We start from the raw sequence: 72,089 nt of genomic DNA on the forward strand, positions 1-72,089 counted from the left end.
CTCTTTTTATTACTCAACTGGAAACCACACACAAAGGAGGTTCCAATTGGATGATTTGTCATTAATAGCTCATTATAAATTGTTAACATAATGATATTAATTATCTTAGTTAAGTAACACCAAACTTCTAAATATTGTCAGGAATTCATGATGCTAACTTATGTTAACAACAAATTAAGTTCCCTTTATAGCACAGGTGTAGGTTATACCATACGGTTGGGCTATGAAAGTGCCAAGCATTTGTTGTACCAAGGGTTGTTCAACACAAATCTAGATTAACCATTTAACAAGCAAGGTATTAAGAGTAAGTAAGATAAAAATGATAAGACATGTTAATAGCAAGTTGTTTAGGATATAAGCATTGAAGTCCATATTGAGTTTATATTATACTTATTCTATACACCATTAGTGTAACCTTTTCACCTTGACATAATACACTTAGCTAAACATAATGAAGAAGAGAAACATAAATAAACAAGATAAGAATATAAATAAGATACAAGTTAACTAAGTAAAGGAAATGAAATGAAAAGCATAAACAAGATATTAATGAAAGCAAAACTTAAGCATTACAAAAATATAAAGAGAGATATAAAGAGCATGATCTTGATCTGAACAACCAAGATGCCTAAATGCATGGCAAATGCCTCCTTTTATAGGCCAAAATTTAGAACTATTAATGACTAATTGTTGAGTGGGTGGCCAACTCTTGAATTGGTGACTAACTGTTGAGTGGGTGGCCAACTCTTGACTTGGTAAAAATCCTTATCTTCTCATCTAAACAAAACGTCATTGCTAACATCAGAATTGGAACTAATTGTACTCATGAAAGTTCTAGGAAATTGTCTTATCTTTCCAGAAAAAACCATTGAGGTCATTTGGACTTCTAGAACTCGAAATATGGGTTGAACAGTGAACAGTGTCTGGGTTGCAGAACATATTCGGACTTCTCCGTTGTTGCTATAATTTGGACTTGAAAACAACATTTTTAAATCTTGGACTCCACATGAAAGTTTTAAGCCTATGTCTTATCTTTCCATCCATATAAAGCAAACCTAAATCCAAGATCTACAGCTCCAGATATAACACAATTACCGAACAATGTTCCAGTTTGGACTAAACCAACATCTCTTTTCTAAGTTTGGCCCTCTCTTTGTCCTTTCAATTTCAGTACTTAAACTCATCAATCAATCCTTTCATTTATGTGATAGGCCTGCATTTAAGATGAACATTTACCATAAATTAACGTATCTTATAGTATCATACTTGTTATTATAAAACATGCTTTAATTAAGGAGTTATTGATACTTCAAGTGCAAAATGATGATATAAAACCTTGATAAAAATACACTTTTAAGTACTAATCAAGGCATATCTCACAATTCAAAAGATTGATTGATGTGATTGACTATTGAAAGTGGATAGACAAAGAAAGGGCTAAGGAAAATTTCACAATTCAGAGGATTGATTGATGTGATTAACTATTGAAAATAAAAGGACAAAGAAAGGACTAATTATTAACATCATTAGCCTCCCTCCCGTATATGGGACAAGCTAATCAAATTCGAGGAACAATCATTCTTAATGTTCATTTTATTGTCCATTTCCTTTAAAAGGACCTATAAATTAAATCTAGTTCTCTGTTTCTATTTTCTCGTTATTTAACCTTTCCTTTTCCCTTTTTCTTTTCCTCATCAATAAGCACCCAAATTTATAGTTCAAAAATTGGTTAAAATAATTATTAACTAGAGGAGATATAGGTGCTGAGTACCTACCTACTATAGATGCTCGACTTGCATTTCCCTGTTATTGTTGCACTCCTACTATAGTTCCTTCTGAAACAACAAACACCCATCATTACTCCATATTAGTCCACATATCACAACACAACAGCAATAATGGCAATAATATTCATTTCTTTTTTACCATTCTTTTCTTTCTCACGTACATTCCTCATTATTATCCTTTAACATTTTTAGCTCATTAGCAGCCCAATTGCACATCATGAATTCAATTTTAATCACAGTTTATTCCTTTTGAAGATCAAGACACGATGTTACACACTTTACGAAGAGCAATAAAATGAATTCTACCCTTAATATGGCTATATTTCTCTGTTTCATCGACTTGGCTGAATCTGTCAGCAAAGGTGACAGCTTGATCTCCCCTCAGATTTTTATTTGTATTTGAAGTTCCAGAACTTCAAATTAGATGAGGTTGGATTTATTGGAAATCTAACACTCCCAACTACAATTATCAAGGGATTGTCCCTAAATTTTGTTTTTCTGAGGCCTGAATCTCCTCTGGAAAGAGTTGACGAATCTGACCAGATTCGTCGACGATTTTCAATTGAGCTTTCCACTGTCCCTAATTTATACATTATGAACACACAATATACCAGAGTTTTTTTTTTTCTTCTCTCCCTCACTTGGCTCTTGGCCGAATTTAGCTTAAGGGAACTAAGGTTCCCTTCCTCTTTTTACACTCATCCACAACATTTCATCATTGTTTACCCCATAACAATACGTTTCAATGTTCTTATGGAAAAAGGAAAAATCACAAATTTTCCCCTTCCTCTCTAACCTACCTTCGTTGGCCACTCTTGATCCTTTAGTTATAGGTTTTGTTTTAATCTTCTTTGTATAATTTTATTGTTTTAGGTAACTTATGCAACTCCCATCCACTTAATTCCAATCATTTCCCTAATTTTTCTACTCAAGAACCCTAATTTTTGAACTTCAAATTACTACACAATTCTTAATTGAATTTAAATTGGCTTTCATAATTTGTTTAAAGCTACATACCTTAGGGAAATTTAGGTTTAATTTCTAGTTTGATTAAGGTTTCTCAACTCCTTTTTCTTCACCTGCAGCCGACCCTCCCTTCTCCCTCTTTTCTTCATAAATTCTTCACTTTTCTTCTTGTAAATCCTCTGCCCAAGTGTGTTTTCTCCACTTAATAATTTCAAGGCTTATGTAGGTATACTAACTTAGGTGTTTTCTCCTAGACTTGACGAAGGAAAATCTGAAATTCCCCCCTTCTTGATGTTGTCCAGCCAGCCATGGGAGAAAGAAGGAATGAGGTATTTATAGTCCCATTTCTTCTTAATTCCATTTTGGCCCCATTTGTCTCCCTTTTACTCAATCAAGCCCTTTTTTTTCTCCAAAACTATTAAATTTTATCACCATAATTATTATCATTATTATTTTTTGTAGTTACACTATTTTTGTATTATAAAAATTTAAATTATTATGAATCCCCTTTTTTTTGTATAATTTATTCTCGAGTTTCATAAGTGAGGATTCATTAATGTTTCAGAATCCTTTTCTTATAAGGATTCATTATTCATCCTAGCTACACAAGGAAAGACGGGTTGTGGTATTTAATGAAAGATTTGTTATTTTTATTATTTTCTTTGATATTTAAGCTTAATTGATACTTTGTTTTTCAGCTAGGATCCATGACTTGTTTGGATTAGGCTATAGGGTTTTCAGTTTAGGGTTTTTGGGTCAGTTTTGTATAGGGGTCAGTTCAGCCAACTAGGGTAGATCCATTAGGGTTAATTTTTAAATACTATTTAAACACATATAACCAGAATTTCAGGGAGTGATTGATGAATATTACTTTTAAATTTTTCAATTTTAACATGTGAGAGTGATTATTGCATTCTTTTGTTATTGAACAAATTGAATCTAACTTATCGAAGATTAATTGGCTTTGTGGCGTCATTCTACTTCATTTCAATAATGTTGGTGCCTTAGGGCAAGTTTCCATTGTGTCACACTTCTATTGACACGACCACAAGATTGATGTCTTCTTCCAAGTGCAGGAGTGTCGAAGTAATAAATAACCCAGAAAGACCGGGGTCGAACTATAGGGAGGTTAACTATATAAATTATAAATAACAACAACACAACAACAACAACAACAACAACAATAATAATTAGTAGTAGTAGTAGTAGTAGTAGTAGTAGTAGTAGTAGTAATAATACTAATACTAATAATAACAATAATAGTAGTAGTAGTAGTAGTAGTAATGATATTAATAATAGTAATAGTAATAATAAAGAGAGCTTTGAGATATAAGATTGATGTAAGGATTAAATAATAATAAAAACAAATGGCAAGGTTAGAGGATCCACTACTAATGGTACTTCAAACAAGTATAGTATAAACTCTTATTACTCAACTGGAAACCACACACAAAAGAGGTTCCAATCAGATTATAATTGTTAACATGATTACATTAATTATCTTATTCGAGTAATGCCAATACTTGTAAATATTATCAGGTATTCATGGTGATAGCTTATGTTAACAACAAATCAAGTTCCTTTCATAGCACAGATGTAGGTTATATACCATACGGTTGGGCTATGAAAGTGCCAAGCATTTGTTGTACCAAAGGTTGTTCAACACAAATCTAGATTAACCATTTAACAAGGTATTAAGAGTGAGCAAGATAATAAATATAAAACATGTTAATATCAAGCATTAAAAAGTCTATGTTGAGTTTATACTATATTTATTCTTACACCATTAGTGTAACCTTTTCACCTTGACATAATAGATTTAGCTAAACATAATGAAAGAAAGAAACATAAATAAACAAGATAAGAACATATTTATACAAATAAAGAAAAGGAAAGGAAAAGCATAAACAAGAGATTAATATAACATCAAATAAAACTTAAACATCACAAAATACAAAGAAAGAGAGCAAGAGCATGATCTTGATCTGAACACCAAGATGCCTAAATGCATGGCAAATGCCTCCTTTTATAAGCCAAAATTTGGAACTATTGATTTGATGAATAATTGTTGAGTGGGTGACCACATCTTAACTTGGTGAAAATCCTTATCTTCTTATTTGAATAAAACGTCATTGCTAACATCATAACTGGATCCACCTATACTCATGAAAGTTCTAGGAAATTCTCTTAGCTTTCCAAAAAAAAATTGAGGTCATTTAGACTTCTAGACCTTGAGATATAGGTTGAACACTGAACAGTGTCCGACCTGTAGGATATATTCGGACTTCTCTGTTGTTGCTATAATTTGGACTTGAAAACGGTCTTTTTAAATCTTGGATTCCACATGAAAGTTGTAGTCCTATGTCTTACCAAATTTGTGTAAAACATTGAGATCATTTGGACATCTAAAACTCGAGACATGACCCAATTACTGAACAGTGTTCCAGTTTGGACTGCACCAACATATCTTTTCTAAGCTTCACCCTCTCTTTATCTTCACAATTTTAGTAGTTGAATTCATCAATCAGTCCTTTGATTTATGTGATAGGCCTGCATTTAAGATGAATATTTACCATATATTAAGGCATTTTATAGTATCAGACTTGTTATTTTAGAACATGCTTTAGTTGAGGAGTTATTGATACTTCATGTGCAAAATGATGATATAAAACCTTGATAAACATGCACTTTTAAGTACTAATCACCTATCAGACCTATTTTGGCTTTCCAGGATCAAATCTCAATCTTGATTATGGGTTGCGTGATCAAAGGTTCACATCAACTCCTCATGTCTTACCTTTACTCTTGGCCAGATTTGGATGTTTTTGGGTAGTGCTTGAGTGGTTTAATTTTTTTTTTTAGTGTTGGTTGAAAGTTTGTTTATGTTTGGATGGGTGGTTTAATGGGTTATAGTAGTGCTTTAGGTTTTAGTCGAATCTGATGGTCTTCTCTCCCTTTGTTCCTTACCTTGATTTTCTCTTCCTATTGTCTCATGCTCACCTTTTAGCTTTATTTGATCACCATACACTTGTTTGGATGAAAAAGGTATAAGAGTGATGGTTTTACCATATTTTATAATAGTAAACCTATTTTTAACCCCATCATGAATTTCTTGCCTATCATATTGTCATGGTCTTCCCAATAAGATGTAACTTGCTTGCATTGATACCACATCACATAGAACTTTATCAACATACTTTCTAATCGAAAATGAAACCACAACCTGTTTAGTCACTTTCACTTCACCACTGTCATTCAACAATTGCAATCTATAAGGTCTAGTATGCTTATTAATACAAAATTTCAGTTTAATAATAAGGGTAGTGCTAGCCACATTAGCACAATTTTCACTATCTATAATTAAACTACATACCTTGTTTTGTATATAGTATCGCGTATGGAAAATATTTTTCCTTTCCAATCACTTTCATCTTCCTTGATCTAAACTTGAAGTGTACACCCTATAACTATAGATTCCCTAACTGAAAATGCTAACTCATCTTCTTCATTATCATCCAATGGTGACATGTTTTCATATTCAAATTTGTCACTTTCATATTCTACCTCTTCATTGTCTCTCATCACCATTATTCTCTTGTTTGGATACCTTGAAACATAATATTTGTTCTCTTAACATCTAAAACATTTAACATCACAATTTCGTTTAGATTGAGTGTAAGATTTACCTTTAAAACCATAAATAATTAATTTGAGTTTTTCAATAATTTTGTTGAATGTTGTTTAACATGTCTCTATCTCATAAGATTGTTACATAATTTTTTAATAAATATGAAATTCCAGACCGGTATGTATATTTCTTAACTAATCTCACAATCCGTGAAAAGATTGCGATATAATTGTTAACCGAATTGATTGCCACTTGAAGGGAATTTATTTGATTCATGTATGTCTCTACAAGCTACACGGCTTTTCCAGTTTAACAACGAACCCCGTGTTTTTCTCTTTTTTTACCTTGACAATTGTAACAACGGACAGGCAGATAGAACTAATAAAAGAAAGGAAAGAAAAGAAAAGGCAAAATCTACTGCTGAATTTGCTACTAAGAATAACAACCTTCGTTTTCGGTTGACAGAGAAAATTTCAGCTCTCAAAAGGGCTTCTAATAATCATAATAATAGGAGCCTACACCTCCTCCCTTGTTTATCATCTCGAGAAAATCGAGGCTTATTGTTTTTTTTAGAAGAAGATTAAATCTTTCTCGGTGTGTTGTGCAATTTAGACTTCTTGTCGTCAAATAATTGTCTCCCAGACAAAACTCTTTACTTGCATACTACTTCTTGTTTTTGTCAAATTTCTCTTTCTTTTGTTTCTTTTCTTGTGTTAATTCTTAGCAGATATGCCTGGAAAGGGAGAGAACCAATCATGGCTTTTTTACCGTTCAAACTGTGTGCTTCAATGGCGTCTTCACATGCTCACAGCTTTTGTTTTCCTTGTCATGGTTGTTGTTTGGAGCATGGATGGTGGTACCATTAAAAGCGTTGTAGAATCAAGAAGGTTCACCAAGCAATCTTTGACCATTAAACCTCACACACAACACCCTCTCGCAATTCTAACCGAGCAGAAGCAGCAGCAGCAAACCCTTCAAAACTTCTCTACAATCACAAAGAACGTCACAGCAGACACCCCATTAGCCCAAGAGACCAACAACAATAATACCAGTGCCCCTCCCAGATTCAACATGGTACTAAACAAAGACAAGAATGTTTCTTTTCCTCAGAATCATTTAGATGGAGTTTTGGAGAATCCAGCCCCAGGAAGGCATCAATCAGGTGGTAATGTGAAGTGGGTATCAACTGAATTGGAGCCAAACTTGACTGCGTATCTTCTTTCAAGGTGGTTAGCCTCCGGAGGGGAGCCTTGTAGAGAGTCACGTACAGTGGAGATCGTGATTCCTGGACTGGATGATAAAGATTTGATTGAGCTGACAGCTGGTGATCGTCATGAATTTGGTTTTCAAGCACTGGATGAGTCCAAGAATCTTGTTTGTTTAGGTGGAGATTATTTTGAGACCGATCTTTCAGGGGAGACATGGAAATCAAGGCCTTTAGTCAGAGATTTTGGAAATGGGTCTTACTCTATTTCGCTTCAAGTTCATCCTGATTTTGCTGGTGATTATAATCTTACTGTTATTTTGCTCTATAGGCATTTTGAAGGTCTTAAATTTTCACCGTGGAGATTTGCGTTTGATAAACAATTGCGTAAGTTTCAAATCAAGTTTGTTAAAGGTCACACTCAATTGCCAAAGATTAAAACTTGTCAAAAATCTGATTTCATTAGAGATCTTTGGTTAGGAAGGTGGACTAGGTATGGTAAAAATGATGGCTGTCAAATTAGTAACGATGGCCGGTACCGCTGTCTCGCGCCAGATTTTCCATGCCAAAGTCCTTGGTGTAGTGGTTCTTTAGGGATGTTAGAGAGTAATGGCTGGGTGTATTCTAGTCATTGTTCATTTAGGTTGTTTTCAGCTGATTCTTCTTGGAATTGCTTGAAGAATCGGTGGATTTTCTTTTGGGGTGATTCGAATCATGTTGATACTATAAGAAACATGCTCAATTTTGTGTTGGATTTGCCTCAAATACCATCAGTTCCTAGACGGTTTGATATGAACTTTTCAAACCCGAACGATGCTTCTCAGACTGTTCGGATTACTAGCATTTTCAATGGTCATTGGAATGAAACACTGAATTATGAAGGATTTAATTCCTTGGCGGATGAAGGATTTAGGAATTTGTTGAAGAAGTACTTCTCAGAGGACACGTTGCCAGACACTATAATCATGAATTCAGGTTTACATGATGGTGTGCATTGGCGAAATTTGAGATCATATACGGCGGGAGCTGACTATGCAGCATCATTCTGGAAAGAAATTATGGATTCAGTGAGGCAGAGAGGATTGGCAGTTCCACTCATCTTTTACCGGACAACGGTAGCCACCGGTGGGTATGCAAGGACACTGCAATTTAATCCGAACAAGATGGAGGTATATAATTGGGTTGCTTTAGAGAAATTTAGGCAAGCTGGGTTGGTTACTGGTGTGATAGATGACTTTGATATGACTTTTCCATGGCATTTTGACAATCGGTGCAATGACGGAGTACACTATGGCAGAGGTCCAGCTAAGATGAAGTGGAGGGATGGTGAAATTGGCCACCAGTATTTTGTCGACCTCATGTTGGCTCATGTGCTGCTCAATGCTCTGTGTTCAAAATAGCAAGTGAAGGAGGTAGTTGATTTATTCTTTTGGCTGTCAATAAACAGTGAGGAGCACTGTTGCCAGCTTTGCAGAACTAGCCAGTGCAAGGAGTTGCAGGCAAAGCTAAAAATTTATGTTGATATGGGCTGCGGGCATTTGGAGGTAAATTCTAGACGTAGTGATTTTCACATGTTGGTTCACACCACACTTTCAGTTAGGATTGGGATTCTTTATTTGTTTATAGATGCATTGTTGTACAAAGGTATATATTATGAGATGCTGTAAATTTCGAAAGACAATAGCTATGGAATCTATTATCATGATCTACAGTAATTATTACATGGATTTGGTAGGAGTTCAGTGTTGTTTTAAGAAGTTCAATCTCATTGCATTGTTGAAATCTGCAGTTCAGGCATCAAAAACTGCTTGGTGGTATAAGCTCATCATATGCATGAAATGCATCATAAGTGAGTTTGCACTTGATTTAGCAGTTCGTGCAAGCAATGTACTTCAAGGTAATCAAGCAGTTGTTATGTGCTCTGCAGGCCACTTTATAGCAGTTGGTTTATAGGAACTAAGTGTTTAGGTAAAATATAGCGATGGTAATTCATTCCCAACTCTTTCTGCGACAGAAACTCATGTGCGAAATCTTAATAAAAATTTCATATTTTGGAATCGTATTTTGTGTGTTTTTTCTTCATTGCATTTAGAGCTGTTGCTCCTAATGAAAATAGCTATTTTCAAGATCTCATTATTGAAGATAGGTAATGTAAGATTTTATATATATATGTGTGTGTTTTTGTTCATGCTTGTTCAGTACATTCTCGGATTTTACATTTGTTTCAAACACGTTACCCTGAAGTTCTGGATGCATGTAGTTGATATGCAGAAAAGAAGATGGCATGTTCTTTGTTTTATATTTTTCTTCACTCTTGTTAAAGATGTTTTTGGCATTGGAAAACGACTTTAAATTCACAGGATTGGATTTCTAACAACTGTAGCTTGTATTTGACGAGAACTTGTTTGGCAAAAGCGAGAGTGTGCTTCGAAGATGATGAACCCCATGGAATTTAGCTAGCAATCTATGGTTTATTTTCACTTATTTGATCAATATGCTTGACTTTCGGTGGCACTATAATATATAGCTTTGACATAAAGTGGATTCGTTTATTGAAGAAGAAAAAAAAAAGGAGAAAGGAAAAGCAGAGAGACTTCTATAATCCTGTATTGATTGACTTGTTTGAAACACAAAGAGAATTGAAAATGACCTTTGGGAGTCTTTTCTAGTTGAGTAGTTGATGGGAGTTGTTTGCTTCGTTGCAGGCAAAATGTTGTTTAACACACGAGCATGTATAAAGTACAGCTTCCTTTTGTAAAGCAAGTTCACGATATAGTAATTCCAACTTATTTGATTAATAGGCAAAGACGGAAGTTTTGAATATATTTATTTTTGCATTTCAAATATATATATATATATATATATATATATATATATATATATATATATATATATATATAAAGCAAGTTCACTATAGTAATTTTTTTTTTCTTCAATTTTTTTTTTAATTTTTTATATTATTTTGCACCTCGATTCTGCAGACCCTCTTAAAGAGTTGGAGATCCGTGCAGCTGCATTTGCATATCTTGTAGAGAAGAAAAATGAAAAAAAAAATATATAATAATTATTGTTGTTGTTGTTATCACTAATAGTTAATAATTTTTTAAAAAATTATTACTATAAAAACTTTGGCCAAAACAAGTTTAATATTATTAGTAATATGATAAATATTATTATTTTTATTCTAAATATTATTATCTTTATTATAATTAAAAGTATTAATATTAAGAATATTATTATTATGATATAAATATAATGATTTTTATTATAATTAATATTATTAATATTAAAAATATTGTTATTTTTATTATAAATATTATAATTTTGATTATAATTAATATTATTCATATAATAATTAATACATTTGTAGAAAATATTATAAATATTGAAAAGAAAAAATAGATTTGATTTGTAGGGTAAAATTAAAAAATTAATATTAATATTATTGTTGTTGTCATCATTAGTAAATTTTTTTTAAAAAATTATTATTGCCGTTGAAGAAAAACCATAATTTTTTTTAAAGATTGAAAAAATATAAAAACATGGATACAAACACCTGACGCTAGGCCAAACCCGCGTGCTAGCCGCGGCCTCGGGCTACAAACACCTGGCATTGGGTTTGCACAGCCTTGGGCGATAGGGATTGGCCCACGCGCCTGGCTGCATACCCAGGCAAGTAGGTTTGCAAGCCCGCACGCCTGGCTGCAGACACAAGCAGGCAGGTCTGTAAGCCCGCACCCCAAGGTCTACAGACCTAGGTGCAAGGGCTGCATACCCAGGCGGTGGGTGCAGACCAACGCGAGGGGTTGCAAAATTACATGCCTGGGGTCTGCAGACTCATGCTCTGGGTGCAAACCCGCTACTAGGTCTCTTCTGACCTGCACTGGGGTTCTACAACAAGTTCATGTACCCTATACTTGATCTCCTGTCAAGTCCAAGTACACTGGACTTGGTCGTCAGCCAAGTCCAGGACTCCTATGGCCAAGTCCATATTCCCCTGGATTTGGTCGCCTACCAAGTCTACATATCCATCATCCAAACCCATATGTAATGGGTCCATCATCCGGACCCAAATGTAATTGGTCCTGTGTTCGTACCGACCTCTCTTGGGTCTGCACGGGAGCCAAGGCTGATGGGTTCATCGACAAGGCAAAACCCAAGTATCTTTGGTGTTGTGCCAAGGCTAAAGGGTCCTAGCGATTGGACCCAAAGTTAATGGGATCTATAGCAGGATCCAATTCTCTTAGGTCTAAGGTAGGACTCATTAGCCTGAACCACACGCTGATGTTCTGCATACCTGGGAGCCTATGGTTTACAGCCCCGCACACCTGGATCTCTTCTGACCCATCGAACCCATCAACACTTCAAAAAGGACTGGGTCTGGCTACCTAACACTACCAAAAGATTGATGTCTTCTCCCAAGTGTAATAGTGTCAAAGTAATAAATAACCCAGCAAGACCGGGGTCGAACCACATGGAGGTTAATTGTATAAATTATAGACAACAATAATACAACAACAACAACAATAACAACAGTAATAATAATAGTAATAGTAGTAGTAGTAGTAATAATAATAATAATAATAATAATAATAATAAAGAAGTTGATGAGAACTTTGGGATGGGAGATTAATGTAAGGATTAAACAATTATAAAAACAAATGTCAAGGTTAGAGGATCCACTAATGGTATTTCAAACAAGTATAGTATAAACTCTTATTACTCAATTTGGAAACCACACACGAAGGAGGTTCCAATCGGATGATTTGTCATTAATAACTCGTTATAAATTGTTAACATGATCATATTAATTATCTTATTTACGTAACACCAAACTTTTAAATATTTTCAAGAATTCATGATGCTTACTTATGTTAACAACAAATCAAGTTCCTTTCATAGCACAGGTGTAGGTAAATACCATACGGTTGGGCTATAAGAGTGCCAAGCATTTGTTGTACCAAGTGTTATACAACACAAATCTAGATTAACCATTTAACAAGCAAGGTATTAAGAATTAGTAAGATAAAAAGATAAGACATGTTAATATTAAACATTAAGGTCCATGTTGAGTTTACACCATACTTATTCTTACACCATTAGTGTAACATTTTCACCTTAACATAATAAACTTAGTGATTAGTACTTAAAAGTGCATGTTTATCAAGGTTTCATATCATTATTTTGCACTTAAAATATCAATAACTCCTTAACTAAAGCATGTTTTATAATAACAAGTCTGATACTATAAGATACCTTAATATATGGTAAATGTTCATCTTAAATGCAGGCCTATCACATAAATCAAAGGATTGATTGATGAATTCAATTACTGAAATTATGAAGATAAAGAGAGGGTAAAGCATAGAAAAGTGATGTTGGTTCAGTCTAAACTGGAACACTGTTCAGTAATTGAGTCATATCTGGAGCTGTAGATCTCGGATTTAGGTTTGTTTTATATAGATGGGAAGTTAAGACATAGGCCTAAAACTTTCATGTTGAGTCCAAGATTTAAAAAGACCGTTTTCAAGTCCAAATTATAGCAACAACGAAGAAGTTTGAATTTGTCTTGCAGCCCAGACACTGTTCAGTGTTCAGCCTATATCTCGAGTTCTAGAAGTCCAAATGACCTCAATTTTTTTTCCTAGAAAGCTAAGACAATTTCCTAGAACTTTCATGAGTAAAGGTGATTCTAATTCTGACATTGGCAATGACGTTTTGTTCAAACAAGAAGATAAGGATTGTTACCAAGTCAAGATGTGGCCACCCACTCAACTATTATTCATCAAATCAATAGTTCCAAATTTTTGCCTATAAAAGGAGGCATTTGTCATGCATTTGGACATCTTGTTGTTCGGATCAAGATCATGCTCTTGCTCTCTTTCTTTATATTTTATAATGTTTAAGTTTTATTTTATGTTATATTAATCTCTTGTTTATACTTTTCATTTTCTTTCCTTATATAATTATGTTCTTATCTTGTTTATTTATGTTTCTTTCTTTCATTATGTTTAGCTAAATCTAAAGGTTTAACATGGGAACTTTAATGTTTGATACTAACATGTTTTATATTTATTATCTTGCTCACTCTTAATACTTTACTTGTTAAATGGTTAATCTAGATTTGTGTTGAACAACCTTTGGTACAACAAATGCTTGGCACTTTCATAGCCCAACCGTATGGTATAACCTACACCTGTGCTATGAAAGGAATTTGATTTGTTATTAACATAAGCTATCACCATGAATACCTGATAATATTTACAAGTATGGCATTACTCGAATAAGATAATTAATGTAATCATGTTAACAATTTATAATCTGATTGGAACCTCCTTTGTGTGTGGTTTCCAGTTGAGTAATAAGAGTTTATACTACTTGTTTGAAGTATCATTAGTGGATCCTCAAACCTTGACATTTGTTTTTATCATTAATGGATCCTCTAACCTTGACATTTGTTTTTATCATTGTTTAATCATCACATTAATCTTACATCTCAAAGTCCTCTTTATTATTAATATTACTATTATTACTATCATTATTATTATTATCACTGCTACTACTACTACTACTGTTATTATTGTTGTTGTTATTGTGTTATTGTTATTTATAATTTATATAGTTAACCTCTGTGTGGTTCGACCCTGATCTTGCCGGGTTATATATTACTTCGACACTCCTGCACTCGGGAGAAGACATCAATCTTTTGGTCGTGTCACTTAGCTAAACATAATGAAGAAGAGAAACATGAATAAACAAAATAAAGAACATAAATAAGATACAAGTTAACTAAGTAAAGGAAAGGAAATGAAAAGCATAAACAAGATATTAATGAAAGCAAAACTTAAGAATTACAAAAAAAATATAAAGAAAGAGAGCAAGAACAAGTTCTTGATCTAAATAACCAAGCCCCTAAATGCATGGCAAATGCCTCCTTTTATAGGCCAAAATTTGGAACTATTGAATTAATGAATAATTGTTGAATGGGTGGCCAACTCTTGACTTGGTGAAAATCCTTATCTTCTTGTCTGAATAAAACATCATTGCTAGTATTAGAACTAGAACCACCTGTATTCTTGAAAGTCATAGGAAATTGTCTTATCTTTTCAGGAAAAAAATATGAGGTTATTTGGACTTCTAGAACTCGAGATATGGGATGAACAGTGTTTGGGTTGTAGGACAGATTCGGACTTCTCCGTTATTGCTATAATTTGGAGTTGAAAACGATCTTTTTAAATCTTAGACTCCACATGAAAGTTGTAGGCCTATATCTTATCGAATTTATCCAAAACATTGAGGTCATTTGGACATCTAGAACTCGAAATATCACTCAATTACAAAACAGTGTTCCAGTTTGGACTGCACCGACATCTCTTTTCTAAGTTTGGCCCTCTCTTTTTTCCTTTCAATTTCAATACTTAAACTCATCAATCAATCCTTTCATTTATGTGATAGGCCTGCATTTATTATGAACATTTACCATAAATTAGAGGTATTTTATATTATTAGGTATGTTATTATAAAACATGCTTTAGTTAAGAAGTTATTGATACTTCAAGTGCAAAATGATGATATAAAACCTTGATAAAAATGCACTTTTAAGTATTAATCACACCACCCAACCAGCTTATTACTAGTCCCTAGTAATCAAAGTGTTAAAATAGAAAAACAATTTGCAAATTCCATAAAGCAAGGCATTCATCATTCGACTTCCATTAATCTATCCAGATAAAAAAACTGTCATTAAATTCATATATCTACTCAATACCTCTTAAACAAGATATTAATAAACCTTTATTTTGTGCTCAAAATATCAACATATAGTTATGAGGCTTTACTTGGAAGAAAACAAATTTTTTGTTCTAATGTTTAAGGTTAACTTCCTTGAGTTGAGATTATAATCTTTTTTTTTTTAATATATACATATAACTTAAAACATAATGCATCTTTAATCCATGTAATGAGTTTTTGGCTAATGACTCCCAGACCAGTTGGTCTTAGGGCATTAGGTGTTAAGACACCCCTACGAGCTTAGTAACTCAGGTTGCAGATACTAATACGTAGATAGTGCAATGTTTGATTCCCTTAAGCTTTTTTCCTCAACTCATGTAACAAGCGTTGGGCCAATAGCTCCCAAGTCAGTTGACTTTAGGGTATTAAGTGTTAAAACATCTCTTCGGGCTTAATTGCTTAAATTAGGGAGGCTACGAAACCAAACTTATCTACATTTTTATTTTCATCATTTTTTTGTTTTTGCAAATTATATATTATCTCTTTCCCTTAGTTGTTACGTTTAACAAAAGAACATAAATAATGTAATAATCCAATGTGCAACCCATAATCATATGTTAAAGTGTGTGTGTGAAAATTAAGATTTAAGAATACTTGTTAAATGAGCATATGAGCAGAATCAATAGATAACAATACGAGAGTTTGTAAACCTGAATATTTCAAGAAGTATTCTGATAGACCTTGTTAAAAATGTTTACTAAGATGTGTCTCAAGAGTCATTTTAACAAAAAAAAAAAAAATCCTTTACTCTGCCATCCTAGTAACAACAGTTTTGTAAATAATTTATAAAATAGAAAACACAGTTAGTTTTTTTTTTTTAATATCAACTACTACCCTTTCCCCCCAACCAAAATGAGACATTGTCCTCAATGTTCTAAGGTAGAAAGATAGAGTATAGAAGACATCACCTGAAATAGCAAACACTAACAAACCTGAAACACACTTAAACAAATATAAGAAACAAAAAAACACAATAATAAAACCAAAAGACACAAAGTTCTTACAAACAAAGGCTTAAATCCAATCTAAGCTTTTTATGGCTTTCCTTAGTTGATCAATTTATGCGACTCATGGAGGGATCAATTATAGGGATGAAAGATTATAGTTGGTCAGTCAATTGTTCAGCAGTAGCAGCAGCGATATTGATTTGTCGTGCTAAAGATGTTAGAAATTCATGTTCCACAGCATGATCAAGAAAAAACAACAACTTATCATAAAAACCATTAACATTTAATAGACCTATGGGTTTATGGTGAATGTGCAGTTGGGCTCAAGAAAAAATATGAAAGATCTCTTTCAATGTGCCCAGACCACCTAGTAAGGCAATGAAGGCATCAACGTGTTTAAACATTATATTCATTCGATCAGACATTGTGGAGACCTGTAATTCCTCCCTAATTGTTTTTCCAATGATGTCCCCTTATGCTAAAGCTTTAGGGACAACCCCCAAAACTTGACTACCTCCTAAAAATGCAGCTATTGACACTCCCCCCATTAACCCAAGGCTGCCTCCCCCATACACTAAATGAATCTTTCTCTCAACTAGTACCTGACCAAGATGATTTGCTGATTCTAAAAATGTTATTTCCTTTCCAAGACTAGATCCACTGAAAACACAAATATTTCTTATGTGATGACTTGAGGAACTTGCCATTTCTACACACTTCTATATTTGATGAATGTATGGGTTCACTAGAAATGAAGGGAAGGAAGAGAAGAATTTATAAATAAAAAATTGAAAATATAATCATACCACCTATATGTAGGCCAACTATAGTCTCTCTCTCTCTCTCTCTCTCTATATATATATATATATATATATATATATATATATATATTGAAAAAACACGTGTATGTATAGGTAGTTGTAATTGTGGCTTGACACGACCAAAAGCTTGATGTCTTCTCCAAAGTGCAGGAGTGTCGAAGTAATAAATAACCCGGCAAGACCGGGGTCGAACCACAGAGAGGTTAATTGTATAAATTATACACAACAATAACAACAATAACAATAATAATAACAATAGTAGTACTAGTAATAGTAATAATAATAATAATAATACTCAGTACGTGGCGTTGTTATACCTGAGAATGATCTAAAAGATCGGGTCACAGGTTTCCAGCCTATATACTGAGTTTATGAATAGATTATAATAATAATAATAACAACAACAACAACAACAATAATAATAAAGAAGAGAAGGAAGAAATTAATGAGAACTTTGAGTTGAAAGATTAATGTAAGGATTAAACAACGATAAAAATAAATGTCAAGGTTAGAGGATCAACTAATGGTACTTCAAACAAGTATAGTATAAACTTTTATTACTCAATTGGAAACCACACATAAAGGAAGTTCCAATCAGATTATAAATTGTTAACATGATTACATTAGTTATCTTATTCGAATAAAGCTAATACTTGTAAATGTTGGCAGGCATTCATAATTATAACTTATGTTAACAACAAATCAAGTTCCTTTCATAGCTCAGGTGTCGGTTATACCATACAGTATGGGCTATGAAAGTACCAAGTATTTGTTGTACCAAGTGTTATACAACATAAATCTAGATTAACCATTTAACAAGCAAAGTATTAAAAGTGAACAAGATAACAAATATAAAACATGTTAGTATCCAACGTTAAGGTCCATGTTAAGTTTATATTATACTTATTCTTACACCATTAGTGTACCCTTTTCACCTTGACATAATTAACTTAGCTAAACATAATGAAAGAAAGAAACATAAATGAACAAGATAAGAACATAAATGAGAAAGAAGTTAACTAAGTAAAGGAAAGGAAATGAAGTGCATAAACTTGATATTAATGAAAGCAAAACATAAGCAATACAAAGAGAGAAAGCAAAGCATGATCTTGATCTGGAAACCAAGATGCCTCAATACATGGTAAGTGCCTCCTTTTATAGGCCAAAATTTGGAACTATTGATTTGTTAATTAATTGATGAGTGGGTGGCCACATCTTGACTTGGTGACAATCCTTATCTTCTTGTCTGAACAAGACGTCATTGCTAACATCATAATTTGACCAGAATCCTCAGGAATGTTCTAGGAAATTGTCTCATCTTTCCAACAAAAAAAAGATGAGGTCATTTGGACTTCTAGAACTCAAGATATGGGCTGAACACTAAATAGTGTCTAGGCTGCAGGACAGCTTCGGACTTCTTCGTTGTTCCTTCAGTTTGGACTTCAAAACGGCCTTTTTAAATCTTGGGCTCCTCATGAAAGTTGTAGGCTTTGTCTTACCTTTCCATCCATATAAAATGGACCTAAATCCGAGATCTAGAGCTCCAGATATGATCCAATTACCGAGCAATGTTCCGGTTTGGACTGCACCGGCATCTCTTTTCTAAGTTTGGCCATCTCTTTGTCCTTTCACTTTCAATACTTAAACTCATCAATCAATCCTTTTATTTATGTGATAGGCCTGCATTTAAGATGAGCATTTACCATAAATTAAGGTATCTTATAGTATCAAACTTGTTATTATAAAACATGCTTTAATTAAGGAGTTATTGATACTTCAAGTGCAAAATGATGATATAAAACATTGATAAACATGCACTTTTAAGTACTAATCACACCCCCCAACCAGCTTATTACTAGTCCCTAGTAATCTAAAGCGTTAAAATAGAGAAACAATTTGCAAGTATCACAAAGCAAGGCATTCATCATTCAACTTCTATTAATCTATCCAGATAAACAAACTCTCATTAAATTTATATTACTGCTTCATACTTCTTAAACAAGATATTAATAAACCTTCTTTTTATGTGCTCAATATATGAAAACATAGATGATGGGGCTTTTGTTGGAAGAAAACAATATTATGTTCAAATGTTTAAGGTGAACTTCCTTGGGTTGGGATTATTATTATTATTACTTTTTTTCTCTCTCTTTTTTTTTTTCTTTTTTTCTTCTCTTTTTTTTTTTTAATTTTATTTATATACACATACAACTTAAAACATAATGTATCTTTAACCCATGTAACGAGTTTTAGGCTAATGACTCCCAGACCAGTTGGTCTTAGGGCATTAGGTGTTGAGACACCCCTACGAGCTTAACAACTCGGGTTGCAGATACTGATACGTAGATAGTGCAATGTTTGATTTCCTTAAGCTTTTCTCCTTAACCCATGTAACAAGCTTTGGGCCAATAACTCCCAAGTCAGTTGACTTTAGGGTATTAGGTGTTAAAACACCCCTTCGGGCTTAATTGCTTAGGTTAGGGAGGCTACGAAACCAAACTTATCTACGTTTTTATTATCATCAATATTATCATCATTTTTATTTTTTTTTGCAAATTATATACTAACCCTTACCCTTAGTTGTTACCTTCAACAAAAGAACATAAATAATGTAATAATCCAATGTGCAACCCACAATCATATGTTAAAGTGTGTGTGTGAAAATGAAGGTTTAATAATACTTGTTAAATGAGTATATGAGCAGAATCAAGTGATAACAATGCGAGAGTTTGTAAACCTGAATATTTCAAGAAGTATTCTAATAGGCCTTGTTATGAATATTGCAAATAACCGTTAGAAAATTTTTACTAAGATGCGTCTCAAGAATAATTCCTCTTTACTCTGCCATCCTAGTAATAACAGTTTTGCCAAATGGTTTTAAAAACAAAAACAGTTAGTTGGTTAGTTTTTTTTTTTTTTTTTTAAACTACTACCCTCTCCCCCCAACGAAAACGAGACATTGTCCTCAATGTCCTAAGGTAGAAAGATAGAGTATAGAAGACATCACCTGAAACAACGAACAATGATAAACCTGAAAGACACTTAAACAAATATAAGAAGTAACAAAACAAAATAATATGCTATTAATAAAACCAAAAGACACAAGGTTTCACAGATGAAGGCTCAAATCTAATCTAAGCTTTTTACGGCTTTCCTTAGCTGACCAATCTAGGCGACTCATGCAAGGATCAATGACAGGGATGAAAGATTGTAGTTGGTCAATCAATTGTTCAGCAGTAGCAGCAGAGATTATGATTTGTCGTGTTGAAGATGTTAGAAATTCCTGTTCCACAGCTTGATCAAGGAAAGATAGCAACTTATCATAAAAACCATTAACATTTAACAAACCTATAGGTTTATGGTGAATGTGCAGTTGGGCCCAAGATGAAATATGAAAGATCTCTTCCAATGTGCCCAGACCACCTGGTAAGGCAATGAAGGCATCAGCATGGTTAAACATGGTATTCAGTCGGTTAGACATTGTTGGGACCTGTAGTTCCTCTCCAATTGTTTTTCCAATGATGTCCCCATTTGCTAAAGCTTTGGGGACAACCCCCAAAACTTGACTGCCTCTTAAAAATGCAGCCATTGACACACCTCCCATTAACCCAAGGCTGCCTCCCCCATACATTAAATGAATCTTTCTCTCAGCTAGTACTTGACCAAGATGATTTGCTGATTCTAAAAACTCTTTTTCTTTCCTAGGACTGGATCCACCGAAAACACAAATATTTCTTACATGATGACTTGAGGAACCTGCCATTTCTACACACTTCTATATTTGATGAATGTATGGGATGAGTAGAAATGAAGGGAAGGAAGAGAAGAATTTATAAATGAAAAAGTGAAAATGCAATCATACCACCTCCATGTAGGCCAACTGTAGTCTCACACTCTCTCTCTTTATTTATTTATTTTGACAAAGCATGTATGTACAGGTAGTTGTGATTGTGGCTCACATCTTCCCTTGGTTTTACGTCCAAGAACGGCTTAAACGCCCTCTATGGGTAGGGGATAGGCTTCCCATCCAGTTTTCTTAAAAACTGGCAAACAGGGTCTTTTTTAGTCAGATTCCCAAGACTAAGTCGATCATGTTCTTTATGGAATTGTGGCCATAAATCATGAATTACACGATGCACATCTCCACTAGGATGCGTCTCAAGGGTCAATAAAAGATTATCTAAAGACCCCTTACTTAGGCCATCCTTAATGAATTGTATTTTATCTTCACGGTTTACAGATACCATTCCTAAGGAACGACATGTCGCATTACAAGTCCATCTGGCACATCTGTGACAGACTTTCAGTCGTTTTGCACGACGTTTCTTTGCAAAAGTGCTTTCACCTGTTCCAGGCATGTGTGAAATAAAAGAATTGGAGGACTCACCTGATAATCGGACCTTTGCTTCAATCAGCCAACGAATATCTTCAGGAATTCCATGGTTCATTAACAACCTCAATCTTTCACACCTAGCACGGTAAATTTTTGTAATCGCATTCTGAGGCAGAGCGGGAAAATACTTTTTCAATTTTTCAAGAGTGGTGTCCATTTTCAAAAGAGAATTGGAGACGAGATTCAAAGAAGAGAGAAAAAGCTAAGAATTGTACAAATATATACAGATATCAGTTATTTGGGAAACTGAAAGAACCGACTTAAGTCACGGAGTACCGTTATCCGCCATTTGACCGGGGTGATAGACTAGCAAAACAAAAGTCACACTAAAAAACAAAAAAAATGTGAGAAAAACAAAATAATCAACCTTTATCAATAAGATTATTCAAACCAATGAATTCATTTTCACTAGGAAACTCATCAAAGTAAGCTTTTAAACGATGTTCATTTACCTTCAAAACATTGTCATTCTTTGGATTCTCAATATCAATGGCCCCATAAGGATACACATGTTTCAAAATAAATGGACCGCTCCATCTTGATCTTAGTTTTTCAGGAAATAAATGGAGTTGAGAATTATAAAGCAAAACTTTTTGACCAGTATCAACTTTTTGACAATTTTCACAAGTTTTGCAGAATGCATGTGTGTCCTTGAACATGGTGGGCCAATAAAATCCATTTTGTAAGATTTTTGCAGTCGTCTCTCTTGATGAGAATTGACTCCCACATGCTTCAGAATGACAAAGTTTAATGACATTACTTATCTCATTGTCGGGAATGCATTTTTGAAATATTTGATTAGGACAATTTTTGAATAAGTAAGGGTCATCTAAGTAAAAGTTCTTCACTTCGTTCAAAAACTTTCCTTTGTCTTCGGTACTTCAGTGAGCTGGCAAATCTCCTGTTGCAAGAAAATTGATATTTTTAGCAAACCAAGGCATTGAACTGAGAGAAAGTAAGGATTCTTCAGGAAAGTAATCATCGATTGGTGGGATGTCAAATGTCAAATCTGTTGTCACTTTTGACACAAGATCAGCATCAATATTTTTGGTGCCTTTTTCATCCGTGATTTCTTCCTGAGAATAAATCATTTGCAAATCTTCAGATTCATCCAACTCAGTTTTACTCAAAGTAGATTCAAGTTGATCATGAACTAATTCTTCAATAAGATCTACTTCTTGTAAATCATTATCATCTCCAGGTTGCTTGCAAATGTTGAAAATATTCATCTCCAATGTCATGTTTCCAAAAGATAACTTCATGAGTCCATTCCTACAATTAATCAATGCATTAGAAGTTGCAAGAAACGGACGTCCTAAAATAATAGGAAATGAATTACATGCTTCAACAGGTTGCGTGTCCAAGACAATAAAATCCACAAGATAAATGAATTTATCGACTTGTACTAACACATCTTCGATTATTCCTCTAGGCACTTTTACAGATCTATCGGCAAGTAAAAGAGTTACTGAAGTTGGTTTTAACTCACCTAGATTGAGACTTTGAAAAACTGAATATGGAAGTAAATTCACACTAGCTCCAAGATCAAGTAAAGCTCTTTCAATTTTATGTTCTCCAATAAAGCAAGAAATTGTAGGACAACCAGGGTCTTTATATTTCAAAGCATTATTGTTCTGAAGAATGGCACTTACTTGTTCGGCTAAAAAGGCTTTCTTTTTCACATTCAATTTTCTCTTCATAATGCACAAATCTTTCAAAAATTTAGCATAGGAAGGAACCTGTTTAATAGCATCCAACAAAGGTATATTGATCCTTACCTGTTTGAAAATTTCAAAAATTTCAGAGTTGTGATTGACTTTCCTTTGTTTGGTCATGGCATGAGGAAATGGAAGTGCTAGCGGGGAATCAATCTTTTCTTTGCAATGTTCAGGTTCAACCCCTTCCTTACCCTCAGAGATAGACTCATCATCTTTCTCACAAGGTTTAAGAATGGGTTTTTCAATAACCTTACCACTACGAAGAGTGATGACTGATTTGACTTGATCCATGTGTTGGCTTCCAGAACCACTTGCATTTGCATTGTATTGCCCTTTTGGATTTTGTTGTGGTTGAGATGGAAACTTACCTTTTTCTTGGAAACTGAGAGCAGATGTTAACTTTGCAAGAGTATCTTTAAAATCTGTCATGCCTTGAGCAAGTTGAGTGTTGATTGTCTCTTGCTTTTGAATGAATGCATGCAATGTTTCCTCAAGATTTCTTCTAGGAGGTGGAGCATAAGGAGGTGCATATCCATGAGAATTTTGAAAATTATGGTGTGCTTGAAACGGTGGCTGTGAAGTTTTTGCATTGTTGCTATCACTCTTCCAACTAAAATTTGGGTGATTTCTCCAACCAGGGTTATACGTTTGTGAGTATGGATTATGGTTGGGCATTTGAAAACTGTTTAAAGCATGGGCTTGTTCATGGAGGCATTCCTTAAAAGAAGGCAAAGTTGGACAATCATTTGTTGAGTGTTCCTTGGTTTCACAGATTTGACACACAATGTCTTGAACAGATTTTAATTGACCATTCTTTTTCAATTCTAGTGCCTCGACTTTTCTAGCTAAAGATGCAAACTTGGCTTGGAGATCATGATCTTCCCTAAGGTTGTGCATACCTCCACTAGATGTAAGAGGTTGAGTTTTACTTGGTGCCTCATAAGTACCTGTGGTGTCCCAATTTTGAGCATTTTCGGCTAGCAAGTCTAGGTACTCCATTGCTTCATTAGGGTCTTTATATTCAAAGGTTCCATTGCACATCAATTCAACCATTTGCCTATCTCTAGGTGTTAAACCTTCATAAAAATGTGAAACCAATCTCCATGTTTCAAAATCATGATGAGGGCAAGTATTAAGCAAATCTCGATACCTATCCCAACATTGGTAAAATGTTTCTCCTGGTTTTTGAGTGAAAGTGATGATTTGTCTTTTGAAAGAGTTTGTTCTGTGAGACGGAAAAAACTTCTTTAAAAATTGTTGTTGCATTTCATCCCAAGCACGAATGGATCCTGGTCTCAAATTTTGTAGCCATGTTTTAGCTTTATCTTTTAATGAAAAAGGAAAAAGCTTTAATCGAATGGTGTTCATGCTACAATTTGAGTCATTATATGTATTACAGACCTCCTCAAATTCCCTTAAATGCAAGTATGGATTTTCTAAGTCTAAGCCATGAAAAGATGGTAAAAGTTGAATAATGCCTAGCTTAAAATTAAAATGAGATGCATCAGGAGGGAAAACTATGCATGAGGGTGCACTTGTTCTTATGGGATTCATGTGGTCTCTAAGTGTTCTCATACGGTTATTCTTATTCTCATTATAAAGCGATTGATTATCTTCTTCGGCCATATTTTCTGAAAATGATGAGGATACCCTACAAAGTCGACCACTTAATGTACATGACCAAACTCACATGCACGTGTAAAAAGAGAATAAAAAGAAGAAAAGAAAATAGAAGACAAAGAAACAAAACAAAACAAAGAAAACAAAAGTTAGATAAAATGAAAAGTGAAAAGAGAAAATAAATTAAATATTATAATTTATACAAGAATTTACCTCCCCGGCAACGGCGTCAAAAACTTGACACGACCAAAAGCTTGATGTCTTCTCCCAAGTGCAGGAGTGTCGAAGTAATAAATAACCCGGCAAGACCGGGGTCGAACCACAGAGAGGTTAATTGTATAAATTATACACAACAATAACAATAATAATAACAATAGTAGTACTAGTAATAGTAATAATAATAATAATACTCAGTACGTGGCGTTGTTATACCTGAGAATGATCTAAAAGATCGGGTCACAGGTTTCCAGCCTATATACTGAGTTTATGAACAGATAATAATAATAATAATAATAACAACAACAACAACAATAATAAAGAAGAGAAGGAAGAAATTAATGAGAACTTTGAGTTGAAAGATTAATGTAAGGATTAAACAACGATAAAAATAAATGTCAAGGTTAGAGGATCCACTAATGGTACTTCAAACAAGTATAGTATAAACTTTTATTACTCAATTGGAAACCACACATAAAGGAAGTTCCAATTAGATTATAAACTGTTAACATGATTACATTAGTTATCTTATTCGAATAAAGCTAATACTTGTAAATGTTGGCAGACATTCATGATTATAACTTATGTTAACAACAAATCAAGTTCCTTTCATAGCTCAGGTGTCGGTTATACCATACAGATGGGCTATGAAAGTACCAAGTATTTGTTGTACCAAGTGTTATACAACATAAATCTAGATTAACCATTTAACAAGCAAAGTATTAAAAGTGAACAAGATAACAAATATAAAACATGTTAGTATCCAACGTTAAGGTCCATGTTAAGTTTATATTATACTTATTCTTACACCATTAGTGTACCCTTTTCACCTTGACATAATTAACTTAGTTAAACATAATGAAAGAAAGAAACATAAATGAACAAGATAAGAACATAAATGAGAAAGAAGTTAACTAAGTAAAGGAAAGGAAATGAAATGCATAAACTTGATATTAATGAAAGCAAAACATAAGCAATACAAAGAGAGAAAGCAAAGCATGATCTTGATCTGGAAACCAAGATGCCTCAATACATGGTAAGTGCCTCCTTTTATAGGCCAAAATTTGGAACTATTGATTTGTTAATTAATTGATGAGTGGGTGGCCACATCTTGACTTGGTGACAATCCTTATCTTCTTGTCTGAACAAGACGTCATTGCTAACATGATAATTTGCCCAGAATCCTCAAGAATGTTCTAGGAAATTGTCTCAGCTTTCCAACAAAAAAAAGATGAGGTCATTTGGACTTCTAGAACTCAAGATATGGGCTGAACACTAAATAGTGTCTAGGCTGCAGGACAGCTTCGGACTTCTTCGTTGTTCCTTCAGTTTGGACTTCAAAACGGCCTTTTTAAATCTTGGGCTCCTCATGAAAGTTGTAGGCCTTACCTTTCCATCCATATAAAATGGACCTAAATCCGAGATCTAGAGCTCCAGATATGATCCAATTACCGAGCAATGTTCCGGTTTGGACTGCACCGGCATCTCTTTTCTAAGTTTGGCCATCTCTTTGTCCTTTCACTTTCAATACTTAAACTCATCAATCAATCCTTTTATTTATGTGATAGGCCTGCATTTAAGATGAGCATTTACCATAAATTAAGGTATCTTATAGTATCAAACTTGTTATTATAAAACATGCTTTAATTAAGGAGTTATTGATACTTCAAGTGCAAAATGATGATATAAAACCTTGATAAACATGCACTTTTAAGTACTAATCATGGCTCATCTTTCCTTGGTTTTCCTATCCACTTTTCTTAAAAATTGGCAAACAGGGTTTTTTTTAGTCATATTTCCAAGACTAAGACAAGCATGTTCTTTATGGAATTGTGGCCATAAATCATGAATTGCATGATGCACATCTCCACTAGAGTGCGTCTCAAAAGTCAATAGAAGATTATCTAAAGACCCCTTACTTAGGCCATCCTTAATGAATTGTATTTTTTCTTCATGGTTTACAGATCCCATTCCTAAAGAACGACATGCTGCATTACAAGTCCATCTAGCACATCTATGACAGACTTTTAGTCGTTTTGCACGACGTTTCTTCATAAAAGTGCTTTTATCTGTTCCAGGCATGTATGAAATGAAAGAATTGGAGGATTCACTTGATAATCAGACCTTTGCTTCAATCAGCCAGCGAATATCTTCAAGAATTCCATGATTCATTAACAACCTCAATCTTGCACATCTAACATAGTAAATTTTTGTAATCGCATTCTTAGGCGGAGCGGGAAAATACTTTTTCAATTTTTCAAGAGTGGTGTCCATTTTTAAATGAAAATTGGAGGAAAGATTCAAAGAAAGGAGAAAGAGCAAAGAATTGCACAAATATATACACAGATATCAGTTATCATGGGAAACTAAAAGAGCCGACTTAAGAGTCACAGAGTACCGTTGTCCGCCATTTGACTGAGGTGAGAGAGACCATCAAAACAAGAGTCATACCAAAAAGAAACATAAAAACAATGTGAGAAAAAGAATCAATCTTTATATACAGGATCACCCAATTCAATAGAGTCATGTTCAACTGAAAAATTGTCAAAGTAAACTTTCAAATGATGTCCATTTACCTTGAAAACATTGTCATTCTTTGGATTTTCGATATCACAGGCTCTATATGGATACACATGTTTCACAATAAAAGGACCGCTCCTTCTTGATCTTAGTTTTTCAGGAAATAAATGGAGTCAAGAATTATAAAGCAAGACTTTTTGACCAACATTGAATGTTTTTCTCAGTATTTTCTTGTTATGAAACTCTTTGATTCTAACTTTATGAATTCTTGAATTTTCATATGCATCATTTCTTATTTCCTCAAGCTCATTTATTTGTAATTTTCGTAGCTAAATAGCATCATCAAGGTTTGAATTGAAAGCTTTAATAGCCTAATAAGCTTTATGTTCAAGTTCCACAGGCAAGTGACAAGGTTTTCCATAGAATAGTCTATAAGGTGACATACCTAATGATGTTTTATAAGCAGTTCGATAAGCCCAAAGTGTATCATTAAGTCTTAAAGACCAGTCTTTCTGATTAGGGTTCACTATTTTCTCCAAGATCTGTTTGATCTCCCTGTTGCTACCCATTTTTTGACCCATGTTTTTAATATATTTTCAAAAAATCCAAAAATAGAGAAAAAACAATGAAAATCCAAAAAATATGTTTTTTTAATATATTATCGTCATTTTAGCATTTTCAACGTCGTCTAAAAAAGAATTTAAATTTTTAAAAGATTTTCAAACACGTCCGACTTTTCGCGCATCATTTTTAAATCATTGATTTTCCTCATTGAGTCGACATTGATATTGCTCGTTTTCAAAAAAATACAAAAAAATAAGAAAAATCAAAATTTACAAAAAAGAAAGAAGTTGAGGGACCAAGTTGAAAAACCTAGCAACATTTCACCTATAAATACTAGTCTTCTCAACACATTCAAGAGGGGGGCAATTTTAAAATATCAGAAAATACAAAAAAAATAACATAACCCTAAACCTATCTCTACCAAGCCTGCCGCCCCCCTTCCCCCCTGGTTTTAATTTTTTTCCTACAGCCGCCGGCCACAAACAAAAGCCAAACAGCCACTTCCCTCAGCCTCTACCCACGCCGTTGCCCCATTTTCTTCACCTTTTCCAGCCAACAAAACCGGAGCAGCCACCTCAGCCGGACTCTCCCCTCCTCTCCCTCAGCCGGACTCTCCCCTTCTCCTCAGCCGGCCCCAAGCCACAAAGAAACCATTACCCCCTCACAAATCTTCTCTGCAGCGGTCACCCAAAACCAAGGAGAAGCCGCCGCCCCAAACCGCTGAAAAGAAACAAATCGGAGAGCACCTCCTCGTCTCTGCTCTTTCTTCCAGCCAGACAGCGACGGTCCTTCCCTTCTCGGAGGCAAAGAAACCAGCGGCCCTCTCTCAGTCGACCTCCATCAACTGGCCGAATAGCCTCCAGCGGCCACCAGCACCAACACCCATCAGATCTGCCAAGAGAAGTGAAGATCGGACAACCATCCCCTCTCCACCGCAGCCATCACAGGCCACCAGCAGCCCACACACGGCCGTTCCCCCTTGGCCTCGCCACCACCGGAAGCAGAGAAGAAGGCGAAACCGAGAAGAAGTAGATCCAAAACGGAGAAGGAAGAAAGAACAAAAACAGATTTGAAACCAAAGAAAAATTTAAAATCTACTGCTGTTTTTGCGTTGTTTCCCTTGTTGCAGGTGACGGTGACCTCCACCGCCGGCGTGGGAAGACAGAGGGGAACAAGACATCCCGAATCCCCTGTTCTTTTCTGGTTTCTCGCGGCGGCGCGTGAACCCACGCGCCGCCAGTGACGGTGGCGCGTGGGGAGACGCGCCGCCAGTGCTCCTGCTGCCCATGAGTTTCACAGAACTGGTCCCTGCACTGTTAGGGATTTTTTAGGGTTTATTTTGTAATTTTTTAAAATTGTTTGATGTAATATTTGTTTAATTTGAATTTTTATTTGTATGTTGTAAATGTGGATGTAACCAAAAAAAAGAAAAGAAACAAAAATAATATAGTAAAAGTGAATGTGGGTGTTTGTATTTGTTTTATTTTTATATTTTTTAATGATAAAATTGCAGATATTAAAGAAGAATTTAATATTTTGATTGGATCACGGTTAAGAATTATTAACTTATACGTAAGTTATATTTCTAATTTCCGATGAAAAGACAATTATTAAAACTTCTTTAACGCATTAAATTCGCGAAGCAGCTTACCTCAGGTAGGGTGCGTTACGGGTGCTAATACCTTCCCTAACCACAACCAGTCCCTTACCCGCAATCTCTGACAGACCAGTACATCCGGTTTCCTAGTAGCCTTCAATAAATTACTAGGTGGCGACTCCAACGAACCAATTCAAGCAAACGATAAACAACGATAAAGATCGCCAGCCGATGCCGCGCGGATTTTCCGGCGTGCAACACTCCCTATTAGCAAGTTCTACCTGTCCACTCATCTGATGGTGATAAGGGGTGGCAACTTTATGTGTGATTCCATATTTCTTCATTAAAGACTCAAATGGCTTGTTCCAGAAATGTGTTCTACCATCACTTATCATGACTCGAGGGATTCCAAATCGACTTAAAATATTTTCTTTTAAAACCTTTTTCACTGTTTTGTGATCATTGTTTCAACTTGGATTTACCTCTATCCATTTTGAAACATAATCTACTACGACTAATATGTACAAGAAACCAAATGATGGAGGAAATGGACCCATGAAATCTATACCCCTACAGTCAAAGATCTCAATGACAAGAATAGGATTTAAAGGCATCATATGATGTTTTGAAATAGATCCCAGTTTTTGAAAATTTCCACAAGTCTTGCAGAATGCATGTGAGTCCTTGAACATGATGGGCTAGTAAAATCCAATTTGTAAGATTTTTGCAATTGTCTTTCTTGATGGGAAATGACCCTCACATGCCTTAGAATGACAAAATTTAATGACACTACTTACCTCATTGTCAGGAATGCATCTTTAAAATATTTGATCAGGATAAGATTTGAATAAATAAGGGTCATCCCAATAAAAGTTCTTCACTTCGTTCAAGAACTTTCTTTTATCTTGGGTACTCCAATGAGCTGGCAATGGTCTTGAAACAAAAAAATTAACAATATTAGCAAATCAAGGCATTATAAAGATAGAAAATAAAGATTCATTAGGAAAGTAGTCATTGATTGGTGTGCTATCAGATCTCGAATCGGTTGTTAATCTTGACAAATAATCTACGATGCCTTTCTTATCTTTGATTGTGATATCAAATTCTTGAAGTAACAAAATCCACCGCACAAATCTAGCCTTAGAATCTTTCTTAGAGAGAAGATATTTCAAAGCTGCATAATCACTAAAAACGACAACAGGTGAGCCAACAAGATAAGATCTGAACTGGACACATGCAAATAGTACTACAAGTAATTCTTTTTCAGTGGTAATGTAATTCATTTGAGCAATATTTAAAGTTTTACTTGCATAGTAAATCATATAAGGTTTCTTATCTTTTATTTGTCCCAAGACAGCATCCACAACATAATCACTAGCGTCACACATTATTTCAAAAGGTAGTAACCAATCAGAAGGTTGAATGACATGAGCATAAGTAAGCAAGCTTTTAAGTTTAACAAAGGCTTGTTCACATTGTTCAGTTCATTCAAAAATATTATCCTTTGTTAAAAGGTTACTCAAGGGCTTAGATATTACAATAAAATCTTTGATGAATCTTCTGTAAAAACCAGCATGTCCTAAGAATGATCTAACATCTTTAACAGATTTTGGTGTTAACAAGTTAGCAATTAACTCGATTTTAGATTTGTCAACCTCAATTCCTTTTTATGAAACAATGTGACCAAATACAATGTCGTTTGTTACCATAAAGTGATATTTTTCCCAATTCAGTACAAGATTCTTCTCTTCACACCTGTTCAAAACCTTTTCCAAGTTAGTTAAACAATTATCAAATAAATCACCCAAAACAAAAAAAATCATCCATAAAAATCTTAAGGAAACGTTCAACTATACCACTGAATATGCTTAGCATACATCTTTGAAACGTGGTTGGTGCATTATATAATCCAAAAGGTATTCTTTGATATGCAAAAGTACCAAATGGACATGTGAAAGTAGTCTTCTTTTGATCTTCCAATGCAATTTCAATTTGGTTGTAACCTGAATAGCCATTTAAGAAACAATAAAATTCATGACTTACAACTCTAGGATTTGATCCATGAAAGGTAAAGAGAAATTATCTTTTCTAGTCATTAAATTTTCAAAATTGTGATTGACTTTCCTTTGTTTGGTCATGACATGAGGAAATGGAAGTGCTGGTGGAAAATCAGTCTTTTCTTTACAATGTTCAGATTCAACCCCTTCCTTACCCTCAGAGATTGACTCATCATATTTCTCACAAGGTTCAAGAGTGGGTTTTTCAACAACCTTACCACTGCGAAGAGTGATGACTGATTTGACTTGATCCATGTGTTGGCTTCCAGAACTACTTGCATTTGCATTGTATTGCCCCTTTGGATTTTGTTGTGGTTGAGATGGAAACTTACCTTTCTCTTTAAAACTGAGAGCAGATGTGAATTTTGCAAGAGCATCTTTAAAATTTTTCATGCTTTAAGCAAGTTGAGTGTTGATTATCTATTGCTTTTCAATGAATACATGCAATGTTTCCTCAAGATTTCTTCTAAGAGGTGGAGCATAAGGAGGTACATATCCATGAGAATTTTGAAAATTATGGTGTGCTTGAAACGGTGGTTGTGAAGTTTATGCATTATTGTTATCACTCTTCCAACTGAAATTTGGATGATTTCTCCAACCAGGGTTGTATGTTTGCGAGTATAGGTTATGATTGGTCCTTTGAAAGCTATTTAAAGCATGGGCTTGTTCATAAAGACATTCCTTGAAAGAAGGCAAAGTTGGATAGTCATTGGTTACATGTTCATTTGTTTCATAGATTTGACACACAATGTCTTGAACAGATTTTAGTTGACCACTCTTTTTCAATTCTGATGCCTTAACTTTTCTAGCTAAAGATGCAAACTTGGCTTGGAGGTCATGATCTTCCCTAAGGTTATACATACCTCCACTAGATGTATGAGGTTGGGTTTTACTTGGTGCCTCATAAGTGCCTGTAGTGTCCCAATTTTACGCATTTTCAGCTAGCAAGTCTAGGTACTCTATTGCTTCATTATGGTCTTTATCTTCAAAAGTTTCATTGCACATCAATTCAACTATTTGCCTATCTTTAGGTGTTAACCCTTCAATCTCCATGTTTCAAAACCATGATGAGGGAAATTATTAAGCAAGTCTCGATACCTACCCCAACATTGATAAAATGTTTCACCTGGTTTTTGAGTGAAAGTGGTGATTTGTCTTTTGAAAGAATTGGTTCTGTGAGATGGAAAAAACTTCTTTAAAAATTGTTGTTGCATTTCATCCAAGCATGAATGGATCCTGACCTAAGATTTTATAGCCATGTTTTAGCTTTATCTTTTAATGAAAAAGGAAAAAGCTTTAATCTAATCGTATTCATGCTACAATTTAAGTTATTATAGGTGTTACAAAGTTCTTCAAATTCTCTCAAATGCAAGTATAGATTTTCTAGATCTAAACCATGAAAAGAAGGTAAAAGTTGAATTATGACTGGCTTAAAATTAGAATGAGATGCATCAGGAGGGAAAACTATGCATGAGGGTACACTTGTTCTTGTAGGATTCATGTGGTCTCGAAGTGTTCTAACTCGATTATTCACATTATGAAGTGACTAGTTATCTTCTTCAGCCATATTTTTTGAAAATGATGAGGATACCCTACAAAGTCTACCACTTAATGTACATGACCAAAAGTAAGAAAAAGAATTTACCTCATGCATAAAAGGAAGAAGAAAACAAAAGAAAAGGTAACAAAACAAAAAAAAATAAAGTTAGATACAAGAAAAGTGAAAAGTAAAAATAAAATAAATACTATAATTTGTACAAGAATTTACCTCCTCGACAACAGTGTCAAAAACTTGACATGACCAAAAGATTGATGTCTTTTTCCAAGTGTAAGAGTGTCGAAGTAATAAATAACCCGGCAAAACTGGGGTCGAATCATAGGGAGGTTAATTGTATAAATTATAGACAACAATAATACAACAACAACATTAACAATAATAATGCTAATAATAACAACAACAATAACAATAACAATAATAAAGAAGAAGAAAAAGTTGATGAGAACTTTGAGATAGAAGATTAATGTAAGGATTAAACAATTATAAAAATAAATGTCAAGGTTAGAGGATCTACTAATGGTATTTCAAACAAGTATAACATAAAACTCTTATTATTCAACTGGAAACCACACACAAAGAAGGTTCCAATCGGATGATTTGTTATTAATAGCTCATTATAAATTGTTAACATGATCTTATTAATTATCTTATTTAAGTAACACCAAACTTTTAAATATTGTCAGGAATTCATGATGCTAACTTATGTTAACAACAAATCAAGTTTCTTTCATAGCACAGGTGTAGGTAATACCATACGGTTGGGCTATGAGAGTGCCAAGCATTTTTTGTATCAAGTGTTATACAACACAAATCTAGATTAACCATTTAACAAGCAAGGTATTAAGAATTAGTAAGATAAAAAGATAAGACATGTTAATATTAAACATTAAGGTCCATGTTGAGTTTACACCATACTTATTCTTACATTATTGGTGTAACTTTTTCACCTTGACATAATAAACTTAGCTAAACATAATGAAGAAGAGAAACATAAATAAACAAAATAAGAACATAAATAAGATACAAGTTAACTAAGTAAAGAAAAGGAAATGAAAAGCATAAACAAGATATTAATGAAAGCAAAACTTGAGAATTACAAAAAATATATAAAGAGAGAGAGCAAGAGAAAGTTCTTGATGTGAACAACCAAGCCCCTAAATGTATGGCAAATGCCTCCTTTTATAGGCCAAAATTTGAAACTATTGATTTGATGACTAATTGTTGAGTGGGTGGCCAACTCTTGACTTGATGAAAATCCTTATCTTTTATCTAAATAAAACGTCATTGCTAGCATTAGAATTAGAACCACCCGTACTCATAAAAGTTATAGGAAATTGTTTTATCTTTTCAAGAAAAACAATTGAGGTTATTTGGACTTCTAGAACTCGAGATATGGGTTGAACACTGAACAGTGTCTGGGTTGTAGGACAGATTCAGACTTCTCCGTTGTTGCTATAAGTTAGAGTTGAAAACGGTCTTTTTAAATCTTGGACTCCACATGAAAGTTGTAGACCTATGTTTTACCGAATCTGTCCAAAACATTGAGGTCATTTCGACATCTAGAACTCGAGATATGACCCAATTACCAAACAGTGTTCTAGTATGGACTGCACCAACATCTCTTTTTCTAAATTTGGCCCTCTCTTTGTCTTTTCAATTTCAATACTTAAACTCATCAATCAATCCTTTCATTTATGTGATAGGCCTGCATTTAAGCTGAACATTTACCATAAATTAAATGTATCTTATATTATTTGGTATGTTATTATAAAACATGCTTTAGTTAAGGAGTTATTGATACTTCAAGTGCAAAATGATTACATAAAACCTTAATAGAAATATATTTTTAAGTATTAATCACTACCATGCCAGACCACCGATCTTGGGTATGGCTGGGTTACTAGGTAGCTGGACCTAATATCATTGTATTGTAAATATTAAAAATATTATTTTTTGTATAAGAAATATTGTTATTTTTATTATAATGAATATTTTTAATAGTAAAAATATTAATATTTGTGTTATTAATATTATTATTTTTTATTATAATTAATAAAAAAATTATAAATTTGAAAAAAACTATTGTCAATATGGAAAAAACAACATAAAATTGATTTGAAGGGTAAAATAAAAATTTATTATTATTATCATTAATAATTTTGAAACAAAATATTATTGCTATGGAAGAAAAACTATACATTTGATTTCAAGGGATTAAAAACTATAAGAACTTGGTCAGGCGAGTTTAAAACTATAATTAATATTATAAATATTATTATTATTATCATTAATAGATTTAAAAAAAAAAACTATTATTCTTATATGAGAAAAACCATAATTTTTTTAAAAGATTAAAAATATATAAAAAATTGAGTGCATAATTTAAATATATTATTAATATTATAGATATTATTGCTGAGCAGCCACGTCCAAGTGTACCCTGGATTTAGCCGCCTGCCAAGGCCACACATCCCATAGATTTAGATGTTGCCAAGTCAACTTGGTCACCTGCCACGTCCAAGTGTCCCTTGTACTTGGCTCGTTATTAAGTCTTGGTCTCGTGAAGGTGACTGTCTGCCAAGTCTACATATTCCTTAACTGTCAAGTTGACTTGGTCGCCTGCCACGTCCAAGGTACCTTGGATTAGGCTACTTGCTAGGTCCAGTTACCTTGGACTTGACTGTTGTCATGTCCAAGAATAAGGGTTTCAGCATACGTGGTGGACCGCTGCTACCTTGGACTTGATCCGCTTAAAAAAATATAAATGAAATTTAAAGGTTAAAATCAATTATTATTAATATTATTTCATAATAATTAAAATTATTAATATAATCATTAATAAATTTGAAAGAAATATTATTGATGATTTCATTTGAATGGTAAAATTAAAAATTATTATTGTTATTGTTATTGTTATTGTTATCATTAGTAAATTAAAAAAACTATTATTAATATCAAATAAAAACCATAAAAATATTTTTTAAAAAGATTTAAAAACATAAGAATTTGGACAGACAAGTTAAATATTATTAATTTTTTTAAAAAAAAAAACATTATTACTATAAGAACTATAAAAACATGGGCAAGACAAGTTTAATAATATTATTAATATGATAAATATTATTATTATTTATATTATAATGTTATTATTTTTATTATAATTAATATTGTTACTATAATAATTAATAAATTTGAATGGATCCTGCCGCAAAACTCATTAGGCATAGATCCAGAAACATGACAAATTAGATATGGATCCGGACTGTGAACCCAAAAGAATTGAATCCTGTCACAAGACCATCAGAGTTAGGTCGTGTAACAGATCTATTCGCCATGGATCCTGCAATGGAATACTAATAGGTCCGGTGCACAATCTAATTTTCTCGGGTTCAAACACCGTATCTAAATTTTTTTTATTAGGATGCAAGGCTAATAAATTCATTGTTAAAACCCAATTCTCTTAGAAGCTGTGCCCGGATCCATTCGCTTGAGTCTGACATCAAGTTTTAAGTCAGGATGCAATGTTGACGAGTCTTGCAATAAAACCCAATTCTCTTGGGTATATGAATATTAGATTTTGATAATATTTTTTTCATCAAAATAATCAATCACAGAACTTACTCAGATATTTGCTTATTTGGTGAGGTGAGGTTAGTAAGAATTTTTTTTTTTTTTTAATGTTTAGTATTATTACAATATTAACAACAACAACAATAATTGCAGAAATCAAAACGTTGTCGGAAAAAACAAACAAAAACCCACCTTCACATCCATTTTCTTTTAGTTTCCAGGAAACGACAAGAAATCTGGCAAATCTTGGAGGATTGAGAGCTCGCTTGTCGTTGAAGCAAGCAATATCAGATTGCCAAAACGACGACGAAGAGTGTCGACGTTGGCGTTTCAGGCTTTCCTCTTCGATGGCTGCTTTTACATGGGGTTCTCTTCTTAGGATCACTTTCTTTCTTCTCCTTATTGCCGCTGTTGTTTTCGGCTTCTTCACTCTCCCTGTTGAAAAGGTTCCATTTTTCCATCCGGGTTTCTCTCACTTTTACTTTTTTTTATTTTTTATGATGTGGGTTTTTTTTCCTCTTTTGTGTTTGATTTTGATTTGGAGTTTTTGGTTGATTCATAGCGTATTGTGGTTTTCTGTTTTAGGGTTGTTTGGTGTTTCTGGTGAGGATGCATTTGTGGTTTTTAGGTACAGTTATGGTTTTGCTTGTCTGTCTTTGAAATTGAACTTATTGGAGTGTGTTTCTGTGCAATGTGATCGTACCCCAGTTTCATTTCCATGTAGCGATATATAATTTTGAAATAAATTGATTCTTTATTCAGTGTTTAAACTAATGGGACACTCCCCGGAGTTGTTGTGGGCTGCTAACGGACAAATGAAAATGTGTGTTTTGTTGTCGGGTTAAGGTTGCATATTGATTCAGGTTATTCTTACTTAGGCATGTAAATGTAATGCAATCTCTATTCTCTCTGCTATCATCTCTGTGTGGCTATTAATTTTCATGTGGGGAATGTGATAAAGATCTGTTGCAGTGACAGGACTTTGTTCTGAATTACTAGATTCGTTGTTGCCTTACTTAAGTGGATGTTTTGTATGTTATTTACAATGTGTCATGCCCCAAGTCTCTTGCATTGGGTGTCTATGTCCTGTGATTGTCAAAGTGGGCTAGCACTTTTGGCTGAAGAACTATGGATGATGGGCCTGTAGTATTACATTGCACTGATAATGAATGAGTGTGCATTGAGTATGCTTGAAATTGTGTATTTGTATTGACTAAAGAGGTTTTCCTTGCAGATTTTGAAGGATTTCTTGTTATGGGTTGAGCAGGATCTTGGACCTTGGGGTCCTCTTGTACTGTAAGTCAATTTTATATACCCAATGTTCCTTGCACTTTTTAATTTGCTGGATATTAAATTGTTTACCTCGATTTCCTTAGCTGACTGTGCATGGCCATAAATAGTTCCTATACTTATTCATTGGGAAACCCTTTGCCTCTCGATTTCTCAGCTTGTAATCAATCACTTGAACCTTTATGTTTATAACCCACCCACCCGCCTCCGCACTGTCACAAAGTACATCGAAAACAATTGACCTTCCATCTCACTTTTATTTGGTAATTTACAGGGCCGTTGCATACATTCCTCTAACAGTCTTGGCTGTTCCAGCAGCAGTGCTTACTGTAAGTACTGATAATCTCTCTGGTGTTTTTACCTGCTTAGTTATCTTTTCTTAATATTTTAAATAATCAATTATTTCATTCTATTGTTTTCTATTTTGTCTTATCTGCCTTTTGTTTGTTCTCTAACTTCCGAACTCCCAATTCTTTGACTTTGATCTTTCTCCACCTGCATATCTTCAAGCAGTCATGGAAGAAAATTTTGCATGTATAAGCTGTAGCTCTCTTGTAACTTGGTCTCCATATTTCAGCTTGGTGGTGGATATCTTTTTGGGTTGCCACTCGGCTTTGTTGCTGATTCTATTGGTGCCACCATTGGTGCCGGGGCAGCTTTTCTTCTAGGAAGAACGGTAAGCTATTAGACTCTTACAATGGTATATACTTCCTAGTTTCAGCAGTATAATATTCATAGAAGGAGAAGATGAGTGCCTTTTTGTTCTTGAATCTTATGCTAACTCGCTCATCTAAGCTTACTTTTGTTGTTTATAGAATACCATTAATGACTTGAGAAAGAAAGGAAACAATGTATTTCTTGTTATGTACTTTCGTTTCTTTTTGGTGTTCAATTCTTATTAGCTTTTCTATGTTTGATACTGCAAGTGAGTGTTTCATTTATGTCTTATTCTGATGCCTTCAGATTGGGAGATCTTTCGTTGTCTCTAAGTTGAAGGATTATCCGAAGTTTAGGTCAGTAGCAATTGCAATTCAGAAGTCTGGCTTCAAGGTTTGTGTACTTCTTAATTGATCCACAAAACTCCAGTGATTTTGTTTCAACATATAGTTGCAAGTTCCATGTTTTTCCTTTTCTTTCCTGTCAATTTAATTCTAATTTTGCTGTATCTCTTCTCTGAAATCTCTAAACTTTCTTATTTTGTTGCACAGATTGTTCTGCTGCTACGACTTGTTCCTTTACTGCCCTTTAACATGCTGAATTACCTGCTTTCTGTCACTCCTGTTCCGATAGGGGAATACATGCTGGCTTCCTGGATAGGAATGATGGTATGTTCACTCATCCAGCAGTACTCTCTGAATTTATCTTAATGCCATAGTGCAATACAAAAGTTTTGCTTATGAAATGACATGTATTTAAAATGCTGCAGTGTGATACAAAAGTTTTGCGTATTTAAAATTCTGCTGTGATACAAAAGTTTTGCTATGAAATGCGAAATATGTAACTAAAAAAAGATGTTTATTTTCTTGTGAATAAATTGAAAGATGGCGTGGGTGCTTGATGGGCCTGTTGAGCCATGTTGAAGTGAAGTGGTCTCCACTTTGATTGCCCCCTTTTTGGTATAAATTCTGAAGCATGTTTTGCAATGTTTTTTCCTGACATGTGCACTGAAAGATTGTTTGGTGTGAAGATTACTGACCAAAGGGAGGAAGTCCCAGCCCATAGAAGAACTGACTTATTACTGTGGGCGGTACTTGATGACTTGTTTTAACAAATGTTATGCCTAGTGCTTTTATTAAGCTAGAGCGATGTGAAGTTTATGGACCAAACATTTCAATTACTGGCTAGTTTGTCTCCATGTAAATCCAGAAAACAAAGTAAATTTGGTTAAAAAAAATGTGGAAATCTAAGGTTTTTCTTTTGTTGTCAATTCTTCCCTGAAATGTCATTAATTACTTATTATGTTAGCTCACGAGATGTTCATGAAAGAATTTAATTGAGAAGGTAGTACTGGTTAGAGTCATGCCACTGTATCTAACGTGGTATTTCTTACAGCCAATAACACTTGCTTTCGTATACATTGGAACAACTCTCAAGGATCTTTCTGATGTGACGCATGGGTGGAGTGAGTTTTCAACTACTCGTTGGGTAAGGACCCTATTTTTTTCATATATGCTCTTTAACTTTTTGAGTCATTCTCTGAGTCATCTTTTTCATCTGAAGTCTGATATATTTGTGGCTCTTTTACTGTGGATGTAGGTGTTTATCATATTGGGCCTTCTTGTATCTGGTAAGTTGCAATGACATGCCAGCATGCATCTTTTTGACGTAGTGATTTGTAGCTATGAGGACAATGAGGAAACTATGGTAGTATGAAGTAGTTAGCAATTGTCAATGCATATCAAGGAGTCAAATGAACTTAACGTTGTGTTGTGTGGCTGTCTGCATCTAATCACCGATTAAGCGATAATTGAGTGGGAATAACGTAGTGATTTGATGACCTGATAAAGAAAATGTTGTGAAACAAAAGGAGAAAAAAGTAACCAATGCCAAAAAAAAAAAGGTGCTCAAGAATTTTTATATATGAAACTCTACTTCCAAACTATCTTTTTGACGCATGCGTGTAAAACTTGAACTGATCAGTGTTTTCTTTCAACCCTTAAATTTATGAATGATAGATAGTTGCGTTGAGAGAATTTGAATGCATCAGCAACAACAAAGTCTTAATCCGAAACTAGATTGAGAGAAATTGAATAGGCATTGTGGCTGTATATCATGGATTACTTCAATTTGAAATCTAATGACAACCTTCGTTTGCCGTGTTATCCTGTCTGAAATCTGACTGTATTTACATTTTTATTTATTTATTTATTGCAGTGGTTCTAATCTTTTGTGTTACAAAAGTCGCCAAGTCTGCTTTGGATAAAGCTTTGGCCGAAAATGAAGATCTAGATTTCATATTGGCCTCGTCACAATTAACTATTGTGGCGGATATTCCTGTTAATCTGAACCAGCCTCTTATTATCAAGATAGACCCATCTGAAGACAAGCATGAAAAATGAAATTCATAATTCGTGTAAATTCTTTTCCTACCTTTTTGATGGGCAATGCTCTTATTTAATAGTTCACCATTAAGTGCCTGTGATTTGTTCTTCGCATATCTGTACAGTCCTATCGTTTACAAAAAGAAAAAGAAAAGAAGGTTAAAAATAAACAAATTTGTAGGTATGGATTGAAGTGGCTGATCGGCATTTAAAATAGTGTTAAATGAGCTTTGTCTTCTCTAATGGGATTAAAAAATCACCGAAGAATGAAAGAAATCATTGTTTCTAATGCGTTTTGCTGCATCCTTGTAATGGATATGTTGTCTTTAAAGTATCTGTATTTTCCCTTCCGCTTGCGTAAGTGGCGGTTTTTTCAGTATCCGGTCTCCTATTATGAGTTTTTATTTTTATGGTTTTGATATCTTCATGATGTTTTTTAATTCTAGTACACTTTAAAAAGAATCCGAACTACCATGCCAACTGATATTAAATTCAAGGGTGATTTTGGATGGAAAAGGTTACCAGCATCACCTTTTAGAGGAAGGATTTTTTTTTTTTTTTTGATCAAATGTAAGTATATAAATTAGATCAGAAGTGACAAGAACAAAATATACAAGCAAATACATGAGGGAACAGGCTCCCTTTGAAACTTAAAAAAGGGGAACAAGCTACCAAGAAAAAGGCATGCAAGTTGCAGGGGAACAAACTGATTTGGTTAGCCTAGAAACCTAGTCAGAGAGAAGGTGCCAAGCCTTGCCGAGAGCCTAAAGAGGGCCATGAACAAGAAAACTGAAGCCGCTACCATGCAGAAACGCACAAGAACGCAGCTGATCAACAATAGCAAAACAGACGACACTACAAGCCAAATGAGCCACCAAAAGACCAACAGCCGATAAGCAACAGAGGAGAAGAGAACCCATAATTCCAAATTAGCAGGAGATGAAGATTGCCGATGAACTAGCACTGCAAAGAAGACAAAGCCTCTGATGTGACCAAGCACTAACAAAACAATTGATTGATGAAGGATAGAAGATTCCTGGTGCTTAAATGATGCGGTTGTTGGATACGATCCGTAATGTTGGTCAAGGTAAAATCAAGTACTCCCTAGAAGTTGTGGCATTTGGTGAACAGTAAACACCATTGTTGACAGATGATATGAAGTACTGTTTGATAGCATAGTTGGAGGTGGTGTTATCTGGTCCCGACAAGCATGTTATTTAACAACTTACTACTGAGAAGCCATGGTCCCCATATTGTATGTTGAGATCCAAAATCAAAGGTAACACTTTCACATATTAAAATGCTTTAGGGTTAGAAAAGTTAGTTCGAGACTTGAAAAGGAGGAAATCCAAAATCAATTCCAATGATGAGAGGTGAAGCAAGATCATATGCAGCCTCATCATGAAAATATTTAAATGCATTGTGGGTTCCATTGGCTCTCTTTATTTTTCATACTTTCTCTAACAAACGAAAGGAAAGCCATTTACAAGTTTTTGTTGCCATATTTCGGCTTTCCCGTTGTCTTCTTGTGCTCAACTTTGGTTGTGGTTAGGTCCTACCATTTCCACTGTGAAAGGCTAGGACCCTACAATCTAAGCATCACATACATCCATTCTAGGCCAAAACCTAAAAAGTTCTGGTACTATATCCTTATACATGAAGCACATCCCTAGCTAAGTGAACGGGTCTAAATATCTTTTTGTCAGATTTCATGGTGACCTAACATTTCGAGACCCTAAATTTCAGCATCTTTCCTCTTAGGGGCTGCATCAATGGTTGTCATGATCATACACAGACATCAGGATTTGAAAGCAGAGTCTTGAACTTGAGTGACAGGCCAATTGAACTTCAGATAAGGGTTGGATCAATACTGAGAAAGGTGCAAGCCATGTTCTTCTAAGAGACTAAAATGTAAGAGCATATACAAAGCCTAAATGCCTAATAGGAGTGGCAGTACTAGTAGTGGAGGTATGAAGAGCTTGCCATATTACTATGATGAAGCACGTCAACTTTACATTTGGGTGCTTGACACTGGAGGTGATTTCTCTAGGATGGTCAAGCAGCAATATATTAGCCTTGAGGATCTGAGGGATTATTCTAAGAATAGAATTTCCAGGGATCATCAAAGAGGCTGCATATCGGTCTGCAAGAAACCCAGGCCTAGTTTTTGTTGACTTTTCTTTGAATTTATGTAGTTTGTGTTGGGTGGTTAATGAAAATCAAAGCTTGTTTTCTTGTCCACATCTTTAACATTAATTTCAATTTGTCTTGCTTTTTAATTAATTATGTGTCTTGAAAATTACAGATTGTGTTATCACAATACTATCCTAAAGAATAGTAATGTATTAGTGTAGCCTCTTTTCTTGCTTCTCTGATTGGTTCAGTACCATTTTGATGTTAAATACTCTCACACTTGCGTTTATATTGTTGAGGATGATTTCATGGAAGAGGAAGAAGTTGAAGAATACACGTACATGAGATGTTTCATTGGCTATCAACATTGAAAATTAACAGTTTGTCCAATTTTGTTTTTAAGAATGATACTTGCCCAAAAGAAAATTGTAGGAAAGATGCATATACCAGAAAAGTTTTAGAAAAAATAATATATTTAATAGACTATATTGGTTACAACAACTTCACACGACCATATTCAACCCTAATAAAATTCAAAATCTCAAAATCAAGCCTTAATTCTTACTCTTACAACAACGTAACCCTGAAATTGCAACCATATTCAACCCTAATAAAATTTAAAATTCTAAAATCAAGTTGGAACTCTAACTAAAATTTAAATCTGAAACTAAAATCCAAACCCAATATCTAAACTATAAACATAAATCTTAAATCCTAAATTCCCGATCCAAATCCTAAACAAGTCCATCTTGTCACCCTTTTTTTTATTGTCTTTATCACATAATTATTTTTTTAAAATTATTTTACTTGTATTAAATCCAACCCAACAATCTCTTATAACATTATCTTTTTTTTCCCTAACCTATTTAAAAATAAAATGTTCCATTATTCAAGTTTTATTACCATTGTTGCCATGTTCATTTTGTTATTGTAACATCACAATGTGATCTATAAAAGGGTTATTGATTTAATTAATTTAAAATGTTCCATTATTCAATTTTTATTACTATTGTTACTATGTTCATTGACATCACAATGTGATCTATAAAAGGGTTATTGATTTAATTATCTTTCTTAATCTCATTACTTTACATAACCATATTGCCTTCATTCACCTAGAAAAACATGGTTTGAAGTTCTAAGCAACCTAATTATAGAAATTTATATTATGCTAACAAATAATAAAAATAATAAAATTCCAAAATAGCAAGCCTAAAACAATAATTAACTCGTTGATTCACTTAACCATTTTCCCTTTGTTTACTCTTTCACATGAAAATGCATAGTTTGAAATTCTACTACTCCAACATAAATATGGAAATTCATAATTTGTTCAACAATAATAATGTCTCAAATCAGCAAGCCTAAAACAATTATAAAAGTAGAATCAAATACAAGTAAAATAAAATATGAACTCATCACTAAAAAATAACAAATATATACAACTAATACTATAATATATAACCAACTATATCTAAGTCTGTTGTTTTTTTATGGAATGGCTTCATCTACAACACGTCATGGGTATGTCTAGGTGCATATTTAGTCATGATATCATTTAGATGTGATGCCTATTTGATTGAATCAAGAGTAGAATGGCAAGCGCAAAATCAATTGGATGCTAGGGCATGTTGTACATTATCAATGGCCTTATAAACCATAGTAGTAGCTCATTGATCCTCATATAAGTTTATCTCAGCCTAATATTAACATGACATGTATCAATCCATACATAAAATATAGAACTCATTGTTTATAATATGTTAATGAAAAAAAAAATACATACAATTCTATTAATCTGCGATGTCTGGGGCTCGTACTTCAACCTACTCCAAAGCATCAACTAAAATCACAAAATGTACATCTATAAAATTCTCCCTACCATGCATGCCACTTTAAGATACAACATTGATGTATTACCTCCAAATTATTATCATTTTTACCATGATGACTAATTGCATGTAGCTCATCATTTATGTTGATGTCAATTGAAATGTGTTAGTATCACATGAATTGTCACATAACATGATTGAAGTAATACAACTCCACCACCTAAAAAATATATCAAAGTAATGTCCATGTGTCCCTAGAATCTTTACAAACTTTAAGAGCATCTAAGAGCTCATCTTTTAAGTAAGGTGTCTACTCTTTATTATAAATAATTTACAAAAAAAAAAAATTATGTAATGGGCGTGTAGACAAGACAATCAAAGTTAAAAAAAAAAAAAAAACTTTTGTAACTCGTATCTAATGAGACTGTTGTCTATCCAACTCACTATGATAAAAGTATAAAATATGAATTGGATTATCTATAAATATCCTAGTCCCACAACACTTGGCATTACAAACCATAAATTTATCACATGTTTAATCTAATTATAATTTATCTGCTAATGAAAATCTATTTCAAAATATATATTACCTCAATCCTAATAGGAGTTCTAGCTAACAATTTTATCTAACATTTGGTCAGCCCTAACCTGAAAACGCCTTACATGCAAATGCTTTTAGGACTATAGCAATAAGAAAAACACATGCACATGATTAGTGAACGATCATATATATTTTTATAACAATAAATGAAATATGAAAATTCAAAACTCTTTATTTCTATCATTATACCTGTAAAAGAAGCAAACAACCACCGACTTGTTTGGCTATTATCATGCATATATGACAAAGTTATTAGTATAGATTTGCAAGAACTATAAACCCTTAGTTATATAAAAGAATACCATCAGAGTCTTCTAATATGACACCACACATTTATACAAAATTATCTAGACTCCATATGAATTTAAAGCACCATCCCTAATACATGGCATCATAAAGTATCAATGCAAACATGTAAAATATAAAATACTCCCAATCAGTTATTAATATTCCAACAATAAAATATAACATAATAAGAAATAACATAAATGTAAAACAACAACAAAAAAAACATTAGTGTCTAAACTCTTTTAATAATGTTCACATATGTTATCCTGTTTGAAAATTTTTTATATCATGTCATCTTTGACTACATATGCTACATCTATATTAGGTTTTTCCCTCTTTTGCATCTATCTTGTCATACAATCAAGTGGAACTTCTTCGACCTTAACCAATTCTCCATTTCAAGGGGTTTAGTTCTATAGTAAAACCAATACATACATTCCATAGTGATTCATCATGTAAAGGATTGAATAGAAGAGCATATGTATTTTTATACATCTCAACATTATATAATAAGTCAACAAACAAAATATAATAATCAACACGATGTTTCACATAACATGCAAGAAAGTGTGCACATAATTGATAGATATTATGCCATTTATCATATATGCACTTCCTTCTTGCATGTTAATTGTTTGTGGAATCTCATTTTCAACACCAAGTTTAGGGAAGGTGACCTGAAAATATCTAGTGTCAATGTTAAAGAGAGTTGCAACATGGTCTCTTGATTTGTTCAATTTGTTGTGAGTTCGGCGAGTAATAATAGAGGCTACAATACACCACAAGAAATGAAATCTTGTTCATGCTCTCTTCAATTGACAAAATAAGAATTTGACGTATAAAAATCTAGTTGGACTAGAGTGACAATAAGCAATGCATGTTCATTTTTGGACCGACCAAGTTGACTAGGTTATATAAAAGCATTTTCCACATAACTTAATTTTAAACTTGGTCTAGACAAAAAATCAAGTCAAGAGATTTGTTTTGTCAATTTATTTATTTTTTTCTCAATTTTGTCCTTGGCTAACTTGTCAATTAAACTAAATTTGATTTTAAGGTTGATCTACCAAACCAAATTTAATAATAATATCAAATAATTATGGTCTGAATAATTTTTGTAACATTTAAATTTTTTCATACTACTTGTGATATAATCCTATAAACTAGTATTATCCAAACTGAGATGGTGATCAAGAATTTTTTTAATAGGCCCTTTAACAAATTTGTTAGAAGCTAAAATATGATGGGACATGATAGACCCTGGAATGCATGATAAGAAATAATTGACTAGCAAGTTGGGGCAATGAAGGTTTTGCTTTGTAATTAAACAAATGCTAGTCTTTGTCTTCCTCTTCAACATATCTGAATTAATTGAGGGCTTAATGTTTTTTGAGTACTTAACATTCTAATAACCTTCCTTACATGAGTTTTATATTCACAATTAATTGTAAATTGAATGCTATTTTATTTCACTTTTATTTTCAATTAAGGTTGTGAATCTTGTGATTAATTAATTGAAAAAACAAAGAAAAGAAAAGGAAGGAAGGTAGGAATGAAGGTTGTGTTAATAAAGTGTTCTTGAAAAATTAGGTTTTAAATAAGTGATTTAAGTGTTTTAAATCTCACTAGCATGTCTTGATTTCTCTTTTCTTTTCTTTTCTATATATATATATATATATATATATATATATATATATATATATATATATATGCAAGCATCTAGAAATTACTGTCCTCATCCAGCAATTTGAATTTAGAAAAGATATATTTATTTAATTAAGATAACACAAAGTTTTTTCTCTCTTAAGAATAAAACTTAATAGCATGGAGCTAAAATCATGCAAAAGAAAAAAGTCCAATTTATATTCTTTTTTTTGTTTGGAACTAGACTACCTGTAAAGTATGCTTTCACAAAGTATATTTATAAATTACTTTCAATTTCACAATTAAAAATAGAATACCTCCTAGTTTGACTAGAGGAGCGATGTTCTCTACTATTAGAGTCAATCACATTAATTAATGACCAATCAGTAATCATCACTCCTCTATTAGTTTAATATACCTTGTGGCCAATTAGTTGGTTATATGTGCATTATTATTTTCATGTATATATATATATATATAAAAGCTTAACTTATCTTTAATATTCATATAATATTAGATTAATTAATCTAGAGTAAATATAAAGTCTTTGGGACACAAATATTTTGCAAAAGACATTATTAAGTTGTTATAATTATGAGATTTCTATTGCATCAAATCATTATTTATAAAATATTTATGGTCGATACTCTCATAAATATTGGATATCTATTAAGCTGTAAAGTGTACATATCATATTCTTTCCTTTATGAAAGAAAGCAATTATTCTCATAAGTTGAGGTATAAGGGATACCTAGAATTAATATGTAGGTTCTTGTCATAAAACATGTACACTAAACTGAGCCGCATGAAAAATTCATATGAAGAGATCACCTATTTCTATGGAAAGGCTCACGTGAAGGTTGTATAAGTGATTCTTAAACTTAAAATTATTAAGTTATCTTATATTGAGAATATTATGCTTTGATCTTGGTACATGTTATCTTAATCAAGGTAATGAAGAGGTAGGCATTGGGCATAACATGAACTATATGAAGGTATTTGAGTGATCAAAAGAGAATTCATTATCTTAGGTGAATTAGAGAAAATGTTTCATTTATTTTCAAATAATATTGACTAATAAATCTTTGACCAAAGTGGAATGAGATTTGAAAAGAGTTTCAAATCTTATTCAAACGGTTAATGACTATTATGTAGAGAACAAACATGATTTAGCATGACAGACATACTACATGCTTTAATGTTAAATTGAAATATTATTGATGAAATGATATTAATTACACTGAGAAATCAGTCACTAAAAAGGTTAAGTCAAACCACTAATAACTTTTATAATATTTAAAGGATCACGACACATTGCTAGACAATTCACTTGATCTTCAAATATAAATTAATTAATTGTTGAATTGATAATAAATTAAATTGTTTAATTTATTTAATTCTATTTAATTATAATTATAATTTATATTTGGACCAATATATTAGCAAGCCTAATGGGTCACATACATTAAAAACCATTACTTAGAAATTAAATTGAGATGATTTAATTAAGTATGACTTGATTAAAATATATTTTATAAATTAAGGGCTAGAATATAATTAATACAAGGATTATATTTCTAGACCAAGAAAAATCAAGTAAGGACTTAATTGAGTTAATTTCTAAAATTATTCTGAATTAGTATATGGATATTATTCAAGGGGTAATTTGATAATTTGTCAATTTATAAGGTTTTTCAGATTTTTCCTATAAGTAATAAGTTACGCCTTTTATTTTTTAGTTGTTGTTATCTATTAGATACAAAAACTATGTAAGTTACAGAATAGAGAGTTAACACTCTAGGCATAACAATCACTCTCTCTTAAATGAAAATTTAAGAGATTTCTCATTGGTGGTTCATGTAGATTACTGTTGGAGGTCAGATAATTGGATGGCTTTCTTAAGAAGTTCTAAATATTTTCGTTTTATTGTTTCCGCTGCGTGTATGATATTCAAGAACCAACATCCTTTACTTTCAAACTTTTGTCTTGTTGACTTCTTTTTATGATTTTGCCTACATATCTAAACCTTGAAACTTTTTACTATTGTTAAAGGATTTGTCTCCTTTTTTATATAATTTATCTTGATTTATCCTTTTCTTTTCTATATATATATATATATATATATATATATATATATATATATAAATTTAAAGTATATATGAAATGCAATAATTAATTAAAAATTAAGAAAAAATCATTTTACCTAATAGCTTAAGCTGTTAAATGAGGTCGCAACAATAGTTTTCTATTACTCTCTAAAACATCCATTCAAATGAAAGCTATTTAGGCTTGAGACTTGAGTAGACTCACACTACCTTTTACAATTAATTAAGAGAATAAAGGTGTTTAGATTCGAACTCGAGATTGTTTAGTCATCAAAGCTCTTATACATGTTAAAAAATCATCTCACTTAATAGCTTAAATTATTAGATGAGGTCTCAATCATATTTTTATTTTAGTCTAACTAAAATGACTTACAATTTATTAGGTATCATTTATAAAAATTAATGTTAAATTTAAATGATAACTCAAAAGTCATTTCTTATAAACCACTTATAAAAAAAATGAGTTAAAATATCTTTTTAAAGAGGGAGTAATTTTATAAACATCAAATTGAAACAAAACAAAAAAAACTCTATATATATTTGTTACAGGAAAATAAATTTGACAAGATCCTTACGATGTTGATGAATCATGATCTTTTAGGTAATGTGTAAGTGTTTTCATAAATGATTAATAAAGCTCTTTGAACTTTCCAAACTTTTTTTTTTTAATAAGACCTTTTTTTTTTTGAAATCATGTATATGAATGTATCATAGATTAATGAGGAAATAGGTTGCACTACCATTTCATATTGATGAAAGATTTCAATCACCTAGCACTACTAATGGATGTCAATCCTTCCAAATAACAAGATAGAATCTAAAAATATTTATTCAAAAGATCTAATATCTTAGAATTGAGACATCAAACACATATCTAGAAAAGAATTATACATATAATCAAATTTGAAAAAGTCAGACATTAATGGTAGGATATAAATAAAAAGGTTAAGAAATACCTCAATTATAAAAAAGAAAACAAAATAAATAAATAAAGATGTTGTCATAGGCTTTTTTCTAGCATATGATAAATAAATAACTCAAACTAGATTTTTTAAAATGTATTTTTATTGAGAAAAAAAAAATATAGAGAGGAGATAAGAAAATAAAAACAAAAAAAGAGGACTTGAAATGATTTTAAGTTAGAAATATGTTTGCTAAAAATTATTTAAAATATATTTATTTATTTTTTTTTTTAAAAAAGAGGTTGTCTAATTTAGAATTCATAAAATAAAATTTTAAAATTTTAACTTTTGATTAAATCAAAATTTTAATTTAAGTGAAAATTAATTTATAATTAAATATCCTTATGAATTTTCTATGATTTAAAAGATAATGAATTAAAAACAAGTTAAATCAATTTACAAAAGTTATACCAAACAAACCATTAATGTAAATTTTTAATTAAAAAAAATTCTACTAAAATTTTAGTCGTTCATTTATGTTGAAAAGTTATATTTTAGGAAAATACACACTATATATCCAAGAGAATAGGATAGGACCTTAGTCTAAAAAAACTAATGATATGTTAGAATACAAGAAAATAAGAAATGGAATAAAGTTCTAAATCATATAAAAAATTTAATTAATACTAAACATCACAAACACTTACAATAGCTAGATTCACTAAAAAAAAAAAAAAATTTCTCATATATGAAATAGAATCATGGTTTGGTTAAAGGGTTATTAAGATGCTTGTTAAGAATCAAATAACTCCAATAAATTGGTATGATAGTTAATAAAATATGCTATACTTGTTTTTTAACTTTTTGGGGAAAAATATATTAATTTTTTAATTACATCATTGTCGATATATAAACTATGCTATTAAGAAAGTGTTTAAGAGTATGGTAATTATTGTTTTTTAAAATACTTTTCACTCAAAAACGCATAAATATATATATATTATTTTTTAAATTTTATTTTTGACATTAGTACATCAAAACAATACAAAAATATATATAAAAAAATTAAACAATTTTTTTTTTAAAGAAAAGCAGTTTCAAATGACATCTAAAATTATCATGAGAAAAATCAATCATGCTAATATGCTAACTGGTTTAAAAATATCTACTACCATAAAAAAAAAAAACAATTAAAAATCAATTAAATCTCCTAATATATTAACCTTCACTTTCTATTTTTCTAATAAAACTTATTGAAACAATTAAAATAAGTCTCCATTTAAGTATTAATAATTTAGTAAGTTTGACGATGATAAGTAAATAACCAAATAGATGGATTTTCTTCGACCATCCTATGCAAACCATAAATTTTTCAAGGCCTAATTAACACTAATAACAATTTCAAGAAATTAATCTAATATTTGGTGGGACAATAACTCCCTCCAATCACTCCTTGTATTTTCATAAATATATAAAATAAACCTTTATGTTTTCAATTAGGTCAATTCAATAAATGTGTTTTCAATTTCAATCAATTGAATACAATTTTTAAAACCAATGATTTTCATGCACAATCCAAATTAAAAAAAAAAATTGGTTTATAATATGAGACCCACTTATAATATTAAAATAAAAAGTTAAAAATAAAAGAGAAATAAAAATCAACAGTATCTAATCTCGTATTAGTTATTTAATGCAACCAACCATCATCTTCCTTTCCATTTCTAGCATAAACACAAGAAACAAAATAATGAAGAAGATGAAAAATTATACAATATACTAAAAATGATTAATGTCCTTTCCACTATGTACCTAGATATATATTATTGTAGATTAGAACAATGAAATGATAGAGTTGTCTTTGTCACAAAACTTGATAAGGATGTAGTGGGGGTGGGGTTGTCTTTTTAATGGGATGCATTTGACATTGAAAGAATGATTGGAAATAAAAAGGTCAATTCAGATTTTGCTGGGGCATGATAAAGCTACATGCTGCAAGCGCTGGGCTAGGCATGATTGTCATGCCCTAGATGCTAGGACCAGACTCGAGAACTTGGCTGGAGACCCGCTCACCTCTCTAGATCCGCATGCTTGGCTACAAACCGGCTCCCTCTACAAACAAGCATCTGGGTTTGCAGACCCTAACAAACATATTTTTATTATTATAAACAAATTATCATAAAAATCTAATTTAACATTTTAAATTTAAAAATTTATATCATATCTTCCCATTGAAATAGTTCATATTTTATGTTTATAAATTTGTTATTTCTTCAATAAAAATTACATCTTTTATTAATATGATTGTTATTGATGTTGTTGTTGTTTGTATTATTATTATGATTATTATTGTTGTTGTTGTTGTGATGTTTTTTATTATTGTTATTGTTGTTGTTGTTGTTGTTGTTGTTGTTCAAGTAGACTTGGGTCAAGTATTTTTACTAGACCTAAATAACATGAGTCAAAAAATTATTTATAAATGAAGTATAAATAATTTATAAAAAAAATATTATCACAAAAATCTAATTTCACGTTTTAGATCTAAAAATTATATTTTTCCATATAAATAGTTTATTTTTCATGTTTATGAATTTATTATTCTTTCAATAGAAATTCTATTTTATGGTTATTACCAATATAGTTTTTGTTCAAAAGTATTTTTTTTATTTAAAAATATATTAAAATAATACATGTGTTTATATTTTGAAATTTATTTTTAATATTAATACTTTAAAATAATTTAAAAAATATAAAACAATTAATTTAAAGCAAAGAAAAAATAAAAAAAGAAATTTTCTTTTTTAATCTTTGGTTAGGTGGCCAAATCAGACCCAAGTGTTTTTGGTCTAGTGTTGCCCACCCGATTCAAGTTTCTTGGGTCTAACGTCCGGACCCAAGGATTTTGGGTCTAGTGTTAGGACTCAAGGCTTAGACTCTATCGTTGCAGTCATACCCACTTAAACTTGAGTTCAAACATATTTAATATATTATTATTAATATTAAAAATACTATTATTTGTATTATAAATATTAATATTTGTATTATAATTAATATTATTAATATAATAATTAATAAATTTGAGAAAAAATTATTAATATTGAAAAACAACCATATATTTTATTTGAAGGGTAAAATTAAAAATTATTGTTTTTCTTATTCTTATCATCATCATCATCATCATCATTTATAAATTTGAAAAACAAATATTATTACTTTTGAAGAAAAACTATAAATTTGATTTGAAAAAATTAAAAAATATAAAACTATGGTCATATCCGAGTTTATTATTATTATTATTGTCATTAATAAATTTGAGATACATATATTTTTACTATCGAAAAAAAATAATAAATTTTATTTGAAGAAATTAAAAACTAGAAAAACTTGGGTAAAACAAGTTTAATATTATTATAAATATTATTAAATTAATTAATATTATTAAATTTAAAATAAATATTACTACTACAAAAAAATATAGATGTAATTTGAAGGGTAAAATCAATTATTATTATTATTATTATTAACTTGGATCTAGCATGCCCTTCCAGACCTTTTCTAGGATTTGGAAAGGGGCACTTGACCCAAGTTACTTGGGTGTGACATGATGCAGATCCAAGTCTCTTGGGTCTTATAGTTTTGCTTGCCCAAGGCTTTTAGATTCAATGTTCAGATCCATGGCTCTTAGATTCGGTGTCAGGACCCAAGGCTAATGAGTCCGGCGTTTCAGTTAGACTCAAGCTACTTGTGTCATGCAACCCCTCTTGGGTTTAGGGTTTGGACCCAAGGCTCTTGAGCTTGGCATTTAAAAGGGACCAAAAACTTTTAAGTCTAACGCTGCAATTAGACTCACTTAAACTTAGATCATACATGTTTAATATTATTATTAATATTAAAAATATTATTATTAATATAATAATTAATAAATTTGAGAAAAATATTATTAATATTGAAAAATAACCATAGATTTTATTTGAAGGGTAAAATTAAAAAATTATTGTTTTTATTATTATTATTATTATTATTATTATTATTATTATTAATAAATTACAAGTTCTCTATCTCCAGCAACTGTTCAAGCACTCATTTGTTGTCAAAATTAGTTGCATCATAGATCAATTTCAACTGATATTAGAAGCTTGATAAATGATCTTAAAACCTACGAAAACCTTGAGTCAGGTAATTTTTTTTTTTATAAACTTGCACCTTTTATTTTGTAATTTATTAATTAAATTGTTTGCAATTATCTAACATGTTTAATTTTTTATTTTATAGAATTTGGTGGAAAGTTACATTTAGTAACGGATGATAATTAGTTCAAAAGTTACTTTGATGGTAAAAAACTACTTTTTATTTTTACATATTCTAATTTATTTTATCATGTTATAATTTTAGATCTTGATTTTCAGGTTTTGATGTCAATGGTATTCACAGAATTAAAGTGCAATGTTCTTGTCATCTTGATGTGCTTTTTGATTGGGATGATGTACACAATGAAGATTTTATATTTTTTGCATAAAGTGTTTTATTTTTTATGGTTATGTTATTTGTTGTTTTTTTTAAGCCCTTGTGAAGACAATGCTTTGTAATTTAAATTTTAATTTGGTGTGTGTTATTTAAACTTTGATGCATGAGGAGTCCTTAATATAAATGAATATTTAGTGACAAAAAATATTAAATATATTATAGAATTTTATAACAAAATTAGATAATATTTACATTAATTACAAGCCATTTAGAAAACCTATTAGAAAACCCATTAGAAAGCCTTAAAAAATAATAATATAGGTTTTTTGGTTAAAAAATCGAACCGAATCAAAACCGGTTGGTTTGAACCGGTTTCGGTTTGAATTTTTAAATTTTTCAAAATTTAATTTTAATTAATTTTTTTTTAAAAACCCGAACCGAACCGGTTTTGCTCACCCCTAATTTTACTCTTTTACCTATTTCTTCAACAACACAAAACTCTGCATTCCAGTTTTCAACACCCCGTCCACTGCTGTCCCACCCAAAAATGGGACTTTCATGGAGCAATAGTAGAAGAACCACCACTTTTTATCACCCCCATCCACCCCCTCCGCCACCGCCACCACCACCACCTTACTATTATCATCCCGGAGAAGCCGTCTCTCCTCCTCCTCCCCCACCACCGCATCAAAATCACTACACCACCATACAACAACCACCACCAACAACCTCACCACCACCACAATCTTACCCTTATCCTACACACCCTCCACCTCCAATTAACTCGTACTACAACTCCCATCCATACCATTCCCGCAACTATGCAAATCACAATTACCAATACCAACCCTTTTATTATACCAGTCATTATCAACCCGCTAGTGGGTGGTCTCCTGTAATTAGGCCTAGTGTGGGTTTTACTACTACTGCTGCTTCTACTGCACTGCCAATTCAGCTGGAGCCGGTTCCTTTTGTTGATCATCAGAATGCAAAGAGGATTAGAAATGATGTCAATGTTCATAAAGATACTTTAAAGGTTGAAATTGATGTTTCAAATCCTGATCATCACTTGGTTTCTTTCGTTTTCGATGCTTTGTTTGATGGGAGGTTAGTATTTGATTTGCTAGTATTTGATTCTTGTTGAATTCTTGTTTTTGTTTCGATAAAGATGAGGTTTTTAATATATTGGTTGCTTGTTACATGATACTTGATTAAGGGTTTGCTTCTGTTGCTAAATTGGCATGGAGTATTTAGTTTGCTTCAGAAATTAAATCAAGATCTTGAATCTCGTAATTTCCATTAGCTACGAGCTTTGGTGATTAACTTTATTGGATCCCTTTAGTTAAGTCTGAGGTGAGATTTTGTATTGTTATGAGTGGCCGAAGGAATTGAAGCAAGATAAGTTTGACTGCCCTCGAGAAGGAATGAATTCAATATGCATTATTGGGTGACTTTTTAATGTTGCAAACATTTCACAGTGGGATTCAATTCTAATGTGGACTTGGGGTGATATCTCAAGTGATAGTATGGGGTGATATAGAATATGGACCTCATGCATCTTATCTCTTAATTGTTGACTCTCTAGAGTGGCTTTGGTGGTGGAAATGAGAGTAGTGAAGGGTTTCGAAAATGAAATTTGCAAGAACGAGCCAAAACAGGGAAATTTGAATGATTTAACAGAGTGACACGACCTTATCCAAAGCCTAAGTTTGCTTTCCCCTTTTATGATGTTCTCCTAAAACCTCTAGAGATACTTGGAGATCGTGGACCGTGTTTGCTTATATGCTGCAAATGCTGGCCATTTTTTCCTATGTTTGACATATAAATTAGTAAAATTAGGCGAATAGTCCTAATATGAAAGGTGATTAGTTAGGAAAAGTAGTTTAGTCAAGCTAAACTGCTTGTTAGAAAAGTAATATGGTTTAGTAACAATATTGACTATGCAAATTTTATAATTAAGTCTGGTTACAAGAGGCTACAATCAAACATCAAAATTGTTTTGAATAAGAATTGAACTGTCTAATACAAGCTATTATAAGAATACTGCTAAAAAAGGCCATATGATGCCTTGATTTTTCTTTATATGGGCTTCAGTAGCAACTGTTTTAGTTTTACTCTTTGGTTTCAGTACTGCTGTTTTCGTTTATTATTGTCTTAAATACAACATAATTTACTACAAGTACCACGAAATCTTGATTACAATTTACTACAGTTGTAATCAAGATTTCGTTGATCTGTGTGCTGACTGACATGCATTTTTTTTTTTTTTTTTTGAGAAAGCCTGACAGAGTTATATATTAAAAGTTTCACGATATTGGCTTTATTATGTTAGAAATTAACTCGCTCAAAAGTTTAACATTTATGATTACACAAGCACAATATGAAAGAAATGTGTCCTCTGTACCTATTGTAATATTAAGAATGACCCGAAGTTTTCACGCACAGACCAACGAATTAACCTCACATTAGTTTGATTTTGTTATTCTCTCTCCCCATCTTTTGTTTGACTTTATGGAAGGTTATCTTCCTCTTTGGGAGGCTTGACTAGTTTGTTGTGCTGATTGGAAGAAACTTGTCATTCTGTATGCATGAAATTTCTGTATGGTGATTTTCTTTATTTGTTTATTCTCCATGTACCATAGCTATATTTTTTTCATAGACCTTCATTAATATGTTCTGTCTCAATCTAGCTGACCTCAGATATAAGCACAGGTGCTTGTTTAGTATAGGAAGACATTCACATAGGTGAAAATGTCAGCGGGATTTATTTTGATGTTTCAAGGTCTTTTTTAGGAAGGTGTTTATATTTGGAAAATACCGATTTATTACATGTATTAGTGTATTAATGTTGAGTTAAATTATCTTGTTTTATGAAAATTTCAATGACATGAAACAATCTGAATTAGGGAATTGCAATGACAAGTTTGCACTTCTAAAGAAGCAATTTCAAACATTGATGCCTAATTTGTCTCTGGATTTGAACATATTTTGACCCAACAATCTGGCTTGTTTAAAAAGAACATTCAAATGTCACAACATGAGAATCTCATTGGGATTGTTTCATAACAGAACCAAAGCACTAGAACCCTTTCGGAGCACTAGAAATACCAGCAATTAACTAGAAGCTTCATCCCGGCATGATTCTCTAAAGTATTCTAATCACTCATGCGCGCACACACATGATATGATTTTTTTTTTTTTTGTAAATCTAATACTGTTTCTTTTGTTTGTTTTCTAATAACAGCATTACAATTTTCTACTTTGCCAAGGAAGAGCCGGAAGGTAGGTTTGTTCCTGCATTTCCTGAAGCCCATTTACCCGTGAAAATCTCTTTCCAGAAAGGTCCTGGCCAGAGATTTTATCAGCCTTCAGGAACAGGCATTGATTTGGGCTTCTTTGAGTTGGATGATCTCTCAAAATCATCACCTGAAGAAGATGTCTTTCCACTTGTAATTGCTGCTGAAACAAACTTGCCAGATGATTTAACAGATGAACATATTGATTCTGTGCCAAACACACTACGCCACATGCAGATTACTCAAGCTGTTCTCGAGAAGAAAAATGGTGACAATTTCCATGTGAGAGTAATCAGGCAGATACTGTGGGTTGCTGGAGTTAGATATGAGCTGCGTGAGATATATGGAATAGGAAGCTCAGCAGCTGAAGGCTTTGATGACAGTGACCCCGGGAAGGAGTGTGTGATTTGCATGACTGAACCTAAGGATACTGCCGTGTTACCTTGCCGACATATGGTGAGAGTCCACCTTTGTTTTGTTCACTATTTTAAGATATGGCTATCAATCACAAGTGAGAAGCTCTATGTGGTGCTCTTGCAAGCTGCCTAATGATTACATACACTATTAAATGTGATATCAGGAAGGTTGCACCTCTTCTGCTTGAATTATGCATCATGAATTGAAGGTTTAGTTCAAGGCACATGATTGCAAGTTATCTAATTTCTAGATTTTATTTAGTGGATATATATCCCTTTGTTCATCTCTCTCTCACACTGACATTTTCTATTTTTAGTAATAGTCTTATGTGGAAATCTAGACTAGAATAGTTTTTTTCTCTATTGTTAATGTTCACTATCTGATTTTGCATAGAGTTTTCAATAAAACTTCATTCAAGAGGAAATACTCTTCTTTCTAGTATCTAAGTTCCTTGAGGAAATTGTTTGCACTCTGCACGCAGTTACAAGTTTAAATCTCTCTTTGCCCGTACCTTTGTATTTGAACCTCTATTCCGATGTCCTCAAGTCATGCTGCTTGTATCTTTTCAGTGCATGTGCAGCGAGTGTGCAAAAGAATTGAGGCTTCAATCAAATAAGTGTCCCATATGCCGCCAACCAATTGAGCAACTTATAGGTATCAAGATAAATAGTGGTGATCAATGAGGATGAGAAACCGCGTTCCTCATATGAAGTTGGATTTATGGTACAATGGTTAACCTTTTTATTCTAATTTATTCTACTGTAACTTTCCCCTATGAATGTGCGATCTAATTTTTTTTTTTTTTTTATTCTTTTTGTTTGTCTTTTATATTTATATATACTTTTCTTCTGTCTTTGTACAAAATACTCTGTAGATCAAATCCTGCAAAGAGATAATTCACTAACAGTAAACATCAAATGAATCTTTAGCCACTTGTATTATTTACCTTATAATTATTTGGCCATGAAGCCACCTTAATTACCTTGATCATCTTATTCTTGCAAAATGACTTCTTGTGATATGGCTTCGCATCAAAAGTTTGGCCTTTTCCAGGACCAGGAATAAGAAATACATATGTATGCAGGTGCGAGGATAGTTTAAAGTTTTTTCATGAATATGAGGTATCTACGTTGAAGTTAGGATTTTTGGCTGGCTCTTTTTTCTCTTAACCCATTTAAGTGACCACGTCCATAGATCATGCTCCTAACCTTCATCATTGAATTCAGTTTCTGTTGGCATGTATCTATCATGTGTGCATGTGTGTCCGTAAAATAGCTATTTTCATGTGTAAGTTAAGCACGGAGATTCCAAAGGTAGAAAGAGAAGCTGCAAGACAACTGGACTGAGTGAACCTACTAGCAGGTCTACAGTAGCAGCCTTTTCCCTTTGAGCTAACAGCCGAAAAGAGAGGCAGAGGGAATATTTTCCATTGAAGTTAGAATTGAAGGGCGAAAATTGAGAATCTTCAAAGCCTATTTTGTACCTTTATTGATATGTTTACCCTTGGACTGATCAGAGAACACAGTAGTCGTGCTTTGATATCATTTTTTGCACCGTATTGCTTGCCAAGGAAGGATGAAATATCATTTTTTCTCGTAATAGTATCCGTATTACATAACCGAGAACGAATGATGTGAATAACTTTGACTAACTTTGACTAGGGATATTCTTATTAGATAATCAAAAAGGAATTGTGAAGTTAGCTTTGATTATTGATATCTATGTTGAATAACTGGAATAATTGAATGAAATTAACGTTGATTTATAATAATAATGATGATATCTGCTTTTGAGGTCGCACGAAGACGTAAAGTGAAATGTTAAAAGGCATAATTAATAGGAACTTAATAATGAAAATCTATTTATTTAAATTTCTAATACGGTGATAAATATATATTAGTCTGATTAAGCTTGCATGTGACTTGATTTAAATTAGCTTTTTAGCATGCCAGGACTCATTTTTCTGTATTTCTGTCCGCCAGCTGTTATTAGTTATTGCTACTGTGCATTATGTTGAGCTTTCTTAAATTATCTAGTATTGCTACTGTGCATTATGTTGTTAGATATACAGTGATCCTTTTCTTTCAACACCTGTTAGTTTCGAAGGAGAGGTAAAAGGAAGGTTTCATCCGAAAAAGAGTTCACGAGAAGGAGAAGGGAGAGGATGGAGGGCATAATCTTGTTTCAATGGTAAAGGGAGGAAGAAGGTGAATCTCTCCTTCCATTCAACCTTCCAAGTCCCCAAAATATAGTTTCTTAGTCATGTGACATAAAAAACTGTCACATTGTTTTTCTTTGCTCTCATGACCATCTAAAAGAAAAGGAAAAAAAGATCTCCTATTTTATCTATTCGCCAATAAGAATATTGTCGGTGATTGCAATTTTTTTTTTTTTTTTTTCACTTGGCTTATTATACCAGCAACGTAATCATGAATGCATGAAAGTAACAAGCTGCTGCCTTTCCTTCCATCTAGGAATTGATTTTGGCTGCTGCCATTTTCAAATCATAGAATCAAGTACGATGCATTAATTTGGCATGAGGAGATGGTCATTATTAAAAATCTCTTTTTAAGTGACAATCATTTACTTCAAGAAAAAGGCTTTTAAATAAAATGAAAAAAATTATGGTATAAGCTATGAATGTTCATGGTGATTAATGAATACATTAATTAACTTTAATTTTGAATTTGATACCACACCTTCCCACCCACAAGACAGTAGAAAATTCCCTTTCCTTTTATGGAAGATGTTGCTCTTCTTGATGCGCTGCCATCTACATGCATGCTTTTGTCCGAATTAGGAATCTGTGGGATGATACTTCGTGAAGGAAAAATCGCCGACAAATATCCAGCTTGGGGAAATATGTATCTAAGTCGGACTTGATTAAAGTAGGAAATGTAAACCAAAATGGCATGCCAGAAAAAGTCCTTAATTATTACAAGTCCTCAAAAGATTCGAAGGAAGATATATAATATGTATCTAAGTCGGAGTTTCAGTATGCCCTTGTACAAGTCAAATCTTTCATTAATTTTATTTTACCATAATGTTATGGAAGCTTTTAACTTCTTGGATGGATTCATCTTTTTTATCAAAACTTCTTGGATTCTTATGATGATGCTGAAGAGTGGCTGTATTTGCCTTGTTATTCCTAGTGAAAGGGGGGGAAATAGGGAGAAGAAAAAACAAAGACTGCCCATCATAATATATGGTCAAAACTTCTCTAAAATCTATACCTCTAATATCATTTACCTAATGTAGACTAAAAATCTAGAGCTAGACTGGGACCATATAGGATGATCATATATAGATACAAAATAAACGGCCTTCCATCCATCAATATATATATATATATATATTAAAGAACTCTAAAAGGCGTGGGAAAGCACTGTAGCTTCCCCACGCCTTTTAATTATACTTATATATAATAATAATAATTATTATTATATATAATAATAATAATTATAATTATATTATTATATTATAATATATATTATTTTTTGTTTTCATTTTTTTCAGTTTTTTTATGCATTTATGGGTTTTTTTTTTCGCTCCTTTCTTAGTTTTTTTTTTTCCTTTTAATTTTTTTTTGTTTGATTTAGTTTGTTAATTTGATCATGAGTTTGACGGGTTAACCTGGTTTGACGGGTTAACTAGACATTTTGTTGTTTTTTGCTTTTTTTCTTTTTAATTAATTTTTTTTCATTTAGTTTAGTTTGTTAATGTTAAATTTCTTTCTATTTAATTATTAGACTTTCATGACACGTATTCCAAACTTGACAGGTTAACCCGTCAATTTTTTTTTTTTCTATTTAGTTATTAAACTTTCATAATGCGAATCTAAGGTTTGACGGGTTATCCTGGTTTGAAAGGTTAACCCAATTAATTCAGATTTTTTTTTCTTTTTATTCATTAGTTTTTTTTCTTCATGTTGGTTTTTTTTTCTGTTTTTTTTTCTTTTTAATTAATTTATTTAATTATCATACTTTTATGACATAACCTTGCAACCAGACTCATATTCAAGGCTCTTGAGTCTGGTGTTACAATCAGACTCACTTAAACTTGAGTTATGTAAGTTTAATATTATTATAAATATTACTCTTGGGTCAAGCGTTGTAGTTAGACCAAAGACTCTTGGGTATATCTTTGCAGAAAGACATAACACTCTTAGATCTTATTATTTTTTGATATTTTTTATGCAAGAAAAAAAAAAAATAACTCGTGGCGTATGCCTTTGTTTTTGTTTTTTTTATTTTTCCTTTTCCTTTTTAAGCCTTTTACTGTGGACTGCACAATGCCATCCACAGTGAAAAAAGCTAATGCTTTTTTTTTTTTTTAATCTTTTTATCTTCTTTTTTTGTTTCGTAATTATTCTTTTAATTTAGTTTTTTAATATTAAATTTTTTGTGTTTAATTATTAGACTTTCATGACACGGATCCCAGGTTTGACGGGTTAACCCAGTTGATTCAGATTGTTTTTCTTTTTCCTCATTAGTTTTGTTCTTTCGATTTCATTTTTTAATATTGTATGTAGTCCACAGTGAAAAGGCTGATATCTTTAATTATTATTTTTTGCTTTTTTTTTTATGCCTTTTACTGTGGACTGCACAGTACAGTCCACGGTGAAAATGTTGATGCCTTCATTTTTTTTTAATTAACTTTTTTTTTTATTTAGTTTGTTGATATTAATTTTTTTTTTATTTAGTTATGAGACTTTCATGACACGAATCTCAAGTTTGACGGGTTAACCCAGTTAATTCAGATTTTTTTTTTCATGTTGGTTTTTTTTCTTTGTTTTTTTTTTAATTAATCTATTTAAGTATTACACTTTTATGACACAACTTTGCAGCTAGACTCATATCCAAGACTATTGGGTTTGGTATCACAGCCAGACCCACTTAAACTTGGGTCTTTTAAGTTTAATGTTATTATAAATATTATGTTTCGGTTAGGCGTTGCAGTCAAATCTAAGACTCTTAAATATAACTTTGTAAAAAAACCTAATGCATTTAGATTTTAGTTTTTTTAATATTTTTTATGCAAAAAAATTGACCCGCGGCATTGCACGGGTCATGTAACTAGTAATTAATAAACATTGTGGATGCATATGATTGGTTAACAAATCAGTAAAGAAGAGTAGCATAGCAAGTACAGGTAGTTGTGCACGTTTGGCACACTTCTACTCTTAGTTACGCCAAAAGCATCATTCTGATGCTCTTGCTTGTACTTTTAGACCGTGAATATTATTTCGGCTAAATTGTTGTTTTTTTCTATTTTATTTTTAAAAAATTTTTATTTTAATGTTTTTGAATTATTTTAATTTATTGATATTAAAATAAATTTTAATAAATAAATAAAATATATCATTTCAATATATTCATAAAAAATATATTTTAAAATGCTATCTAACTTGTTCTTTCAAACAAACAATTTACTTTTGACTTGTGCCTTCATGAAAACAAAAAAAATAAAAATATTACCCAAATAGACATGAGAATGTTTGGAAACATGATATAAATCATGTGTTTTTAAAATTTATTTTTTTTTTGCTAAAAATTAATTATTTTATGTATTTTGAATTATTTTAATATGATGATTTTAAAAAATAATTTTAAAAAAATAAAAAATATTATTTTAATATATTTTAGCACGAAAAATACTTTAAAAAACAATCACAACTATATCTTTAAACATACCATTAATTAGTAGCATGTCAAAAATGTTTTCTTCATCATTAAATTAGTATGTTAACGATAATTGTGGCCTCGTAGGAGAAATCGACTAAGCTGAATAAAATAATAGATTTTACTGTTTATATGTTATAATAAGAATATAGCACACTTATCCATTATGCATGGATTATCCATTGGCAACCAATTTCAATAAAACTTGTTGGAGGGTCTTAGTGGCGTGCATCCAGTAGAAATTGAACCCACAAAAAGGCCTTGTTAAGTAATATACTAAAAGGCGTGGGGAAACTACTGTAGCTTCCCCACGCCTTTTACTTATTTAAGCTTTTTTTTTTTTTTGGTTTTTTTTAGCAGTTTTTCCTCTCTTTTTTTTCTTTTTCTTTTTGTTTTTGTTTTTTTTTTTTAAAATGTTTTTTCATTATGGCAGCTTTTTTTTACAAGTGTTTTTTTTAACGCATGGGTTTTTCACTATAGCAACTTTGTTTTTTTTTTTCCTCGCTTTTGTTTCTTCTATTTTTTACATATAATATATCATTGTGCACACAGTGAAACACTTGACTTTTTTTTTTTTACAGTCAGGTTTACTTAAACTTGGGTCATGCAAGTTTAATTTTATTATTAATATTATAAATATTACTCTTAGGTCAGACGTCGCAGCCAAACCCAAGATTCTTTGGTATAACTTTGCAGAAAAACCCAAGATTTTTATTTTTTTATTTTTTTTATATTTTTTATATAAAAAAAAATCCGCGGCATCGCGCGGGTATCAAAGCTAGTATATATATATAACGTGTAATTGTATATCTTCCTCTCATTTTATCAGTCATTAACCACATGCCATGTGGGCGCTCATGTTATACCCTAAACATAAATAGCAATCTCTGTGCCTAGTTGCCCAGGAGTTTCCTCTCAAGAACAAAAGATACAAAAGGAAGTAAAACCAAACCCGGAAATAGCTGTTGGGTTCTTGAATTCATTCAAACTCACCCAAAAACTGTTCCCAAATTTAACACACAACATACCAAGTGGATGCTTGTGGGATATATGGCTTTGAGAATTTATTAAATTACTTGAATAGAAAGGGAAAAAATATACTTGAAAAGGGATACGTCAAGCACTGAGCAAATTGCTTATATAATGTAAATTTGACCTTCTTCACTGTGAAATAATATTTCGCATCTGTAATTAAACAGTACATGTATAGTGTCTCTATGCTTAAATTAGATCAGGAAAACCATCTGGTTGAGGTCATTTATCACCATTAATCAAGTGCCTTTTTTTTAGTGGTAAAGTTACACAAGGGTTTCATCACGATTTTAGCTTTTTAAGGACAACAACAGTTTGGTGGAAAAGAAGTCTTGAAACCATAAACAAAATAACCCTACAAACGTGATATTATGTCCCATCTTTGGGCTATGTTCAGAGTTGCTTTCCATACCAAACTGCTTTTAAAGTGTGTTTGATATTGCGGTAGCTATTATGATTATAGTTTTAAAAAAGTTATTTATAAAAAAATACTTTTAGTTGAGGTTAGTTTGAAAAAAAAGGTGTTTGGTTAAAACTATGGTTGAAATGGAGGTTGAACAAAAAGTAGTTTAGAGCGTGTTTGGCAGTGTGGTAGTGGTTGCTTTTCAAATAGCTTTTCGTGCCGAAATACATGCCAAATGATGTTTTTTTATTTTTTAAAAATTATTTTTGACATCAGCACATCAAAATGATCCAAAAAGTACAAACACACTCAATTTTAGCAAAAAAAAAAAAATCAAAATTTTGCAAAACGTAGGTAGAAAACGCAACCCCAAACACTACCATGTGTTTGATTAAAAATGCTATTAAAATTGAGGTTATAAAATAATTTTAAAAAATATATATTAATATTGATGGTTTTTAATTTAAATATTATTGATTTAACTATTGCTATTATATCATGAAATAAATAATACTTTATATAAAATATTTTTTATTATTCCATTAAATCATCTACAATTCCATTATGTACAAAATTCATCTGACAACTACAATTTCCATAATTTTTTGAGTGTGTAATAAAATTAGATAAAATATTATCAGGAATAAAAAATTAATTTGATATTATAGTGCGAGTGAATTTAATTCACTCTACACTAGTTTTTCAGGAAAAAAAAATATTGTTCATATGACAGTGCGAATTAATTTAATTCACTCTAAACTATAATTTTTTAAATGTACAAAAAATAAACACTGAAAAATAAAAACTGTTCACGAACAGTGCAAGTGAATTGCACTGTTCCTTGTTTTAAGTAAACACTGTTCATTGTTTTAAGTAAACAGTGCAATTCACTTGCACTGTTCAAGTGGACAATGCAATTCATCACTGAAATACGATTTTAAGAAAAGTAGCCAAGAGATGCTTCAGCAAAATCATGTTTCAAACGTGAATTATCATGGGGCTCACTAAAAAAAAATTATGTTTTTTACATAACCAAACATTTGTTTTGCTATGGTTGCTTCAAATGCAGAAGCAACCACGCAAACAAATGGCCTCTTAATGTAAGACATGGTTAATCCTAAAGAGCTTTAATTCGTTACATAACTTGACCATGGCCAGTTCCTTTTATAAAAGTTCATTCTCTCAACTATATCATGTCCTATTTTTATTTTGTTTGCCAATTACATGATAAAAAAAACCCAATTATTTATTGAATTACATACCAAATATCTGCATTATATTAGCCTCCAAAGATAAATGATTTAGCCCTTTCCTTTTTCCCTAGCTAGTGGTATCAATTTTTATTTTCAGTTTTTACTTGAAAAAACAAAAATATTTCTCTCTATTATATTTAGCTAACTTTTGGTGTGTTTTTTTTTTGAACCAAATCAACTTTTAGCGTGTATGGTAGTTCTTACATTACCATAAAAGGGTAATTAATTACTAGAAATTGATATCAGCACTGTAAAACCTTGTTTAAAAAAAAAAAAGAAAGAGAACTAGACCGACCAATACTAAAAGGAAAACATGAAAGAACCGGTTTAAGGATAACCAAAAAAAGGTGCTAGGATAAGAACATCTAGCATCCAAACACACGCCACATTTCAAAAGGGGTATAAATGTATAGACAGAAAAAAGAAATGACTTTTCTTCTCCCCCAAAACCGATAAGAACCCCATCTACAACAACCCCTCTTTACAACCCCTCTTTGCAAAGAAACTCCCTTCCAAACCACCCTTGCATGTAACCCCCTTGAATACTTGAGTAAGAAGAGAGTTGAAGAGTGGAAAGAGAATAAAAAAACATGAAGAGAGGAAAGGGATAGAGGGCCGGCTAGAATAATAGAGAAAGGAGAGAAAAACTGAGAGGGAGGAGAGGAAAACCAACAAAACCTTCCACAAATCTTGTCTAAAAATCATGTGGTAAGAGTAACCTCACTCTCTCTTACTTGTTATTTTTAGATTTTAAAGCAAAATGAAAAGGAAACCTTAAATGGAATGACTTAGGGTTCTTACAATTTCAATTTCGAAAAAATTAAATGGAAAGATTGGAAAACGATGATAAAAAGGATGTAATTTCAGAATCTATAACAAAAGCAATTGATGCATGTTAAAAAACAAACCCTAACTAAAGGCCGGCTTGTTGAAATAATGAAAGAAGAATGGATTGGGATGATGAAATGTGTCAGTTGTGATCTGTTATGCTCTTAGAAAAATACTTGAGATGAAACATAATTTTTACATATGCCAATACCTTGTTTTGCATCATGAATTGAAGGACTTGCTTGATTATGGACTTAGAACATTAATGTGTGAATTGATGCATGATAACATAGACATGTTTATTATGAAAATGATGATTTACATGAGTAAACTAGAAGAGGAGGGGATAACATGTTCGACTAAGAAGAAGAACAATTGAGAGAACTTTTATATGATGAACATCCTTAGAGAAATAAAATAAATGATAGAAATTGAACTTACATGTAATGTGAAATTGGTTATTAGCCTACATTTTGTGACTTGGAATGATATAGTTAAAATTGATGAAATGAAATACTTAATGTTAATATCCATGTTTCAGCCTATAGAAATGTAGATAAGAGAATCCTTGAGGATGTACATGTTGAACTTGATTGTGTACTACTTGACAATATTTGATCAACTTGATGAGATTATAGACAAGAATATGATCCTTGAACATGTTTAATAATACTTTATAATTTGGAATGCGTAGAACAACTTATGTCATGCGATAATGAATGAGAATTTGATGTTGTCACATGAAAAACACAAAAATATACTTGTTAGGGGAGTGAGATAGTGACATGACCAAAAAATTGATGTCTTATCCCAAGTGTAGGAGTATTGAAGTAATAAATAACCCGACAAGACTGATGTTGAATTATAGGGAGGTGAACTATATAAATTACAAATAAATATATATATTTAATAAAATAAAGAGTTTATGAGAATTTTATGGGATATTGATGTAAGGATTAAATAATGATAAAACAATTGTCAAGGTTAGAGGATCCACTAATAGTATTAGAAATAAATAGTATTAGAAATAAATAGTATAAACTATTTTTATTACTCAACTAAAAATCACACACAAATGAGATTCTAATCGGATGATTTATCCTTAATAATTCATTATAAATTTTTAACATGATCATATTAATTATCTTATTTAAGTAACACCAAACTTTTAAATAATATCAGGAATTCATGATGCTAACTTATGTTAACAATAAATCAAGTTCTTTTTATAGTACACGTGTAGGTTATACTATACAATTGGCTATGAAAGTGCCAAGTATTTGTTTTACCAAGTGTTATACAACACAAATCTAGATTAATCATTTAACAAGTAAGGTATTAAGAGTTAGTAAGATAAAAAGATAAGACATGTTAATAACAAACTTTCTTGGATATAAACATTGAAGCTCATGTTGAGTTTATATTATACCTCTTCTAATACCATTAATGAAACCTTTTCACCATGACATAATAAACTTAGCTAAACATTATGAAGAAGAGCAACATAAATAAACAAGAGGATAACATAAGTATAGTAAAGGAAATGAAAAGCATAAACAATAGATTAAGGAAAATATAATATGAAATAAAACTTAAACATTACAAAATATAAAGAAAGAAATAAAGAGGATGATCTTGATCTGAAAACCAAGATGCCTAAATGCATGGAAAATGCCTCCTTTTATAGGCTAAAATTTGAAACTATTGATTTGATGACTAATTTTTGAGTGGGTGGCCACATCTTGACATGGTGGTGACAATTCTTATCTTCTTGTCTGAACAAAACGTCATTGATAACGATAGAATTTGAACAGACTTAACTCATGAAAGTTCTAAGAAATTATATCAGATTTCCAACAAAAAAACATTGATGTCATTTGGATTTCTAGAACTCGAGATATGGGTTGAATATTGAACAATGTTTGGGCTACAAGACATATTCAGACTTTTTCGTTGTTGTTACAATTTGGACTTGAAAACGACCTTTTTAAATCTTGGACTACTCATGAAAGTTTTAGGCCTATGTCTTAGCTTTTCATCCATATAGAGCAGACCTAAATACAAAATCTATAGCTCCAGATATTACCCAATAACTGAGCAGTGTTCTAGTTTGAACTAAACTAGCATCTCTTTTCTAAGTTTGACTCTCTCTTTGTCTTATAAATTTCAGTAGTTAAACTCATCAATTAATCCTTTGATTTATATAATAGGCCTGAACTTAAGATGAACATTTAACATAAATTAAAGATATCTTATAGTATCAGACTTGTTATTATAAACATGCTTTCATTAAGGAGTTATTGATACTTCAAGTACAAAAATGATGATATAAAACCTTGATAAAAATGCACTTTTAAGTACTAATCACACCACCCAACCAGCTTATTACTAGTCCCTAGTAATCAAAGCGTTAAAATAGAAAAACAATTTGCAAATTCCACAAAGCAAGGCATTCATCATTCAACTTCCATTAATCTATTCAGATAAACAAACTCTCATTAAATTTATATATATATGCTCAATACCTTTTAAACAAAATATTAATAAACCTTCCTTTTTATATGCTCAATGTATGAAAACATAGATGATGGGGCTTTTATTGGAAGAAAACAATATTTTGTTCTAATGTTTAAGGTTAACTTCCTTGGGTTGGGATTATTATATTTTTCTTTTTTTTTTCTTTTTTTTTTTGAATATATATACATGTAACTTAAAACTCAATGCATCTTTAACCCATGTAACGAGCTTTCAGCTAATGACTCCCAGACCAGTTGATTTTAGGGTATTAGATGTTGAGACATCTCTATGAGTTTAGTAACTCGAGTTGCAGATACTAATACGTAGATAGTGCAATGTTTGATTCCCTTAAGCTTTTCTCCTCAACCTATGTAACAAGCTTTGAGCCAATAACTTCCAAGTCAGTTGACTTTAGGGTATTAGGTGTTAAAACACCATTTCGGGCTTAATTGCAACTTAATCTTCTAGTTCTTGTTTCTCCTCCTTAATTCCTTGTTTCCCTCACTAAAACTCAACTTTTTCTTCTTTTAAATCCTCTTAAATCTTGGCTTTTTATTGTTTTTTGTTTTCATTATAATCTATCTCAAACCACCTAAGACCCTAAATTTTTGAAGAATTGTAGTAGAAATGCAAGAAAAAGAATATGGGTCTTTTATAAAGGGGAGGAAGATGAACTTTTCAATTTATTTACAATTTTTCCATTATTAAGCCTATATATGATTTTCTATATTTCTTTCTGGCCACTATTAATATCATATAGTCTTCCAAAAATTTTATTGACTCAAACGTTTTAGCCTAAGGTAGAACAACATATTAGGAGACTACTTGAAAAGTTTTAGCTTGATCTAGTGGTTTGAAAAGTTTTAGCTTGATCTAGTGGTTGGATTGAGATTTATAATTAATAGCGTAAAACTAAACAGTAGAAAATATTTTTTTCACCAAAATCTAGATTAGTGTATATTTTATTTATTTAAATTATCAAGCTTTTCAAACTAATTCATTGGAGACTCCCGCCCATAATCATATTGAAATTTTCTCAGATTTCCACCATTTTCGTTTAAAATAAAGCAATTGTACGTGAGACTTATACCGACAATCATCGTCTTTCACGTGAAAATTATACATTATTTTATTTAAAGTTCCCTTCTATTTTTTTTTTAATATTTCACCCTAAATTTTTTTAAAATTATTCCTTAAAAATAATATTTTTTATCCAATTGAGAAGTTTACATAATTTATCACTAGTTAACATTTTGAGTGCCGATTTTGATTACTTTATATCATCTAAAATTTACTAGGGATATATTCATATCATATCACAATAATTTTCCTCTTAATTTATCATTTTTAAATTAAGAATTACCTTATTTACCACTAATTCAATGATTTTTGGGCTAAGAGTTTA

At 32.0% G+C, this 72,089-nt stretch overlaps 4 protein-coding genes across 12 annotated transcripts; all 4 read left to right on the forward strand.

The window, feature by feature from the left end:
- The first annotated feature begins 6,735 nt into the window (after positions 1-6,735).
- Positions 6,736-9,322, forward strand: LOC118034544 (uncharacterized). Of its 2 annotated transcripts, none has more exons than XM_035039877.2 (2): positions 6,736-6,975; positions 7,106-9,322. In XM_035039877.2, exon 2 carries the CDS (start codon positions 7,111-7,113, stop codon positions 8,983-8,985), a length of 1,875 nt encoding a protein of 624 aa, XP_034895768.1. In that variant the 5' UTR covers positions 6,736-6,975; positions 7,106-7,110; the 3' UTR covers positions 8,986-9,322. The 2 variants fall into 2 exon arrangements, with proteins under 2 accessions (XP_034895768.1, XP_034895767.1); XM_035039876.2 differs by having other exon boundaries at positions 7,109-9,322.
- A 27,387-nt stretch (positions 9,323-36,709) lies between these two features.
- On the forward strand, positions 36,710-41,384 carry LOC118034497 (uncharacterized). Of its 5 annotated transcripts, none has more exons than XM_035039810.2 (10): positions 36,710-37,037; positions 37,172-37,403; positions 38,192-38,253; positions 38,522-38,576; positions 38,825-38,923; positions 39,211-39,297; positions 39,456-39,572; positions 40,300-40,392; positions 40,504-40,534; positions 41,122-41,384. In XM_035039810.2, the coding sequence occupies exons 2-10, from the start codon at positions 37,305-37,307 to the stop codon at positions 41,304-41,306; spliced, it is 828 nt and encodes a 275-aa protein (XP_034895701.1). In that variant the 5' UTR covers positions 36,710-37,037; positions 37,172-37,304; the 3' UTR covers positions 41,307-41,384. The 5 variants fall into 5 exon arrangements, with proteins under 5 accessions (XP_034895701.1, XP_034895704.1, XP_034895703.1 ...); XM_035039813.2 differs by having other exon boundaries at positions 37,179-37,403; XM_035039812.2 differs by having other exon boundaries at positions 36,710-37,032.
- A 1,630-nt stretch (positions 41,385-43,014) lies between these two features.
- On the forward strand, positions 43,015-43,584 carry LOC118034537 (uncharacterized; the record flags this gene model as incomplete). Its single annotated transcript, XM_035039870.2, is given in 2 exon segments — positions 43,015-43,169; positions 43,171-43,584. Coding segments are annotated over 2 exon segments (447 nt in total), but the record flags the coding sequence as incomplete, so codon positions are not given.
- A 12,170-nt stretch (positions 43,585-55,754) lies between these two features.
- Positions 55,755-61,328, forward strand: LOC118034496 (probable E3 ubiquitin-protein ligase LUL4). 4 transcript variants are annotated; one of them, XM_035039808.2, is made up of 4 exons: positions 55,755-56,364; positions 58,502-59,009; positions 59,540-59,693; positions 61,069-61,328. In XM_035039808.2, the coding sequence occupies exons 1-3, from the start codon at positions 55,805-55,807 to the stop codon at positions 59,651-59,653; spliced, it is 1,182 nt and encodes a 393-aa protein (XP_034895699.1). In that variant the 5' UTR covers positions 55,755-55,804; the 3' UTR covers positions 59,654-59,693; positions 61,069-61,328. The 4 variants fall into 4 exon arrangements, with proteins under 4 accessions (XP_034895699.1, XP_073268092.1, XP_073268091.1 ...); XM_073411991.1 differs by lacking the exon at positions 61,069-61,328 and adding an exon at positions 60,263-60,571; XM_073411990.1 differs by lacking the exon at positions 61,069-61,328 and adding an exon at positions 60,268-60,571.
- The last annotated feature ends 10,761 nt before the right edge of the window (positions 61,329-72,089 follow it).

The sequence above is a fragment of the Populus alba genome, chromosome 10 (assembly GCF_005239225.2).
Source record: "Populus alba chromosome 10, ASM523922v2, whole genome shotgun sequence".
NCBI classification, from domain to species: Eukaryota; Viridiplantae; Streptophyta; class Magnoliopsida; order Malpighiales; family Salicaceae; genus Populus; species Populus alba.

What these genes read in the sequence shown, in the direction of transcription:
- LOC118034544 (XM_035039877.2), top strand. Translation starts at nt 7,111, where the DNA reads ATGCCTGGAAAGGGAGAGAACCAATCATGGCTTTTTTACCGTTCAAAC.
- LOC118034496 (XM_035039808.2), top strand. Translation starts at nt 55,805, where the DNA reads ATGGGACTTTCATGGAGCAATAGTAGAAGAACCACCACTTTTTATCAC. An exon ending in GATGCTTTGTTTGATGGGAG is followed by an intron (nt 56,365 to 58,501) that starts GTTAGTATTTGA and finishes TTCTAATAACAG; the next exon opens with CATTACAATTTTCTACTTTG. An exon ending in TGTTACCTTGCCGACATATG is followed by an intron (nt 59,010 to 59,539) that starts GTGAGAGTCCAC and finishes GTATCTTTTCAG; the next exon opens with TGCATGTGCAGCGAGTGTGC.
- LOC118034497 (XM_035039810.2), top strand. Translation starts at nt 37,305, where the DNA reads ATGGCTGCTTTTACATGGGGTTCTCTTCTTAGGATCACTTTCTTTCTT. An exon ending in TTCAGAAGTCTGGCTTCAAG is followed by an intron (nt 39,298 to 39,455) that starts GTTTGTGTACTT and finishes TTTGTTGCACAG; the next exon opens with ATTGTTCTGCTGCTACGACT. An exon ending in ATTGGGCCTTCTTGTATCTG is followed by an intron (nt 40,535 to 41,121) that starts GTAAGTTGCAAT and finishes TATTTATTGCAG; the next exon opens with TGGTTCTAATCTTTTGTGTT.